Genomic DNA, 65,520 nt, shown 5'->3' with positions numbered 1-65,520 from the left:
CAGACAAAGGAGGAGAAAGCAAAGTGTATTTACTGTATTCTTACCTCTGCCCTGGGTCTCAGCCATTTAAACAGATGTAAGGTAATGAAAGAGTGATAATGACAGGAAATCCAATAAGGATGTGTGTATTTAAAAATCTATTTTCATAGAATAGATAAGGTCAGATTTTGACTGACATAACACTGTTAGAAATCAACTTTATTGTGGTTGCAGTTTTAATATGTAGAATAGCATACTTTCTAATACTGTATGTTAGAGCCATTTACTCTTTCTATCCGTCAAAGTCATGACGTCACTAAAGGGGTTGGCTCAAGGCCAAGTGCCAGTCTACTTAGGGAGGGGCTGGGATCTTGCTCAGGTGTTGCTGAGTGGAGGCGCAACAGTTTTTGACTGTGCCAGGCTATGATTTGTTTGCTCCCGTTTATTTTTCGGTTTTGTTACAAGTGTCACGTTCAAAAACTGATGACATCTGTTAAACAAGACAAAAGGCAAGGAATCAAACAGAGACAGAATTCAATTTGGACTCAATTGAGGAGAGACATGCATCAAACTGTAACCGCTTACAGTGTCTTAGCACGCTCTGACGAAGAAGGTTTTCGTCTCCTCTTTTAATTCAGATGTTCCATGTTCACGCACCAACATATGTCACAGCAGGAATGGTAAGTGTGTAAAAGAGTCATTGTTTTCGGTCGCTTTGAAGTCCAAGAAGAGGATTTCTCGGGCTTGGGCTCTTCCTGGATCCAGCTGGGGCAGGTGTTGGAGGACAATGGATAACCCCTCCCGTCTCCTGACCACAGGGACTTCAAGAGGGCAGCGGGTCGTAAATAGCGTTGACTTCAGTTACCAAATAGTTGGAAGAGAGTTTGTGAAATACTTCAAAGAGAGTTCGTTTAACACTTCAAAGAGAGTTCCTCTGGGAGTTGAGCAGATCCTGCCATCTGTCCGTGTTGAAATCACAGTGGCGTTTCACGAGCCTTCTTCCTCTTGTTAGGCCTCGAAAGACAGCATTCATAATACCACGTTTCTTTTGTGATAACTTACAAACAATTATTCCAACATTTCCCTCCTGTTTATCGCAAAAACTTCCCCAGACTCTCTTCATCCCCAATAACTTCTTGCGATTTTCAGTTAATGGTTCATTTTCCTAGGGCCAAGTTATGTTTACACTCAGAGTTCAACATCAATTTTTCTCATCGTTACTCGGGTCTGGAAACAGATCAGGAACACCATCCAGGTAGGTATCCCCATCATCAGATTCATCTTCCTTATCGTCCGCCAGGAGGTGCATCTGAACAGCTTTATCATCTGCTGGGCTAATCGCTGTGGTAATCAGACGGTTAAGCAGAGAACGCAGACAGGGAATACAACAACATCCACACAACGTCAGTATTGCTACAAACACGGCCATAGATACTAGAATTGATGATACCAAAGACTTGTATTTGCCGAAACCGTCCATCCACCCATCCCACATAGATGTATCTATGCCTGAGTGCTCTTTCATTTTACCGTTGAGGGTGCGAAGGCCTTCCAGTGCTTTGGTCAGGCTACCTTCTGCGTCGGTGTTGTTTGGTATGAACGTGCAACACTGTTCACCAAATATTGCGCACACATCCCCTCTTTCCGCTAACAACATGTCCAGCGCCATACGGTTTTGAAAGGCCATAAGGGAGGTGGCGGCGAGTTGATCAGCGATTGCTTCAAGTCCGGCCTGTGTCCAATTTCCCAATCTCTGTACGTTGTAGTGGACATAGTTTATTCTGTCAACATTCTTGTTAATCGTACACCACCAGCAGACAAATGATTCAAATCCAGCTGCAACTTGATTTACCAATTCATAGTCGTCAGGTACACCTCTTGGGACACCTATTGCATCGATATAAGTTGGATCTCCAACACTTTGCCAGGTCACATCACGTTTAGTTATTTTCCAATGTTCAGGTATCAAACTGTTCAGGCGTGTTAACAATTCTTGTGCTGTTGTGGGGTATATGGAGGTGGGCAGGAGCAGTGTGATCAGAGCACAATATCCTGTTACATTTTGCGGTAATCGGTCATAGATTCTTTCCTCACCGCACCACAACCACACATCTCCTCGTGATACTGGTACAAATATTGATACATTTACTATGTGTAAGCAGTTATCCAATGATACATTTCCTAACTGTTGTCCAGAGCCTAGCATGTTAATGCAGGTATAGTTAGCTTTTGTCACATGTTTATCAAACATTGGTTTCTGCTTTGTTTCCTTAGTTACAGGGTAGATTTTGTCCCATGTAGTGCAATTCCCTTCAGGAGTTGTTTTGCTCATTACTTCAATTAAACATTTTTCACTCATAGGTGCCGGGATGATCTTGAGTAATGGCCTGGGACCCATGCATACCACACAATCAATTTTAGCAGCCTTTCCCGCTTGCTCCGCCATGAGCAACCAATTATTGTTTTGCCCCGATACTCCTGTGGTAATAGTAAACCATTCATCCTTTGTTAAGGGTCCATTGACAATGTGGACCTTGAGAGTGTTTTTGGTCAGGGGTCCTATTGTTAGACCTGTGTGTGTTTTCCCAGTATGGTTCCTAAATTGTTTACTTCTATCTTCAATGGTCACATTTGGGCAGAGTGATATGACAGCACAGGGATCTTCACCCGTCTTGTAGACACAAATAGCCAGAGGATAACATTTAGGGGCAACATGTCTATTAACAGGTGGAGTGGAGTTGAGTGGAGACTCTGTAGTATTGAATTTCATTACTAGACTATTGCCTGTTTTAGTCAATTTAAATCAGGATTTCCATTTGATTGCCTCTGGTTGCCACCCATAAGTGGATGTGTCCCACGAGTCGGTGGTATGAGAAACCCATCCCCAATCAGAAGTATATCCGCTCACTCCTATGTACCACGGATAGCTTTGCCACTCAATACCCCTGTGTCCTCCTATTTCTAATTGTGACAGTGGAATTTGCAGTGTGCCGGTGAACATGTCTCTTTGATAACACAAATAGAAACCCGAATACTTTTGTCCATTACGGTTTTTCTGGCAAGGGTTTTCTGGCATTTTTTCCACTAATGGGGTTACTCCGAATCCTCCCATTGCCCGTCTTCTAATACGACCTCCCCTATGAGTGTATTTTACTTCTTGATTCTGCCAGTGGTTTGGGTTTACTATGGGTGCAGTATCATTTTGTTTCCTGAGTTCTACATTTTCCTCAGATTCCCAAGTGAACCATATTAGGGGGGCAGGGCCGACCAGTACCAATATCGTTAACCCATATGTTATGGACCGTCTGAGCCATTGGGGTGTCGTTTCTGCTGATTCACTCCTCTACCAAGGTCAGTGGTTTGGCTCAACTCTAGTCATCGTGTGCGTCCACACTATTACCAGACTTTGCTTCCCTTTCCTTATTGGATGATTCAACAGAAATGACCTTTTTACAATGTACTAAGTGTACCCAGGTTGGTCTTTCCACTATCTTTCAAATGGTGTTAGTCCTGTTGTACTTGTAATGTTAATGTACATTTTTACTAAATCTTTGCATAATGCTTTTGCTACTGTCAGCACATCTGCTTTTCCTTTAGGAAATATTTCTACCTACTTTGAAAATGCATCTACTATGACCAGACAATAATGTTTTCCTTCACTCTTATTTAGTTAATTGCCTAGATGTTTTATACAATTTTTTTAATAAGAATTAAACTATAGGAAGTATAGTACTTCTGTATAAGGGTATTAATATCCCTCCTGTTGAGCCATCAGTTCAACCATGGCTCAAAACTGCTATCCACTTATATAGATTTTTTGGTAAGATTAGTTTATTGTCTGGACATACATAGATGTCTTCTTTGATCAACGTGACTCCGTTTTTAAAATCCATTTATCTTTTTCTTTTGGAGTACTTTGTTGTTGCATGTCTTTTAGTATAACATGCGCTAGTTTGTAGTTTGAAATATGTATTTCCTTTTCTGTTGCTTGTTTTGCTGTTTCGTCAGCAAACGCATTTCCTATTGATACTGTGTCCGTTCCTTTGGTGTGTGTCGCACATTTGCATATTGCTATTTTAGCTGGTAGCTGTACTGCTTCTACTAATTCTTTTTTCTCTCTCTTTTTTTCTTTTTCTTTTAATCAGTTCTCCAATGTGTTACAGATTTTCCTGTTGACTTTATCATTCCTATATTTTGGCTATCTTTATATATATTGTGACCTTTTGATCTTTCATTACTTTACATGCTCCTATTAGTGCTTCTAGTTCTGCCGCTTGCATTGAGCAATTTGATGGTAATTTGATAGCGTTCAAAATTTTCGTTACTGTAACAATCGCACATTCTGTTCTATTTTTATTTCACAGAATGCTGCTTTAGTTTCTGAATTCCACTCTACAGATGATTTCATTTTTTCATTAATTTACTTAAAGGAGCTACTATTTCAGCATAATTAGGTATCCAACTTCTACAATAATTCGTTAATCCTAGAAATTACCTCATTTGCTTCTTTATTTGTGGTTTTTGTACTTGTCGTACTTTGTTTTTCTATTTTCCACAATAGTGCGTCCATTTTTGTTTAGAGAACGTCCTAGATTCTTTACTCCTCTTTGCATAATTGTACTTTTATTTTGCTTATTTTGTGTCTTTCACTATGTAGATTATTTAATAACGCTAATGTTATTTTTCCTCCTAATTCAAATGTTATACATATTACTTTATGTATTTTTTAAGTAATGTTTTAAACTCACTTAACTGTCTATACGTCACTTAATCTATACTTTTAAACTCTGAATTTACATTCTTCCCATTGTTTATATTTCTTATTTGCAATTATTATTCAACAATATTTAAAGCAAACAGTTGTCTATCGCTAGCTGATAGTTTTCCTGATTGCCATACCTCCTTATTTATTCTATGTTATGTTCTTATCTTATCTTAGCTCAACACTCAGATGTATGGTGTTGCAAATGTCTAAAACATAATCTAACTTAAGAATGTTATACTACACTTCAAAGTTAAACCTACTTTAAATTTACATGTAATAAATTCATTTTCACACCTCCCCCACTGCGCCACGCACACACACACAAGGTGGTGTGTGAGTGCGTGAGTGCACTCCTAAGGGCAAAGGTCAGCAACACTTGAAGAGATTTCTCTTCTTTTTTCTTTTTTCTCTCTTCTTTCCTCAGCTAATAACCATTTAACCCACTTTATCATTTTATCATACTATACATCTCAACTCTTATTAGTTATTAATCTAGGTTTTTATTTATTCCATTGTTTAATTATACATATATATATTTGTATATATAAAAGCGCTCTTTATATATCCAAACATACATGTACAGTATATCTTCAATCTACCTTTTCTTCATCTCTTATTTCAATACCCCCATTATCTCTGTCGTACACATTAGTTTATTCCATTTTGCATTAATTCTTCTTATTGATTTCTTCCCATTTCATCTATTTTTACTTTTATCTCATTTTAGCACATTGAGATTTTTCTCCTATTTGCTTTTTCTTTTAACCTATTTTTATTTTTATTTGAACCTCCTTCATAATCTGATACTATTGCTAAACCTAGCACAGTCATTTTATTCTCTACATGCTCCCCTCACCTCCCAGGGTGTGATCAAGGGTGATGGGTCAAATGCAGAGAATAATTTCGCCACACCTAGTGTGTGTGTGACAATCATTGGTACTTTAACTTCTTTAACTTTTACATGCTCCCGTGTCACACAAAAATTTGATTTCTTTACCCTTTATTTATATTATTATCTCTAATTTACTCGCTGTTTTTTTTTTTACTTAAGTCCTCATAATTTAGTATGTCCTTATTATCAATTTATTTGTCTTTTCGTGTGGTCTTCGGAGATTTGGATGTCTCCTATTTAAATGTTTTCTTTTTTTCAGGGCAGTTTCTTGCAAAATGCCCTTCTCTGCTGCAACGCCAACACGCAGTCGGGTGTAACCGCTGACGTGGTTGTTGTCTTCCAGAGGTGGGACCAAGTCATTGTTTTGCAAGTCACAAGTAAGTCTCAAGTCTTTGCCCTCAAGTCCGAGTCAAGTCCCGAGTCAAGACAGGCAAGCCCCCAGTCAAGTCCAAAGTCAAGACTGGAAAGTCTCAAGTCAAGTCCTAAGTCCTGCATTTTGAGTTTCGAGTCCTTTCAAGTCCTTTTAACCACAGACTAATATATTAACACAGATTGTGTATGCTTTTCAAACGCTGTATTTATTTATTAAAACAAGTGCATTTTAAATTGCAGGAAAGAAAATTGTGCTGACATTGCACTTTATAATAGCACTATTAACCAGTCATTTTAAACATTAACTCATTCCTTTACAGAACAAACACATTGAAAAATAAAGTGCAAATGTACTTATTTGTACAAAAGTGTTAACATTGAAAAAACATGACATATACGTGAACATAACAAAAAAGTTGTACTTTTTATATGACAGGGCCCTATGCTGCATTGCATTTGCAAAAGACCAAATTAGCCAAGAGTCTGTCAGTCATTTGTGCACGATGGGGGCGTAGTATGATGCCACCATGGCTGAAAACTCGCTCCACTGGAGGACTGGAGGCAGGCACTGCCAAGACTCTCATGGCCACTCGGAACAGTGAAGGAAGAGTCTTCATGTTCATTGCCCAGAACAAAAGGGGGGAGAGAGTTGTTTTGGGTTGGTGCACTACTTGTGAGTGTATCTTGTGTTTTTTATGTTGATTTAATTAAAAAAAGGAAAAAAAAAATTATTTCTTGTGCGGCCCGATACCAATCAATCCACGGACCAGTACCGGGCCGCCGCCTGGTGGTTGGGGACCACTGAGGTAAACAACCAACAGTATGTCAGAAAGCTAGCTAAAACGGTACACATATTCATAATATAGTATACATTTTAACTGACCTTTATTTTACTATTTTTGTCTTTTTTTAGGTGGCTAAAATACGCGGTGCTGCTGACCGCCGTCTAACGTTACGTGTGATATATTGACTAACGTAACCCGGCTTAAAAAAAATCACTGAACAAAAAGTATGAATAAGGTAGTGAACTGCAACAGATTCCCGTGTTTGCAATAACGTTATAACGTTAGCAGTGAGTTTACAGCCTCACTGATTTAACTACACAGCAAATAAAAGTCACGTTACTTAGCCAATAAACGTTATCTTACATTCAAAACTTACCGTTCTTTGTGCAACTTCAAATGCCGGACGAAGTTGGAAGTTGTTGCCTCTCCATCAGTAATTTTCGAACCGCATGTGTTGCATACTGCAAACCGTTTTGTGTTGACCACCTCGTAATTTTTATACCCAAACAAAATTATTTTAGGTATAATTTTTTGTTCACTGGCGTGTGGTTTGGACATGTCTTCTTCGTTGGTTGTCCTGCAATTTGATTGGATGAATGCTGTGTGATGAAAACAAAGTAGATCTAATTTGATTGGCTGTTTTACTGAGACCACACCAGCTGACACACGCAACGCTGATAGACAAGTACACAATGAAAAATACGGAGTGCTCCCGAATAACTTTTTCATCTTTGGGTTTTGGGGAAAGTAGCAAGTCATGTCAAGTCATGTCAATTCAAAAGGCTCAAGTCCAAGTGAAGTCACAAGTCATTGATGTTAAAGTCTAAGTCGAGTTGCAAGTCGTTTTACATTTTGTCAAGTCGAGTCTAAAGTCATCAAATTCATGACTCGAGTCTGACTCGAGTCCAAGTCATGTGACTCGAGTCCACACCTCTGTTGTCTTCTATTTTGGTTTAAATAGATTGTAATAGACCATATTAGATCTGCGTTTCTTTGTGTCCCTCTTTCCATTTTGAGAATTTGGAGTAATCCGTCGTCCCCTACAGAGCCGAACTTATAAGGATTACTTTTGTCTTTGTTGTAAGATAGTGGTTTAACTTATTATTGTGGTACACGTCGCTTCTACTGGAGATGGTTCCCCAGTGGAGGTGTCTTGCCTAGAGCATCCACAATAACCCACTATTTACTTCTCACAACTTTAATATGGAGTGATAGCCTAATGGCGATTACTCCCACACACTCTCACATTCACACCTTTCAGTATATTGATCTACGGAAATGTCAATGTCTATTGCATGAGGACCCCGTCGCTCTCCAGGTTATTGTTTTTTACGGACAAAATTCAGTTTTTATTCTGAATAGACCATTTTAGGTCTGCATTGGACGCCGTCATCCCTAGGATAATGGCTTACGGATATTTCAAATTATTGTGGGCTCCGCCTCCCCCTAGTATATTTGTTTACGGATATTACGGATTCCAGTTTTCGCGGTTCCGTTTACCTGCTGTATATTGGCCTCTTCAGTTTTAGAATTTTATTTCGGGTATTTCAGTTTTCGCGGACACCGACGTCCTGCAGTAATTTTGGCCTTTTTACCTGTTAGAGCCTAGGATTTACAGGGTTTGTCTATGCGTCGTAACCCTCGTCACACGCTTTCTCTTAGTCGTTTCTTTCTTCGTCAATTTAAAACGTACTCACTGCTCTCTGCGTTCCTTCCTGTTGTCCTCGGATTTTCCGTCAGTCTTTCAATTCCAGCCCGAAATGAAGAAAAAGCAGTTCCTCAATCAGGATTTGGATGCCATGGTCTTTCTGGTTTCACTCACTCATGCTGGAATCGTCAGACGTGTTGGAATCCGGCTCGAAGGACCAATTAGATGTCACGTTCAAAAACTGATGACATCTGTTAAACAAGACTAAAGGCAAGGAATCAAACAGAGACAGAATTCAATTTGGACTCAATTGAGGAGAGACATGCGTCAACCTGTAACCTCTTACAGTGTTTTAGCACGCTCTGACGAAGAAGGTTTTCGTCTCCTCTTTTAATTCAGATGTTCCATGTTCACGCACCAACATATGTCACAGCAGGAATGGTAAGTGTGTAAAAGAGTCATTGTTTTCGGTCGCTTTGAAGTCCAAGAAGAGGATTTCTCGGGCTTGGGCTCTTCCTGGATCCAGCTGGGGCAGGTGTTGGAGAACAATGGATAACCCCTCCCGTCTCCTGACCACAGGGACTTCAAGAGGGCAGCGCGTCGTAAATAGCGTTGACTTCAGTTACCAAATAGTTGGAAGAGAGTTTGTGAAATACTTCAAAGAGAGTTCGTTTAACACTTCAAAGAGAGTTCCTCTGGGAGTTGAGCAGATCCTGCCATCTGTCCGTGTTGAAATCACAGTGGCGTTTCACGAGCCTTCTTCCTCTTGTTAGGCCTCGAAAGACAGCATTCATAATACCACGTTTCTTTTGTGATAACTTACAAACAATTATTCCAACACAAAGTAAGTTTGATTTATGTGGCTGTATGTTAATAAATATTTTTGTTAAACATGGACACAATTCTGGACATCAATTATTAGCCAGCCGCACACGTCTAAACTAGCTTCAGTTTTATTCGGCAACCAGTAGCAGTAATAGTTTAGGACTTTACCGCTACACTTAGTCAAAAACTGCCTCATCGGAACGCGAGTTGTTTATTAGGAAGCAACAAGCTACGAGGCTCGTTTTGGAAGAGGAACGCACGGGCTGCTGTCAGCGTTTGTTTGGTGATCGGCGGCGGAGGAAACGGATCGGCGAAGCGGCGGAGACCTTCTGCAATCAAGCTCTGCATCGACAGCTACGAGTCCCACTGGAGAGCTACAGGGTCGCTCATTGGGGACAGCAGCCAGCAGCAGCAGCCAGCAGATCATCCCACCGAGCCAAGCAGCGCGCGTGCGTGCAGTGCGTGGAGGAGGACGCGGAGCAGCGTTGAGCCCGTCCTACACCTGTGTGGTATGTTTTAGCGGCGCGCCGACATAAACAAAAGCAAAACGGCCATTATTAAAATGTGTGCACACAAATATTGAAAAAATCCAATGCATTGGTGACTATTTGACTTGACTTGCGCGCGGGTTGAAAAACTTTGACTTTTCCAAATGGAGGAGGAGGGAGCACAAATGTGCGCTGACGAACATAAACAGCCACAGGAGGACAATGTGGCTGAACGTGACAATGTTGGGCAAGGGGTTGAAGGGAAAAAACGTGTGGTAAAAATGACACCCAAAGCTCTAGGTCACAAAATTGAAAGTTTGCAGGGGGAAAGAAAATCAAAGTTGCAAAGACTATCAACGCTGAAAGAGGGGGTCATTGCCCTGTTAAATGACGAAACACGTTCACATGAGCTAAGGGAGGAATTTAGCAGGTTTATGGGTTTTTATCATGAAACCAGAAAAGTGCACAAAACTTTGTTGTCTCTGTTACCAGATGATGAGTGTACTAAACATGAGATATGGTACAAAACAAAAATGTTGAATTTTGATGGTTTTATTGACAAGGTTGACAGGTTGATGTATTCTCAAAATGATGATGATGACAATGATGATGATGATGAAGTTATAAATGATGGTTCTGCTGTTGATGGTGTTGAAAATGAAAGTGTCCAACCCCACGACAGCATTTCAAATGTGCAATCCAATGTCTTATCAAAGCTCAATAATTCCGTATCCTCAAACAAAAGCAAAAGGTCTTCCACTTCTTCTGCTTGCATAATAGCAGAGGCAGATAAGGCAGCACTTATTGCCCGTGCTATTGCTCTAAAAGACATTCATGCATTGGAGGAACAAGCAGAGGCCATAAGGAGGAAAAAGTAGCAAATGGAGTTGGATGCTCAAATAGCATCCCACAATGCTAAATTGTCTGTCCTCCAGGAAGCCAGTGTTTCTGGCAGGAGCAAAAAGTCTGATGGAATGGAGTCCTATTATAGACAAGAGACAAAACTGAGAAAAGTGCCTGCACAGTCTGTAGAACAGCTTCAGCAGTCTGTTAAAGTTGCTCCTTCAGAGCTTCATACAGCCAAGAAGGCCCCAAACAAGGTTCATTCACACCCTCAACCAAACAAACCACTTCGCTCATCAACTTTGGATCCTGTGGAAAACCAATAAAGGCAACATTTACCTCAAGCAGCTCAATCATTTCAAGGCAATAAATCAATACCTGGTGAATTCCACACTGTATTACAAAGGCAAAATGAAATGATGGCACTCCTGGTTCAAGCACGAACCTCCCAATTACTTCCACAAAGACATATTCCGTTTTTTGAAGGTGACCCATTGCAGTTTCAGGCTTTTATAAAAGCATTTGAGCATTGTGTGGGGGCAAAAACCAATGATTGTGGTGACTGCTTATACTATCTGGAGCAGTTTACCAAAGGACAGTCGAGAGATTTGGTGCGCAGTTGCCTCTATATGCCTACAGAGAGGGGCTATGCTACAGCAAAACACCTCCTAAGGGAACACTTTGGAAATCCTTCAAAAATAACAGCAGCCTACCTGGACAAAATCATGGTTTGGCCAAACATCAAATCTGAGGATGTAAAAAATCTCCAAGCTTATGCACTGTACTTGCGAGAATGCTCCAATGCGATGGAAGAGCTGCAATACTTGGATGAGCTCAATATGCCAGCTAGCATGAAGTTGCTCATACAAAAGCTTCCTTACAAATTAAGGGACCAGTGGAGAGGAAAAGCAGCTGACATTGTTGACCAACAAAAGCGACGCGCTTGTTTCATAGACATTGTGAAATTTATTGAACATCAGGTCAGAATTGCTTCAGATCCGGTCTTTGGCGACATTCAGGACATTCCTCTGAATAAAACAATAACCAAACCCAAGCCTATACATCAAAGCAAATCACAGTTCAGAAGGAACAGTTTCGCAACTCATGTGGCAGTTGCCACTGAACCAAAACCGGATCCACACCTGAATAAGTTTATGAACACCTCCAAGACAAACTCTATTTCCTGTCTTTACTGTAAAAGTGAACATGCATTGGAGCACTGTCAGATATTGGGAAAGAAGGCGCACGGCGAAAAGCTTGACTTTTTAAAAGAAAAAGGCCTGTGTTTTGGTTGCCTGTGCACAGGGCACCTTAGCAAGAGTTGCAACAGGCGCATCACTTGCTCTTTCTGCAACAAGACTCATCCCGAAGTGCTACATATTGACAGGAGGCATCTGGAAAATGGAGAAAATAGCCAACTACCAAAGGTAAAAGCAGAGATTTGCACTACATCATCAACTTGTGGCCATACAGGGGCTGGCAAATATGGAATTTTACCTATCCTGCCCGTTCAAGTGAAGTGCTCAAAGGGCAGCAAGATAGTCCAGACATATGCTTTCCTAGATCCAGGAAGCACAGGGACATTCTGTTCTGAACAGCTAGTGAACAGGCTGAACACAGAAGGCCAAAGAACAAAAATCTACTTGCGCACCATGGGGCACAGTAAGGCGGTCCCGAGCAGCATCGTAAATGGCCTGGAAATCTCTGAGCTTACAGGTAGTAAGTTTTTTGAGCTTCCTGGTGTGTTCACTCAAAAACAGATGCCTGTGTACACTAACAATCTGATTAGTAAAGCAGAACTCGATAAGTGGCCTTATCTCTAAGGCATCAAAATTCCTCGAATAATTGCCAACGTGGACCTGTTAATTGGTACCAACGCCTCCAAGTTAATGGAACCATGGGAGGTGATTAACAGCCACGGAGACGGACCCTATGCTGTCAGAACCCTATTGGGGTGGGTAATTAATGGGCCATTACAAGGCAGTGACATGCATAATGCGAGCCCCACAGTTACTGTTAATCGCACAATCGTCAACAGGTTGGAGGAAGTGCTTATAAACCAGTACATGCATGATTTCAATGAGCAGGGTCCTAAAGATCAAGAGGAGATGTCAAGAGAGGAAATGAAGTACATGGAACTTGTGGAAAGCTCTGTTCAGCTCCAAGACGGACATTACCAAATGAATTTGCCCTTCAAATCAGAAAATACTTCCTTGCCAAATAACATCTGTGTTGCTAAGCAACGTATCCGTGGCCTGGAAAGGAGACTGCAGAGGAATGCAGATTTCCACAGTGAGTACACAAGCTTCCTCACTGACGTCATTAATAAAGGCTATGCGGAACAAGTGCCACAACACCAGTTAAAACCACGTGAAGGAGGTGTGTGGTATATACCGCACCATGGTGTATACCACCCTAGGAAGGGCAAGCTGCGGGTGGTGTTTGACTGTGGAGCAGAGTTTATAGGGGTCTCACTCAACAGTCAACTCCTACAAGGCCCTAACCTAACCAACTCCTTAGTAGGAGTCCTTCTACGGTTCAGACAAGAATTTGTGGCAGTAATGGCAGACATAGAGGCCATGTTCCACCAAGTCAAGGTGGCAGAAGAGCACAGGGATTTTTTGAGATTCCTGTGGTGGCCTGAAGGGGACTTGAAGCAAGATCTTGTGGAACATCGCATGTGTGTTCATTTGTTCGGAGCAGTTTCGTCACCCAGCTGCTCGTGCTTTGCTCTTAGAAAGACCGCTAACGACAACAAGCACAGCTTTCCAGTAGAGGTTATCGACACCGTTAACAGGAACTTCTACATGGATGACCTGCTGAAAAGCCTTCCCTCTGATGAGGTTGCTGTCGGCTTGATCTCTGAGCTCAGGTCTGTCTGCCAGAAAGGAGGTTTCAATCTCACAAAATGGATCAGCAATAGCCGGAAGGTGCTTCAAGGCATCCCAGAAGAACACAAATCAAAAACCCTGCATGAACTAGATCTGGACAGAGACAAGTTGCCAATGGAAAGAGCTTTAGGTCTTCAGTGGTGCATTGAGACAGACACCTTTACCTTCAAGTTAAGTGTCAAGGAGAAGCCCCGCACAAAGCGCGGCATGCTGTCCATAATCAGTTCTGTCTATGATCCGCTAGGATTCCTAGCACCACTCATACTCCTTGCTAAGCTGTTGTTGCAGGAGTTATGCAGACAGAAGTGTGATTGGGATGACCCGATACCTCAAGCCTTCCAGCACAAGTGGAACAAATGGCTAGCAGACCTTGAGAAAGTGGCAGATTTCAAGATCCATCGTTGTATCTAGCCCAAGAACTTCGGAGGTATTGCAACGGCCCAATTGCATCACTTCTCAGATGCTAGTGAAGATGCCTATGGTACTGTCACATACCTCAAAATGGAAAACACACAGAAAGTAGTTCATGTTGCTTTCTTGTTTGGAAAGGCCCGAGTGGCTCCGCTGAAGCCTGTCACCATACCTCGCCTGGAACTCACAGCGGCCGTCGTCGCTGTTAGAGTGGACAAAATGCTCCAGGCAGAGCTGCAGCTTCCTCTGGAAAAATCTGTATTTTGGACAGATAGCACATCAGTTCTAAAGTACATAAAAACGAAGATAAGAGGTTCAAGACATTTGTTGCAAACAGGGTGACAACAATAAGGGACCACACAGATGTGTCACAGTGGCGATACATCTCCACAACAAAAAACCCTGCCGACGATGCTTCAAGAGGATTGAAGGCAGAAGATCTGGTCAAACAGAGATGGATTGGAAGCCCAATGTTTCTATGGGAGCCTAAGGAAAACTGGCCAGAAGGGCCCATAGACATCAATGTTTCTGCTGAGGACCCAGAAGTTAAACGCAATCTCACAGTGAATGCAACTGTTGTTAATGATGTGAACGCTACTCATCAACTAATAACTTATTTCTCTGACTGGCAAAGATTGAAGGTTGCAGTTGCCTGGATCCTTAAGCTAAAAAAGGTCTTGCTAAACATGAGTCGGAAAAGAAGACAGCTACAGTCTACACGTACTGTTGGTAATGGATCACTAGTAATGGATGTGCATAAGGAAATGCAGGCTGTGAGAGCTTCACTGGGAAGCCAGAAGTTGTCTCTTGATGATCTCTCAGAAGCATAGATATCAATAATTTCTTTTTGTCAGCAGGAAAGATTCCACAGCGAAATCACTTCATTAACCTCTGGGAAACCAGTAGAAAAGAGCAGCTCCATCTACAAGCTAGATCCAATTCTAGATGGAGGTCTTCTGAGAGTTGGGGGTCGACTAAACAAAGCAGCTATGCCCGAAGATGTAAGGCATCCCCTCATCTTATCTAAAGACCAACACATCTCCAGCCTTATTCTCCGGCATTTCCACCAACTACTTGGTCATGGAGGAAGGAATCATATACTTTCAACTGTAAGGAAAAGGTTTTGGATCACAAACGCCAATTCCGCGGTGAGAAAGGTCACCACAAAGTGCAGATTCTGCAGACAATACAGAGGAAAGACTGGTGAACAAAAAATGGCGGACCTGCCCACAGAGAGAGTCACTCCAGATCTCCCCCCATTCACAAACGTGGGCGTGGACTATTTTGGCCCCATCAACGTGAAAAGAGGGCGCAGCATCGTAAAGCGTTATGGAGTAATATTCACTTGCATGGCAAGTAGAGCTGTTCATCTGGAAGTGGCTTACTCCCTCGATACAAGCTCATGCATTAACGCTATCAGAAGATTCGTCTGTAGAAGAGGACAAGTTCCCACATGAGATCCGACAACGGTACCAACTTTGTGGGAACAGAAAGGGAGCTAAGAGAGTGCTTGGCTTCCTTTGATCAAGCCCTTATAGAAAGATCTCTCGCACAAAAGGGAATCAAATGGAGTTTCAACCCACCGACTGCTTCTCATTATGGTGGCATATGGGAGCGCATCATCAGAATGATCAGAAAGATCTTAAGTGCCGTGCTTCGCCAACAAACACTGGACGATGAAGGCTTTCAAACTGTGTTGTGCGAAGTTGAAGCTATGCTAAATGATCGCCCCATCACAGGCCCATCGGATGACCCAAATGACCTTGAGGCTCTGACGCCAAATCACTTACTCCTTATGAAAGGAAAACCAGTTCTTCCACCAGGTCTGTTTACAAAGATGGATCTGTATGCAAAAAGAAGATGGAGACAGAGTCAATATATCGCTGACCTTTTTTGGAAAAGGTGGATTCACGAGTATTTACCGTTGCTACAAGAGCGACAAAAATGGACAAATGAAAAAAGATGTTTCACACCAGGAGATATTGTTACAGTAGTGGATGCTTCAGCACCAAGAGGAAGTTGGATCCTTGGAAGAATTGTTGTGTATAGACTAAAGGGGAGGTGACGGCTCAGACACAAGGGGGCAGTATATACAATAATTTATTATATATAATAAATATATATAATAATAAACAATACAACTAAACTATAGAAATAGAGTGTGTGACTAAAATACAAGAGTGTGTGTGTGGTGTAAGACTATGTGTGTAGATATCTGAAGTGTGTTACCAAGTGTTGATGAGAAAAGGCAGACAAGTCCAAAGAGGGCAAGGCAAAAGGGGTCCAAGATCAGCGAGGGGTCCGTGGGGCAGAGAGAGACGTCAGAGTCCAGGGGCGAGTGAGGAGTCGGAAAGAAGAAGGCAGTCCAAAACACCGGGGAAACAACGGGAGATCTCGAGGAGGGAAGACTCGGGAAGGCACTGCGGAAGAGCAACAGACGTCAGAATCACGGAGGGAAAAACAACACAGTAAGAGCGCATAAGGCTTACGGTACACAAAGAGGTAACTAAGTTCCCGCCCCGATCCTTGGGTCCACTGGTCTTTTATACATCTCGCCCTCATCAGTCCCAGGTGTGCAGGCTTGTCGCTGCGTGGGCGTGCTGCGTGGGCGTGCTGCGTGGGCGTGCTGCGCTCATCGCGAGCAGGGGCGTGTCCGAGCGCGCTGTCATCGGCTCCTCCAAGTGCTCCCGCAGAGGAGGGAGAAGTAGACTGCGCGTGCGCCGTAACAGTATCCCCCCCCTATGGACAGATTCCAGATGTCCAACATACTCACGAAACAAGGGAGGGTGGAGGGGAGAACTGGTGGTGGGTCGCCGGCCCCAGTGTCCCCGAATCCACCGAGGACGAGTCTGATGGCGGCGGCGAGAAGAACGCCGCTGAAGCCGGCGAGGCGGGCGACCAAGGGACGGCCACCATCTTGGCCGTCGGGAAGGCGGACGTGATTGGCGCCATGGTGCGTCTCGCCGGAAACGTGGATATGACGTCGGCGGCGGCGTGGAGGAAGACGTCATCGGCGAGGCAGGCGTGGAGGAAGACGTCATCGGCGAGGCAGGCGTGGAGGAAGACGTCATCGGCGGCGTGGAAGCGGCAGACGTCATCGGCGCCGTGGAAGCGGCAGACGTCATCGGCGCCAAGGAGGGCAGCTGAGGAGTTGGCCGAGGTGCTGAAGCCGGCGCTGCCGGCCGAGGGGCAGAGGTCGGCGCTGCCGGCCGAGGGGCAGATGTCGGCGCTGCCGGCCGAGGGGCAGATGCCGGCGCTGCCGGCCGAGGGGCAGATGTCGGCGCTGCCGGCCGAGGGGCAGATGTCGGCGCTGCTGGCCTGGGAGCTGGCGGAGACGAGGGGACCAGCCTGGTAGCTGGTGCTAGCTCAGAGGCTAGCCTGGGGATTGGTGCTAGCTCAGAGGCTAGCCGAGGGGCTGGTGCTAGCTCGGAGGCTAGCCGAGGGGCTGGTGCTAGCTCGGAGGCTAGCCGAGGGGCTGGTGCTAGCTCGGAGGCTAGCCGAGGGCCTGGTGCTAGCTCGGAGGCTAGCCGAGGGGCTGGTGCTAGCTCGGAGGCTAGCCGAGGGGCTGGTGCTAGCTCGGAGGCTAGCCGAGGGGCTGGTGCTAGCTCGAAGGCTAGCCGAGGAACTGGTGCTAGCTCGGACGCTAGCCGAGGAACTGGTGCTAGCTCGGACGCTAGCCGAGGGACTGGTGCTAGCTCGGACGCTAGCCGAGGGACTGGTGCTAGCTCGGACGCTAGCCGAGGGACTGGTGCTAGCTCTGACGCTAGCCGAGGGACTGGTGCTAGCTCTGACGCTAGCCGAGGGACTGGTGCTAGCTCTGACGCTAGCCGAGGGACTGGTGCTAGCTCTGACGCTAGCCGAGGGACTGGTGTTAGCTCTGACGCTAGCTCGGGGACAAGTGCTAGCTCGGACGCTAGCTCGGGGACAAGTGCTAGCTCGGACGCTAGCTCGGACGCTAGCTCGGGTACAAGTGCTAGCTCGGGGACAAGTACTAGCTCGGACGCTAGCTCGGGGACAAGTGCTAGCTCGGACGCTAGCTCGGGGACAAGTGCTAGCTCGGGGACAGGTGCTAGCTCAGACGCTAGCTCAGGGACAGGTGCTAGCTCAGACGCTAGCCAGGGGACAGGTGCTAGCTCAGACGCTAGCCAGGGGGCTGGTGCTAGCTCGGACGCTAGCCAGGGGGCTGGTGCTAGCTCGGAGGCTAGCCAGGGGACTGGTGGTTGCGGCTGGGAAAAGCGGAAGACAGGTGGAATTAGTCTGGCAGAGGGTAGCCTGTCTTGGTGCAGCTGCGCCACCCCATCAGCACAGCCACCAGTACTACCCCCCCTCTCCGAAAGCGGATGCCAGACGCTTCTCTCTGGCTGAGGAACAGTCACTAAGGGTGGGAGGAGGGTGTCCAGGCGACGGGTAAATTCCTCCTTTCTCACATCACTGCTAAACATGCCTTTCCACGACAGTTTGGCAGGACACGACAACTCCTCCGGTGTGGAGCGAAAAAAAGAAAAAGACATGGTGAATGGGGCAAGAGGCAGAAAAAAAAAAAAAAAAAAAATTGTCACGGGGGCGGAACGAAAGTCACTAGGGGCGGGGCTAAGGAACTGTGCCGTCAGGTCCTTAATAATTTTGGCGGGAACTTACTGTTGTGGTTGGACTAAGGGGGAGGTGACGGCTCAGACACAAGGGGGCAGTATATACAATAATTTATTATATATAATAAATATATATAATAATAAACAATACAACTAAACTATAGAAATAGAGTGTGTGACTAAAATACAAGAGTGTGTGTGTGGTGTAAGACTATGTGTGTAGATATCTGAAGTGTGTTACCAAGTGTTGATGAGAAAAGGCAGACAAGTCCAAAGAGGGCAAGGCAAAAGGGGTCCAAGATCAGCGAGGGGTCCGTGGGGCAGAGAGAGACGTCAGAGTCCAGGGGCGAGTGAGGAGTCGGAAAGAAGAAGGCAGTCCAAAACACCGGGGAAACAACGGGAGATCTCGAGGAGGGAAGACTCGGGAAGGCACTGCGGAAGAGCAACAGACGTCAGAATCACGGAGGGAAAAACAACACAGTAAGAGCGCATAAGGCTTACGGTACACAAAGAGGTAACTAAGTTCCCGCCCCGATCCTTGGGTCCACTGGTCTTTTATACATCTCGCCCTCATCAGTCCCAGGTGTGCAGGCTTGTCGCTGCGTGGGCGTGCTGCGTGGGCGTGCTGCGCTCATCGCGAGCAGGGGCGTGTCCGAGCGCGCTGTCATCGGCTCCTCCAAGTGCTCCCGCAGAGGAGGGAGAAGTAGACTGCGCGTGCGCCGTAACAAGAATACTGGAAACATTTCCTGATAGGAAAGGCCTTGTACGTTCAGTTCGTCTGCAAACCAAAACGAGCATAATAGAAAGACCCGTAACAAAGATATGCCTTCTATGTGAAGGTATGGAGTAAAATAACTGCATTATTGCAAAAGGGAACCTGAAAACCTAAGAAAGAGGGTTTGTTTTGGTATTATGGCTCTATTTTTATTTTATTTATTTGTAATTAAATTGCTCTGTTCGTCACGCCAGTAGCAATTAGGGGCTGGTGTGTTAGAGCCATTTACTCTTTCTATCCGTCAAAGTCATGATGTCACTAAAGGGGTTGGCTCAAGGCCAAGTGCCAGTCTACTTAGGGAGGGGCTGGGACTTTGCTCAGGTGTTGCTGAGTGGAGGCGCAACAGTTTTTGACTGTGCCAGGCTTTGATTTGTTTGCTCCCGTTTATTTTTCGGTTTTGTTACAAAGTAAGTTTGATTTATGTGGCTGTATGTTAATAAATATTTTTGTTAAACATGGACACAATTCTGGACATCAATTATTAGCCAGCCACACACGTCTAAACTAGCTTCAGTTTTATTCGGCAACCAGTAGCAGTAATAGTTTAGGACTTTACCGCTACACTGTATGTTTACTCAATATTGGTAAACATCATTTTGTACTGGATTACAGGAGATTGTGCACTGATGTCCCAAATGTCTGATGAGCGAATGTAAGAATATTGGCAATTTGTGGTGTTTGACAACAAAGGTTGTTGACAAAACAAACAACCCAATAAATTATGCAAGTGCACCACATAGTCCAATTAGGTAGTCTATGAATTATGTAATTTTTATTCTTATAGTCAAACCTGTGTGGAAGGCCACCGTTGGAGCGGAAATCGTCAGGTATGAAAATCAACACACAGGTCTGACTGTAAGAATAAAAATGACATATATGCCCCAATTGTTTACACACATATACTGTGTTTTAGGCATATGCGACCACCTAGTTACTATCTCTTACTCACCTGCTAAGGATGACATTTGCAACAGTTTTCTCACTTAAAAAGATTACCGTAATCTGCCGTGCCAGTAGAAAGAACTGGATATTTGGACTCAACTACTTATTTGACATTTCAAAATAACTTGTTAAATGTTAGTTGTATTTGAAAAAAATGACCTGAACTTTGTGTTTTTGCAGGTCATTGCATTGACACTCACCAGTCATCACATTAGGGTATACATGCACAATTTCATGAAATCCAATTTAAGGTTTGTAAAAATGTTTACCACCATGTTAGAAATGCTTTATACTGTCAGAGTTGCATTCATTGAATAATATATTCAATATAGCGGTTGTACTGCAATTGAGCTAATATTTTTCAATCAAATGCGAAGTAGATGAAATATCTAAAAAAATTAGAAATGACTGAGTGACATTGAAAACTGACTATTTTGTAAAAAGATTGTACTATTGCATCTAATGAAGTGTGCAGTAGTAAGTTGAGTGGTTATTATACTGTATCATCTGTCAGAATGAGTGACAAACCTTCAGATAAGCAGTCAGTATCTGGTGGGACCAGCATTTGCCTCATGCAGTGCAACACATCTCCTCCGCATAGAGTTGATCAGGTTGTTGATTGTGGCCTGTGGAATGTTGGTCCACTCTTCTTCAATGGCTGGGTGAACCCGAATGGTCTCGGGTGAATGGCACAACAATGGGCCTCAGGATCTCGTTGCCGTATCTCTGTGCATTCAAAATGCCATCAATAAAATGCACTTGTTTGTTTTCCATAACATACGCCTGCTCATACCATAACCCCAACCCAACCCTACCATGGGCTACTCGATTCACAACGTTGACATCAGCAAACCGCTCTCCCACACGACGCCTCACATGCTGTCTGCCATCTGCCCTGAACAGTGAAAACTGGGATTCATCCGTGAAGAGAACACCTCTCCAAAGTGCCAGACGCCATCGAATGTGAGCATTTGCCCACTCAAGTCGGTTACGACGACGAACTGTAGTCAGGTCGAAACCCCAATGAGGACGAGCATGCAGATGAGCTTCCCAGAGACGGTTTCTCGCAGTTTGTGCAGAAATGTTTTGGTTATGCAAACCAATTGTTGCAGCAGTTGTCCGAGTGGCTGGTCTCAGACAATCATGGAGGTGCACCTGCTAGATGTGGATGTCCCGGGCTGGTGTGGTTACACGTGGTCTGCAATTGTCAGACCGGTTGGATGTACTGCCAAATTTTCTGAAGCGCCTTTGGAGACAGGTTATGGTAGAGAAATTAACATTCAATTCAGGGGCAACTGCTCTGGTGGACATTCCCGCATTCAGCACGCCAACTGCAGGATCCCTCAAAACTTGCAACATCTGTGGCATTGTGCTGTGTGATAAAACTGCACATTTCATCATGGCCTTTTATTGTGGGCTGCATAAGGTACACCTGATAATCATGCTGGTTAATTAACATATTGATATGCCACACCTGCAAGTTGGGATTAATTATTTTGGCAAAGAAGAAATGCTCACTAACACAGATAGAGACAGATTTATTGGACAATATGAGTAATATGTCTTTTGTGTTTATCGTATATGTTTTAGATCTTTGAGTTCAACTCATGAAAAATGGGAGCAAAAACAAAAGTGTTGTGTTTATATTTTTGTTCGGTGTACATACATACACATGCTATCTTGCCCTCACAGTCATGGTGGATTATTTCACATCCAGCTGAATGGAGGACCAGAAGCAAGAGTACTATAAAACATCAAGGACAAATATTAAAGACAACAAGAAAAATAAAGGGCACAATAAGGAAACTAATGATGATGCAGTCTACTCCTACATCAAAAATAATTGTTTTTAGGATCAAAACAATAGCACCATTAAATCCGAAAACAAACATGTCAGCCATTCATTTCAACAGCAGAAGTATATATGCAAACTACTACAACATGAAGCTTTTCTTTTAACAACTAAACAAACCTTTCCAAGTGATCGCTATCTCAGAAACATGGATTGATGCTAAAAATGTAATCCATAATAATCTGGAAAAATACGAACTGAATTAGATCAACAGAAACATCAAGAGAGGAGTAGTGGCATACACGATGAAGGATCTCAACTACCAAGTGGTGAAAAACATGTCATTTAGTTTTGATAATATTTTACAATGTATAACAATTGAAATCTGTCACAAAAAAAGCCAAAATATATTGGTCAGCTGTATATAAAAACATCTGTTAAGTTTTGAAATGTTAGTTTAGGCACATATGTCAAACTCAAGGCCCGAGGGACAAATCTGGCCCACTACATCATTTTATGTGGCCCACAAAAAACCTCAAAATGTGTGTCAATAAGGCATTTCACCATTTTTTTTTAATTTTGACCGAAAAATATATATATATCACATGAAACTGCAGTTCTTCTTAACTTCATATTATGTGATGTAAAAAGCTATTCCAAGCATGTTTCTGTCTTTGAAACCCTTTTTGAAATTAATTCTACAATGGTTGAACTTTAATATCCGCTTTTCACCTTGACTTTTGATTGCAAAGGAATTTTTTCATCAGTTTGTTGGCATACAGTATGATAGTAATCAAATAAAAGGGGCAATTTGATGATAACATCATCTGGTGATTATACATTTATGGTTTCACAGTTAAAAGTGGCCCATTGAGGGCAGCCGTATTTGTGACGTAGTTCAAGATGAAAATGAGTTTGACATACTTGGTTCAAGGCAATCTTTACTGAAATCATTAAAAAAAGTCATTTTCTTATGTCGGGACTTCAACATTGACCTTTTGAATCCCAATAAGCAAAATGCCATTGATTACTTCATTGATACAATGTATAGCATGAGTTTTTGACCTAAAATTACAAGATTTGCAGGATAATATATAAGAATATACTGATTTAAATCACAATTTAAACAACTATTCATGAGATCTTTATTGATTATTTTAAACTTAATTGTTTTAAAATTGAGCCGAGGAATTGAAAAAATGTGTTAGAAATTAGTATTAAAACGGGTAGGACGACATAAGCTTTGCTTCTTTTTATACCGTTTCGGACATGTTGGGATGAAAAACTGTAAATATGTGATTTACCACATTATAACTGTATGCACAGTCAAAATAAATTAGAACCACTATTTTTTTTATTTCTACCACCCTTTCCCAAGAATATAGTGAATACATTCCAAATTGTCATTTAAACTGATCTTGGTATAGGAGTTGGGAAGTTCAGTGCTGGAACAGACGGTACTGGCTCTTCCTCAGCTTCTGCAAGGCACTGAACTTTCATCATCTGCCAGCCAAGCCTTAGTTCTATCAGATGGAAGAAAGCGTTAATCACCTTCGGGAAATAAGCCTAGCTTTTTATCTGGAACAGCCAAAAACGTCATCTGCCAACGTCAACTTCTCAACTCAACTATTTATGTCTGTGGTTGTCTAGACATCCAAAAACTAATTTTTCCCAACTGCCGCCCCCCAAAACAGACTTCCACGAGGACCGGCTCCAAAGGTATTGGTTTTCACCAGTTATACCACATTCAACGTGAATCAACATATAGCTGAATAGTTTACCCATCTTAGGCAACCTATCCCACACTGTGATACACCTGGTGATATTCCATCCATCCATTTTCTACTGCTTGTCCCTTTCAGGGTTGCGGGGGGTGCTGGAGCCTATTTTCATCAGTAAAAACAGCTATTGTAGAAGTTAGATGGTGAATGCTTAAACTATTTATGGTGATTTCAGTTGATTAAACCCAATGTACCAATAATCTTAAATGGACAAATAATGAGAATTGTATCTTGGGGCAGACAAAACGCTACATTCCTACTCACACTACAAATTGCTGCGCCCCCTGGTGCCTCTATAAAATAAATCATCCTACAAAGAAAAAGATGAGCGGAAATCCTCTCAGATTGGGACAAAACACAAGCTGAAACCCATCACTTACATAACACAGTGTTATGTGTTTGGCCGAGACTTGTGGTCTTTCCTCTTAAATTCATGTGCTCACCTACACTCGACATGCACCAACCCCCCGTCCCCTTTTTTTGTTTCAATTTTGATGCTCTCTTGATGCTCTTCTAACAGTGCTGTTGTTTTTCGGCCCCACTCTGCCCTAAAGCAGGGCCCCAGCCTGCATCCAGCTTAACTGGAGTGAGCATGAACGCTGACTCACATGTTTATTAACACACATGGCTGCACACTCTTCCACAAATAAACAACGCCTATGGTTGTACAACATAAAGATGAAACACGCAGTTGTATGTGATGCAACTGACCCCCTGGAGTCTGAATTTTACATGATTCCATGTAGTATAAAAATTCAGTAAAATTATGCCACATTTTACATTATGTATGTCCACACAGTATATTGTTATTGTGACAAACACCAAAGCACTGGCAAGACTGCCATGCCTGCTGTAAAGAGACTAGCTGGCCTATAGCAGGCTTTGGCGTTTTCTACATCTCCCACAATGCATTGCCTGTGGCCATATCGGTAGGCTTTGTTTGTAAACACGCTCATTGTTGCTGATCATTCATCCAGTGATACTCATAATGCCGACGACGTGTGTGATTGTCAACTGCCACAATCGAAGTGGGAGAGATAAACCATTTCAGGACAGAGGGAAGCAGCTAAACAGAAGAGTGAATGGCAAATCAACCAAATCAGATGTGACGTGCAATGAACAACTATGTGTTTGTTTGGAATATTTCATTTCAGGTAATTAATTATTTTTTTATTTAACCTTTATTTAATAAGGAAAAAATCCCAATGAGATTAAAAAACAGTTTTTCAAGGGAGTCGTGGCCAAGAGGCAGCAAAATTACACATAAAATTACATTCACATTACACATTAAAATGACAGGATAGACATCAAGTAAAACAGTTACAGATAACTGAGGCTGCTTCAAATTATTTCAGTTTAGATTTAAAAGCATTTAAGAACCAAAATTCAGTTAGCTTCCAGTCTCTTTGTAACATGTTCCAAGCACAAGGAGCTGCATAGACAAACGCTTTTTCCCCAGCTCAGTACGAGCAAAAAGGACAGACAGCAACAGCTGATTGTTGGATCTCAGAGCATAAGAGTCCGTACATCCGTGTGTAATCAATGTACAAATGTAATCCGGCAATAGTCCCAGAAGAGCCTTGTAAATAAAAGTGTACCAATGACAGTGTCTCCTAGTGGACCGAGAAGGCCATCCCACCCGAGAGTACAAGTCACAGTGGTGTGTTATGGCTCTACAGTTTGTGATGAACCTCAAAGAAGCATGGTAAACAGAGTCGACTCTCTGAAGACAGGAACGAGTAGCATTCATATACAAAAAGATCACCGTAATCTAGCACAGATAAAAATTTGGCAGAGACAAGGGGCTTTTTTACACCAAAAGAAAAACATCTCTTATTAAGGAAGAAAAGGCCCAATTGAAGTTTTTGTTTTTTCACCCGTTTATCAATAAAAAGCTTAAAAGTGAGAGTCATCAACTAAAATACCAAGGTAATTATATTCATGCACCACTTCTGACATTCCCTTCAAGAGTGTATGTTCTGACAGTCCAATGAGAAACAGTCTGCGTTTTAAAATAGCGTTGTCTACTGTGTCAAACGCTTTGGCGATAATAATAATAAAAAGTGAGGCACAGTACTGTTTTTATCAAGCACTACAATGATGTCATTTACTACCTTCATTTAGGCAGTGATAGTGCTGTGCTGTTTCCTGAATCTTGATTGATATTTATAAATAATTGTATTTGAATAGATTAACTCTTTCAACTGATCACAAACAAGAGATTCCAGAATTTTTGACAAGACACATACATTTGATATTGGCCTACAATTAGAAAGAACTGCTGGATCACCTCTCTTCAATAAAGGGAGGACAAAAGCAGATTTCCAAACTGATGGACTGTCTTTGTTTTTAATTGAAAGTGGCTCTGTTGTAAAATCAGCTGCCAGCTTTAACAAATAAGGCTCAATCAAGTCAGGTCCAGGAGGCTTTCTGTGGTCTAATGTTTTTAGGGATTTGTGCACTTCAAGACAAGTAAAAGGAGCACAATTAAAAGTATCTCCAGAAAACATGGGAGATTCTGTACAAGGAGTCCCCATAGTTGTCCCTTTTGAGTCAAATAGAGAACCAGAGAATACAAAAATATGGTTAAAACAATTCAAGACTTCAGTTTCATCATAAACTGGCACTGATTCTTTAAGTACAAATGTGGGAAAAGTTGCTGTGTTTTAATATAATTTTGTAAGCAGAAACCAATTTAAAAAAGGACACCTCCACTTTGCGTTAACTTGATGTGCTTAGTCGAAGAACTTTGGTAGTACTGTAGTTGTATTGTATCCGTACTGTGGCCTCCACATAAAACTAACGTGATACAACATGACAACAACATTCTCCCAATCCTGTCTTACAGTTACAGTGTGTTGAGATGACCTAAGATTGGTTATCTATGATTATCGTTTGAGTTTGTCAAACTTGGGTCAGATCATTTCTGCAATTGTATGACTCTTGCCTTGACAACACAATGTCTACCGATTTTATACGGATAAACACAAATGTCACAAACCCATTTACACAGAAAACGGTCATAGTTTTCTCAAATCTTATAATTTTTAAAGTCCTTCAAGGTGTAAAATGGGCTTGGTTGAAAAACTGCGTAGTTCACTAATAATTGTGATCTCTTCTCCACTCAGACTTGTCGATCGGGGAAGGATGCTCACATTTAATTACAGCTGTTTTCTCCTTATAACGAAAAGGGACTTACCTAATGACTCACAGTATTTGTCCATCGTATCATAAGCCGGTAAAAAAAATGTTTCCACTGAATAGTTCGGAAATTTCACGCATAGTGCTATCGTAAACAATAACTTTTGGTGAACAAAGCCTACCGATATTGTGAGTTACTTTACCTAAATCCGAATCCGTCTATAAACAAGTGGACACTTTGCAGCCACTAAATTAAATCGAAACAATGACACTGACAAAACACGACATACGCATTAGTGACATCTTTATGTTAGATAAGAACATGAAACCCAAGATGGCATAGATACTGACAGACCCCATCCCCCCAGTAAACTCTGCAACTTGCTCCTAATTTGCTCTAAGAATAGACTGAACAAAGCTAATGACCCATATTTGACATTAAAAACATGCAAAGAAATACAGTAGAGCATATTTAAGTGCATACTGCCACCAAGAGGCCACTGCTGACTGTGTTGGAGTTATCTGGCTTTACACTTGGATTTTGAAATTTCAGTAGCTGTGTGTGATCATGTGGCGATACAGCAGCGTAAAAGCTATTTCATGTATATCTACAAAAAAAAAAGTTACCGCAGTGCTGAATTTCTAAATTCATGGACAATTAGACACAGAAGGGTTTACATAGAAACTAATTTGTTTACAAAATATCATGACAGGTTAATTAATACCATAAATGTACATTGTAGAAAAGTATGTTATACTACCTGCTCAACTGTCCCTTATTTAGTTTATGTTTAACAACAGTTGCATTTTTTACAGTCTTATTATTTGGTTTCTTACATGTTACCATGTTTTCACCGTCTAACTCATTCTTTGGCCTCTTCAAATTAGGTCTTTCTTTCAGCTTTTGGAATTTCTTGAGATCCGCACAGAACAAAACCTAAACAATGGAAAGACTTATAATATTGTGGACAAGCAGCACGCAGACAGATGTTCAACAATGGACACACTTACAGATTGTGCCCAACCAGCATAAGGACCCCACAGCTTCCGGAAGAAATCCCCTGTTGTAAAAGTAAAAGTAAATATTATCTTTAACGTGTATGACCTGTGTAGACGCTTTGAGTGAATGCATAGACAAAAACCTATGTCTTTGTGAAGTTTTTCTGTGATGCTTTTTGGTTCATTGACAGCAATGTATTTGTAATCACGCTTGGCAATCTGCCACACATGTGTATCAATTGGCACTGCATCAGCCTTATCAAGGGACATCAGACATACACAATCTGCCACCTGCAGAATGACACAAAGCACAAGTTATTTTTTTAGAATATCACTACAGAGCAACGCAACTTGTCATTTTGCTGCTTTACCTTAGTGCCCACTCCGGGAAGGGTACGCAAGGAATCACGGGCCTCCACATATGGCACACTGCGTAGACCTTCAAGCCATTCGGGACCATGGTTGTCCAAAATCTGCTTTGCACTTTGTTGCAGGAACCGAGCTCTGTATCCAAAACCAAGCTCCCTGAGACATGCTTTGACACTGCCATCTGCAATTTACACAAGTATGTTATTGCTATGTTTACATAGGGAAAATATAGTACAAAGTAACACTTTAAAATTTGAAGTAACTGCACCGAAAATAAGCTCTTTTAGTATTTCTTGTATGATAGATGAACACCAATAACAACTTGTACTGCACCTGCTAATGCAGACAGAGAAGGGAATTTGTAGTAGGAGGTTTGATCCAGTTGACAGAGTAGGCTACCCCTGGCCTGACAGAGCCTCTCCACCATGCCTTGGATACGAGAGATGTGGTTGTTGGAGGTGCAAATGAAGGAAAATAGGCATTCCGTCGGGTCCTGGCGGAGCATCCGCACACCTGTAGAAAAAAAGTGTAAAGATTCTCTTTAATTTTGGACAGTTGGATTCACACGATTGCAGGCAAGCACTCACTGACCGGTGAAGATGTCTGCGATTTCCTTGAAGTGGGGGTCTGCTGCTGCCCATTTCCTATACAGATCCTTCAGATTCACATTCAGCTGGAAGTAATCTCTCAGCACTACCTCTTCCTCTTTATCATTCTGTACGGTTACAGCCACTGCCTCCTCCTCTTCTTTCTTAACAACTCCTCTAAATCTAATCTGTGACTTGTTTTCCTCATTTGGTCCAACTCCTGTATCCATGTGCCTGTCATTTCTTTGGTAAACATGGTACCACAAATTATCTTCTGTTTGGGTTAGAGTCCACACTCGTCCTCCTATCACTCCAGTCCAGTGGTCTTCTGATGTCTCTCTCCAACTGTGGGAATATATGTGTGCAATATTATTAATAACGGTAATGTATTCTGGTGTTGTGAGTTTGCATGTAGACTGCCAGATATTTGTGCTTTACAGTACACAACACTTGCAGCAGATATGTGGATTTCTGTCAATTCTGTTATTCTCAAGCCATCACCAAACTAAATAATGTACTAAAAACAAGCCCTCTGCAATCAATCAATTTGAGACGATTTCTTTTTTAAATACACAAATGGCCTATTTTATTTTCACTGCATATTTTTGGCACTCTTTGCTTGCATGCATGTGTGTAGTGTGGATGTTAAGTATGAATGAAAATAATATTTGTATTTATTTAAGTATTTATTGATTTTATATATTAGTTATTTTGGGTTTCACCTTTAAATTAAATTTCAATGTATTTATTTGAAGACTGTAAAATGATATATATTTTAAATCAGATTAGTCACGTTTTGGAATTTGGATTAATCATAATTGATCACTGCTTGCATAATACAAACAATTGCAGAAGAACAAAAGAGCCTAATATTACAAAAGCAATAGTATTGTCAGAATGTCATCTAGGAACGTTACTTGAAGGAATTACATTTATTAGCGCAAAACTTGGCAACAGTTGTATCTAAAGTTCTTTCAGGCTGTATTTAGGAGTGAAATTTGCCATTGAGCACACCAGTCGGTCTTTCCTCACTTATTTCTGTACAAACGTATACATTGCTCTGTTCACTATAACCGTATAACGGTTAAGGCAAAATAGTTTGTACGGTCAAAAAAAGTGCATGATTAATCTAAGTGTGTACATGATTAATGCTATTTTTTGTAATTAATCACATTTTGAGAGCCCTCATTTATTTACAATGACAATCAAGGAACATGTCTATGCATCTACAACAGTGCAATAACCACAACAGAAACACTGTCTGGCAAGGCTAATTTATTGCAACCAAAACCGATGTATTTTTGCAAAAAATGATGTACCGTACCGCATAATTTCTCCATAGTGGGATCAATAAAAGTCTAGCCTATTTTACGAGCTTACCGGAAGGATTGCCCACAAGCAAGAGTTAAATCTAGACGCAACTCTGACTTTTCACAGGCTATAGATCTCCACGTTTTTACTCCCGATGACAGAACTGCATGCCGAGACATAACTTAAGAGATCTATTGACATGCATGTATCTCCAGTGTGACTTCTAAAACCATCCTATTTTACAACCACTGAACCGGAACTTATGATACCAAACCGGATGTAATCGCCGTGCCTTTTTCTTCTTCTTCTTCTTTCTTTTCTTCTTTCATTTGTCTGGTGGGTTGCAGTCAAAGCTTGGAGCATACCGCCCCTGCTGCATTGAAGGAAGCTATCGGCGTGCCTGCCGACCAAGCTGCACTTTCTAATGCTTTGTAAAGCCCACAAACAAAATAAGATGTTATCATTATACTGTACTAGTACCTTGAATACGTGAAACAACTACTTGAGCATTACATATTAGACATGTATTATCCAAGGTGATTCGGTCAATAACTTTCACACATAAAGAGGTAACGATTATTTATGTATTTAATAATTTGTTTACTTACTTATGGTATATTTATTTATTTAGTCACTGTTCTGTTACAAACAGAAAACAAAGAAATGGGATAAAACTGATATGATATGAAAAGGGGTAGGATTAAATAAGCTCTGCTTCTTCCTACTCCTTTTCGGACGTGCTGTATTGAATCAACTGCAAATGTGGGATGCATTACATTGTAATTGTATTGCATGCATGTTCGAAATAAACTGAAACTGAACGGAACTGAACGGAACACGTGTTTGTTTATTTGATCAAAAACGGCCACAAAACTAACACAAATATTCGGGTACTGAATCTGTAGATATTGAAATAATAATAATAATAAATAATGAATACATTTAATAAATTATTAAATAGTCAACCTGATCCAATATTTCGGGGCTCTGTTGGACAATTGACAGGTGTCAACCCAAACGTTGTGACTTTATTTATTATTTACTTATAACTAATTATACAAGAATGTGATGATGTAATTATATAATGTTTTTCGGTCCTAAAAATTAAAAAAGTCGAAAATGACAATCTGATGCAATATTTTTCCGATCTTGTCAACACGATCGTTGTGATTGGCTAGACTCCTTTTAGTAGGCGGGTCTTCATCTCCACTATTAGATGATTGGATGATGCGATCAGATTCCCCTCAGTTCCAATTGGCTCATATTTTTACTCCTACTTTCCCCATGAAGTGAACAGGAAGTCCGCCTCTCCTTAGCAGCGGCGGTCGTGTGTGGCGGCGGTGGCGTGCGTGTGTTCACCCGAACCTGTTAAAACATTGGGAAAATGGCCGATGCGACGACACTCTTCGCTTCCATTGGGCTCAGTGAGCAGAAGGTTAAAGAAACGCTGAAAAACGAAGCGCTCAGTTCTGCCCTGAAGAACGCAATTACTCAGGTTTGACTCCACGTCTTACTGGTGATATCCCAACAGGGGCAGCTGTGACAGCCACACATTCTAATCATTCCACGTGTCGAAAAAAAGTTTGTTATTCAACATTTACTCGTTGAGAGACATATCACTACTTTGCTTGATTGCCTTACAACTGTATATAGTGAATTGGGGTAGCTGTACTTTCATTTTCACTATGCCCACTTCAGGGTCAACATAATTAAATGACTGGACTGCTGAAACTTACAACATTTGTCAATAATAGTAACACCTAAATGAGTTATTCATTATTTCTGTTCTGCTTTAACCTATTTCCCAAGGCTACCAGTGTCAGTGGAGCAACAGGAGTGGACAAAGCTGTGGGGACATTGTTGTACAGCTTGGCTTCTCGACTCAAAGATCCAAAACGTCTTGGTTTCCTCGCAGAAATTATAGCTCAGCGCAAAATATGCACCGAGCAACAACTTGCAGGTAATTCTTTACATTTTTGACATGCTGCAACGCCCCTCCCATAGGAATGAGTCACCCAGATCTGTTATTTTATGAGTAGTTATATAGCATTCTCTTAATGATTAATTAATAATCAGTCAGATTGATCAGTCCACATTAACTTATTGCATGCAATATATAGAACGTTTTGCTATGTGCAAAATGTAATCAGTTAAGTCTTAAACCACATGCCTCACATTTCACTGTATACATTCTAAAACAAAATTCCTAAATCCACAGCTGCTTTGGAATTTGTGAAGAGTCACCCCCAGGATCCCCTCAACCAGAGGGAGTTTGATGAGGCCTGTGGAGTGGGTGTGGTTATAACGCCAGAGCAGATTGAAGATGCAGTAAGTACGCGACTACTTTACAAGGTTTAAGGCATGCAGTGTTTAGTGACAGCACATTACTGTGCAGGTGGAGTCTGTGATCTTGAAGCACAAAGAGCAGCTTCTGAAGGAGAGATACCACTTCAACATGGGTCTGCTAATGGGTAGGATCACTCAAATAACTGGGAAGACATTTCTGAAAATAGTGAGGCGGGTCAGTGTATGTTTTGGTCATTGGATTTTGGTTTCATACATGGGAATTGAAAAACAACTGCTTCAATTGTTTTAAATTGTAAAACAGAGTGTTCTTGTTCATCAGTATCAAAGAGCAATAACTACGCAAAAAAAAGGTTTTATTTTAATTTTAAAATGTAAACCAGTTTTAAGCAGAAACAAAAAAAGACACCAGAACCAGAGGTTGCTATCTAAAGACAAGGCAGCGGACTGTCATGTAGGAAAAGACTGTGGTGGTGTATTTTGCGTTTATATTTATTAACTAGGTATGTCCTGATCAACATTTTTGGCCTCGATAGCATCACATCAGGATCAATAACCCGTACTTTGTATTGAAGCTTTAGCTGTTAGCTTTGTGTGTGTGTGCGCGCGTGCCTTTCCTCTTGTACTCCAGTGATAATGTTACCTGTAAGAAATCTAGTTTATTTTCTGCCATGGTGGTGAAGATTAGTATTTTAGAAGTGTCTTCACACTGCGGATTCATTGCAACGTAGTACACACTTTAGCAGGGCCGGCTCTACACCATTTGACAGCCCAGGCGGGAGTCCCCCCACCCCCACCTGTTGAGAAAGGTTCACCCCCCGTCCTCACAGAAATGTCTATAAGCAGCATTACACATTTGACATGTCAAGACAAAAAAAAACTGCAATCCGAAAAAAGATATAAACCATCTAAATAATTTCCCAGAGAATAAAATAATAATTTAACACCTACAAATGTAGTGCAAATGGCATGGGGGGGGGTTGTGGGAATGTGAGACACACTCTCTTAATGTTCTGTCCATTCACTAAATGTCTTTGGAAATAGTGGTGATGGAAACTTTTTCCATCATCTCTCTTAGGGAATGCAACGTCTGAGTTTACCTCATTAGGTCCTGGGCTAAGTCATTAAATTCTTAGTGTGTCAGTCAGCAGGATCAATTTGATAGATTCACAGGCATATGTTGAAGATGAGGATGTTTCTTCAGGATGTTGGATTGTAACATTGGGTGTGCTGCTTCTGTTTCATTATCCTGTGAGGAAATTAAAAGTTAAAAAGTTAAAGTACCAATGATTGTCACACACACACTAGGTGTGGTGACATTTGTCCTCTGCATTTGACCCATCCCCTTGTTCACCCCCTGGGAGGTGAGGGGAGCAGTGACACTCACACAGAGCAATTAGGAAATATATCTGCAGTTGTATCAATAATAATCATTTTAGTTCAATTACTACCCTCAACATTTTCAATTTTGACTCTGTTTTGAATGTTCGCAATGTCCTGTTAATATACTGAGTATTTATATATTTATATATTAACGTATATATGCAAAATATATATAATAATTGTGAGTATAATATAATGATGGAGTGCAACCCATAATATATGTACAGTATAACCTCTTACTTCCTATTCCAGTAATAGTTATAGTAACTATACTTCTCTATTGCTTAAAAGGCCACATCACCGCACTACTTTAGTAAGGGCATGCAATCTAATAGCCATTATTAATATCCATTGTTTTTCTCTTGCAGCAGGGTATTATTAGAAAAAAAACACACAAAAAAAGTGGTTTCATTGGAAGAGCGGCTGTGCCAGCAACTCGAGGGTTCCAGGTTTGATCCCCGTTTCCACCTTTATAGTTACTGCTGCTGTATCTTTTGGACAAGACACTTTACCCACCTGCTTCCAGTGCTACCCACACTGGTTTAAAATGTAACCTTAAAGATGTAGATAATGGGTTTCACTATGTAAAGCGCTTTGAGTCTCTCGAGAAAACTGTTGTATAAATATAATCCACTTAACTTTGAGCACTCTTTTGTATGCAGCAAAAGTAAGACAAATAATTTAGATGAATAGGTCAGATGTCTTGAGATGAAACGATTGCGGCAAAAATGAGTCAGATACTGATTTAGATATTGAACATATATGTTGTATACTTTTTAATTGAAAATGATTGTTACTACAGTCTGTTACAAATAACAAACACAGATCTGATCTACATGTGTTTCTCAGCAGCAAATGTGCTGCTGCTGCTGCATGCTGTCTGAAGAGATGCTGTAGCATGCATTGTAACTCTGAAGTACTTTTTTCTAATATGATACAATTATCACAATAATATTGAATTTATTGATAAATAACACATATATAATGGGAAGAAAATGTTCTGCAAAACTGAAAAAACCTACATGTTTCTTCACGGCGAGGCTCGGGTGAACACAGTGTCTGTCATGGCTGTAAATACTTTCTGAATGCATCTTTATGCAAATAGCATTAATTGTTTTATTGAATTAATAGCTTAAATTGCAGCCGTATAAGCCAGTTGCCGAGCTTACATAAATACGGTTTAAGTTTGGTTTACCAACTTTTTCCCCTGCGTGATTTTCTGCTTTACTTCAAAGTTGCCTTCTGTTTACTTCAGAGGTTCACCCAAGTGAGCTTATAGTTAGCATATGCAAACTACTCTCGCTGGTTCCCGAATAGGAATAACAGCAACAACAACCTGTTGCTGTTAGCCCATATAAGAAAAGTCAAGATGCCAACGCTAAAAATGAAGTAGCTAACTGCCGAGTGCAGCCGGGATAGACTCCCAGCTGGGACAAGTGGTAGAAGATGAATACATACATACCTCTGCTTTGAGTCCGTATTTCCTCCTCTTCCTTCCTTCGCTTTATAGGCCGCAGCGGATAACTTTGATGTCCCTCTTTTCATCGTAAAAGATTAAGATTACCATCCATCCATCTTCTACCGCTTGTCCCTTTTGGGATCGTGGGCGGTGCTGGAGCCTATGTCAGCTGCATTCGGGCGGTAGGCAGGGTACACCCTGGACAAGTTGCCACCTCATCGCAGGGCCAACACACACAGACAGACAGACAACATTCACACTCACATTCACGCACTAAGGCCAATTTAGTGTTGCCAATCAACCTATCCCCAATCAGACAAAATAGCTCCACTAGCCTTCGACCGTGACGCAGCGTAACGTCGCCCTCCACCAGTAGCAGCATTAGATCAGTCAGGTTCATGGCACAGGTAGCAGCACATCACATCATAGGTTTGATTCTTTTTTTCAAGAAAACGTTCCAATTAAACGCATTATACAACATTTTATTTACCTCTTTTTATTTAAAAAAAAATGTTTCCTGCAATTTGGCGCCCCCTCCAAAGAACAGTGCCGCAGGCCCTGCACTTAAGCCATGTAAACACTGGGACACAGCAGCGGAAAAGATCGACTAGGCTCGGCGGCTCATCAAAAAGGCAAATATCAGGTCCCATAATCAAGATCAGTATTGCAGTCTCTCTGCCGCACTGTTGTGACGAAACGAGATCTGAGCCAGAAGGCAAAGCTCTCGGCCTACCGAGCTATCTACATTCCTACTCTCACCTATGGTCATGAAGTGTGGGTCATGACCGAAAGAATAAGATCGCGGATACAAGCGGCCGAAATGAGTTTCCTCAGAAGGGTGGCTTGCATCTCCCTTAGAGATAGGGTGAGAAGTTCAGTCACCCGAGAGAGACCCGTAGTAGAGCCGCTGCTCCTTAGCTTGGAAAGGAGCCAGCTTAGGTGGTTCGGGCATCTCGTGCGGCTGCCTCACGAGCGTCTCCCTAGGGAGGTCCTCGTTGCACGTCCCACTGGGAGGAGACCCCACGGCAGGCCAAGGACCAGATGGGGGGATTACATCTCCTCTCTGGCCTGGGAACGCTTCGGGATCCCCCAGGAGGAAGTTGCTAATGTTGCTCTGGAGAGGGAAGTCTGGGGGTCTCTGCTGGAGCTGTTGTTCCCGCGACCCGATTCCGGATAAGCGGTTGAAGATGGGTGGATAATCAAGATCGAGGCATCTCTCATAAAAACATATTGATCAATTTAATGTGGTCTTTCGGATGCAGGTTTCGGTGTCGGAATATGAAAAAGCATCTTTTTTTTTTTTTTCCTGACACATGATTTTCATTTTTGTTGTATGAAATATAAAATGAAAATAAAACAGTTTCACAGCACGGTGGAACAGGGGTTATTGTGTGTGCTTCACAATCCGAAGGTCCTGGGTTTTATCCCCAGGCTAGGGGTCTTTCTGTGAGGAGTTTGCATGTTCTACCTGTGACTGCGTGGGTTCCATCTGGGTACTCCGACTTCCTCCCACCTCCAAAGACATGCACCTGGGGATAGGTTGATTAGTAACACTAAATTGGCCCCAGTTTGTGAATGTGAGTGTGAATGTTGTCTGTCTATCTGTGTTGGCGCTGCAAATGAACTGGCGACTTGTGTGTACCCCGCCTTCCGGTGGAGTGCAGGTGGGATGGGCTCCAGCACCCCCGCCACCCTGAAAGGAACACGCAATGAATGGATGGAAAACAGTTTTTAGATGTAGTTATTGCTCTTTGACACTGAAAAAGAACACTTTGTTTTTCAATTTTAGTTTGACACTGAAAAAGAACACTTTGTTTTTCAATTTTAGTTTGTTTCAAAATAAAATTCATAAGAACCAATTGTTTTTTGCCTTTCAAATTCCATTCATGGAAGGAAAGTTCAATGACGATAACATACACTGACAGTAGCAGCCCACACAGATGGCGTTATCTCATTTTTGTTTTATGTTTGTTGCAGGGGATGTGCGTTCTGCTCTAAAATGGGCTGATGGGAAAGCTCTGAAAAATGAGGTGGACATGCAGGTGGGTTTGAAAAAGCAGATGTTGTCAGTATATGGCAGGTCTGTCATTTTGAATGATGAAATGTTAATGGCCTGATCACTTAATCCTTCCTTTGTATCTAAAGATCCTGCTCCTCTTGGGACCCAAGACTGAGGCTGACTTGGAGAAGAAATCTAAGGTAATTCACAAATAATTTTGAAATACTAAAAGGTTCAGTGTTTTCCTCTAGGTTTTCAGCTTGGTCTACTCCATTGCTATTGGCTCACAGTTACATTTCACAGATATTACACAAAATGTGTCCACAAATTGAAAATAGATGTGTCCACATGTGACCATGTCAAAACAGAATAATAGCGAATAAGTAATCTAAGGCTTTTTAGTTTATTTGCTTAGTTAAAGAATAAGATTTAGACCATGGGGTAGTCCGTAAAGCAGGTTATGTGAAAACTCTTGACTATGTAAAGTCAGAGAGGAGGACAATTCAGTCTTCTGTTCTAAAAAAGAGAGGCAAGTCAATTTCAAAGTAAGTCATTGTAACTCACTCTGTAAACTGGTATGTTTTCTTGAACAAACCTTACATTTTTTTCATGCTGCCTCCTTCCTGATAAACATTAATAGAACTGTCAGACATGATGTGTAAAAGAACAAAGAGGAGCGTACAATATTTAGTTTTTTAAATATTGTAAATATAACTACAATCTGTGCTATCCTGTTCGCAAAAAACAGAAATATATTTTCTTTACCTTGATTTCAGTTATTTAATTCGTCTTGGCCGTAATTTATTTTTGGTTTTTTTAATTAAAACTTAGATTTTTTGGTATTTCATCAATGTAAATTGAACTAATATGTGAGCTATATTAATTGCAATAAGCATAATAACATGCCAACAAGAGCTGCAATTTTAGATTATTCTTATTTCAAGAAATATTTATTTCAAGTCTTCTAAGACAAACCAAACAGTCCATTTGGGATGGATTGAATGCCCTGAGATTAAAATAACCTGGATGAATGAGAACATTCATAGACACGTTCAAGAAATACATTTCAGATTTTGGTACATACATTTATGATAAGCAAATTGGTCTAAAACATGCCTTCTTAAATATTTTCTTCTTCCTAGGGTGGGCATAACCGAAAATAATTCAGAAGCACTAGTCTAAAAGAAAGGGCCTGGTTGGAAAAAAAATATATAGCCACTAAATTATATTTACTTTGTATTTGCATTGTTTTTTACATGTTCAATATCATCAAATAGGGCTGGACGATATTTTTTTATATCATCCAATCTCGATTAATATCACAATTATTTTTTTTAATTAAAGTGGATTGTTCCGTGCAGGATTATACTGAGTACCGCATCCCTACTGTTTACAACTGCAGTATCTTGTAACAGACATTTCCACCATGTTTGATTGAGGTAATAAATGCTAACAGCTGTCATTTTGTTCATATACTGTATATAAATGTGCTTACTAGATATGCAACAGTACAGGTAACCCACACTACAGGCCATACCTGGTTTTATGGCTACGATTTTGCTTCTTTTTCGGTATGTTTTTTGGGGGTTAAGAAAACAACTTTTTCTCCTCTCAAAGTTATTTAGTTTTTTGGCTTGTCATCACAAACATTCTGCAGTAAACAAAGTATAATTGGTGTAGTGAATACTTTATGACTTTTATTTCAAGTTAACATTTGCTAAACAACACTTTCAAATGGTAAGTTATTATTTGTATTCTTTAATTACTTGTATACATCAGTGCTTCTCACCAGTGCTTTGGCAAACAACAAGCGGTGACCCAAATTGTGCAGTTTTTAAAACTCAAATTATGTATTTTATATTGATTGAAAATACATTAAAGTGCAGTTTGAATTTGAGGTACTGTAAAATAATGTATACCAAGACATAAAACAAGTTTAATGATTATTTTAGGAACAAAAATGTTTTTTTTTATTATTCACAAACAGACAAAGTATCTGTCTGTTGAATTTTTTTTTTTTTTAAAGTACATGTTATATCAGTGGAGTGTACTCTTTGCAGACACGTAAATAAAAAGTCTGTTTAAAAAAAATATTTAGATATAAAATTGCCCTGTCTGACTTTCGGGACGGTGGAACGGAAGGGCGTGTGGACACACTTAAACAAAAACACACACAAACATACACGAACGAACACATTCATAGACACACACAGAATCACGGTCAATAAAGGCAGATCGTTCTTTGCAGAATTATACCAAACATCGTTGATTCCATACTGTTTACTACTCCAGTAACTTTTAACAGACTTTCCGCCATGTTTGATCGAGGTATAAATTCTAACAGCTGATCACCGTGATCGAACTCAAATTAATCGTGATCAACGATCACAATCATATTATCAGCCAGCCCTATCATCAGAACAAATAATAAATATTATTTTCAGCTGCCTCCATGTGCGATTTTTACTGGTGGGATTACATCTAAATTAAAACAAGATTTCATTCCATATCATTGATCCACTTTTTTTTAACTGTGTGCCAATAATAAAATGTGATTAAAAGTTGAATCAATGAAGTATTGCATTCACATTTACGCATTGACTATGGCAGTAATTGTCTGTCACTTCAGTCCAATGTTATTTGATTGTATTACTTTTCTTTCTTAAATAGTGCTAATAGTTAGCATAAACACACATTAACACTTTTTTTTTTTTTTTTTTTTTTTTTTTTTTTTTTGTGTCCTGTCCAGCTTCTCAGGCAAATCATATAGTTGATGTAGATGCCCATGTCGGCTGTTCAGATTTACTTTACAAAAGAGAAGTGTAGGATACTTCTCTTGTTGCCTTATTTGTATTTGACTTTATTAAATGTATTTATATTATCATTTAGTGCAGCCGGGCCGGAGCAGGAGGGGATAGAAAGAGAGAAAAAAAGAAGACAGGGGGAAATTGTGGGGACAAGAGGGGGATTAGACAGAGAGACAAAAACAACAACAGCAAACAACAACAACAACAACAATAGAGCAACATCAGCAAATATGACATGTACAAATATGATGGTAAAAGTAATAGCAAATAAGCAGTTAGCGAAAAATAAAAAATAATACAGAAATGACAATGAGCATTATTACACTACAAATGGATCAATACAAATACCAATAGAAATAGGGACGGCGTGGCGCAGTGGAAGAGTGGCCGTGCGCGACCCGAGGGTCCCTGGTTCAATCCCCACCTAGTACCAACCTCGTCATGTCCGTTGTGTCCTGAGCAAGACACTTCACCCTTGCTCCTGATGGGTGCTGGTTAGCGCCTTGCATGGCAGCTCCCGCCATCAGTGTGTGAATGTGTGTGTGAATGGGTAAATGTGGAAGTAGTGTCAAAGCGCTTTGAGTACCTTGAAGGTAGAAAAGCGCTATACAAGTACAACCCATTTACCATTTATCATATTTAAATAGCGCTATTGATAATGAACAATACCAATAATTTACCTTTATTATCAACAATACAGTTGTTTAAATGCAACAATACATACCGTATACGTAATGATAACTTGAGATACGAAAGAATGCAGAAAAATGGAGGGGGAGAAAGAGAAGCAACCAACATTAACCTTGTAGATTGTTATAGTCACAATAGGTTAAGCTTTGTCAGTGTGCCATGTGTTACACCCAGTTTACCCTAGGGCAACAACGTTAATATATGTTTGATGAAACGTGATTATGTGCATGAGTGTAAGTATGCATATGTACTTGTATATGTACAGAATGTGTATGTGTTTGTACAATGAATGTATATGTACAGAATGTGTATATGTGTTTGTACAGTGAATGTATATGTACAGTATGTGTATGTGTATGTTTGTATATTGAATGTGCGTGTGGATGTACGAACATTAGGTAGGTAAATATGTACTGTATTTGTGTATGTATGTGGGAGCGTAGGTACCTATGTACGTATGTGAGCATATGTGAATTTGCATGTACAATACATTCGACTCCCAGAGTGCGTGGGAGCCAGAGCACGGCCCCATCACCCCCGAGAGCCCAACCCACAAACAGGAGGCGTGGTGCCCAGGGAACCAGGGACCACCGCCCCCACGCAGCCAAGCCGGCCAGCGACAGGAACCCCAGAGCCCGGCCCACCGTACCGCCCACAAGGGCCAGCAGCAGGCCGCAGACAGACGCACCCGGCAGAGGACAGGGCACGAGAAAAGCAGGGGACAGCCAGACCCCAAGCCAGCGAGAGACCACACCCCACACGGGCAGAAAGGCGAGACGCCCCGCCCGAGGGACCCAGAGACTCCCCGCAACCGGACGGCAAGACCGCCCCCGCCCCACCGGCAACCGGTCCCCCACGAGCCCACCCCCGGAGAGCGCGGCGAGGCCAGCCCCCGGCCACCCCACCCAAATCGGCCGCCGCAGGACCACCCAGGCACAGGGCCACGGGAACCACCCACCCCACCCGCAGGGACCCCAACGATGGAGATGGAACAACCAGCAACCGCCCCGCCGAGTCCCCCCTCTGAGGGAGGGGAAAAATTAAAAAATAATATTAATAAAATATATTAAAAAAAATAAATAAATAAATAAATTTAAAAAAAGAATTAAAAGAAGATCACAGACATGCTGACAAACAAGGTCACTACCCCAGCAACTGACCGACTCGCAGCACCTCGGAATACCTTGCAGCACCAAGCTACCACAATAGACGCAGGGACTAGGCCAAACAGGCCCCAACCAAGACGGGCACCCGGAAGGGATGGACAGCGGGACCCAGGAGCTCCAGACACGCAGTTCGGATGCAGTATCCTGAGGCGTCGACCCCCGTTTGACAGGCAGGCCCAGAGCGTACCCCCAGAAATATACATACATACATACATATATACATACACATACACACATACATGTATACATACCCACACATACACATATATACATATACATACACATATGTACACATACACATATATATACATACATACACATATATACATATACATACACATATGTACACATACACATATATATACATACATACATACACACACATATACATACATATACACAGTTCGTCAGCCCCGACAGCCATCACGCGCGCGCGCTGCCACCAGTCACAACATCAGCCATACCCTTGCACCAGACCCCGCAGCCACGGGCGCCCACACCACAAACAAATGGCAGCAGAAACAGCAGCCGCAATAACCCCAGACAGCCAGCACCAGCCAATCAAATCAAAGCGATAAAAAAAAACTGCGACCAGCAACCACACGCCACCAGGACCACGGAGACCAGCCGGCGCCAGCCCGCCAGTCAGCCCGAACGCCAACACGCAAACAAGAGACACCAACACCCCCCCAACCAAAAGGCCCCCCACCCCAACCCAAACCCGCACAAACACACCACCGCCCAAACAACCGAGACACAGCATCCAGACCAGACACGGGGGCTGCGCCGCCACCACATCAAGTCACCAACAGAGACCCCACAGCGCAAGGTCGGGCCACACGGGCACGGACCCACCCAACAGGAAGTGAGACCCGCGCGACGCCACACACAAATAAATAAGATTTTTAAAAAAAAAATTTTTTTTTAAATAAAATAAAATAAAAATAAGTAAATAATAAAAATAATAAATACATTAAAAAAAATATATATATATAACAATAATAAATGAATAAAAGCCTGGCAGGCCACCAGACCGCAGTCCCCGCCGGCCGACGAGGCAATGAGGGGTGCGCCGAACCCCAATCCCCCCATGCATGTGTACAAGGCCCCCAGAGTGTCTACTGTGTAGTTAAAATTAGGAGGTCAGCCGTTACAGCCCGTGACCCACACCAGACCACTTTAACGTGACGCCACGCGAGCCATCCCCCGCCCGCCCCAACCCAACCCTGCAGAGCCCATACCGGCAACCAAACGCAGAAAAACTGCACAGCCCCCACGCCCAATGCAAACACCGCATCCCGGCCATCCACACAGCAACGTGCCTATACGAGTCCCGGCCAGGGGAAGGAGCCCCCCAACGCGGGAAGAAGCCAATGCATCCCGTCCGCACGCCAGCCCCCAAACCAGCCGGCAAGCCAACGCCAGCCAGCCCCACAACCCCACAAGCGCACAGACACCAGCCACAGTCCCCCAACCACTCCAACCCAACACAGCGATGCCAACCGCTGGTATCACCGCAGCAACCATCACCACCACCGCCCGTCCGCAGTGCAAACACCCGCGGCCGCCGAAACCAAAACAAAAAAGCGACCGACCCATTAAACCACAACAACGCACACCCCCGGCTACCACCGAGGCCACCAACCCACCTACCCCAACTCATCCACAGCCAGGCCAATTGAGCCACCGGACATCCACACCCATGCACACACCTACACATTCATATACACATACATACACACATATATACACACATACACATATACATACATATATGCATATACATATACATACACATACACACATATACACACGCATGCATATACATATACACATTCATATCCACACATATATACACATCAATACACCCACACACATATACATAAGCCCACATATACACAAACACATACATACACAACACAAAAAAAAATAAATAAAAAAAAAATAAAAAAAATAAAATAAAAATAAACCCTTTAAATAAAATAAAATAAATAAAAATAAACAAGAGGCCTGGTCGCCAACAGTGCCCAACGCCACCAAACCCCGCAGCCCTACCCGCACGTCCAGGCCCCCCCCGCCCACCACCCACCAGGCATCCCATCCGGCAAAAAGCCATAAGGGCCCAGCCCTGCGCCCACAGCCGGCATGCCACGGCACCTCAGCAGACCCGGCGCCGCGATCAGCAATGCACACCGGGGCAGCGACACATACATATGTACCTACATACATACACACAGATTTCACCATACATATATACAAACGTACACACACCCACATACACGCGTACCCATATATAATTTAACAGAATAAGTTAAATATATTAAATAGATTAAAAATATATATATATACAGGTAAAAGCCAGTAAATTAGAATATTTTGAAAAACTTGATTTATTTCAGTAATTGCATTCAAAAGGTGTAACTTGTACATTATATTTATTCATTGCACACAGACTGATGCATTCAAATGTTTATTTCATTTAATTTTGATGATTTGAAGTGGCAACAAATGAAAATCCAAAATTCCGTGTGTCACAAAATTAGAATATTACTTAAGGCTAATACAAAAAAGGGATTTTTAGAAATGTTGGCCAACTGAAAAGTATGAAAATGAAAAATATGAGCATATACAATACTCAATACTTGGTTGGAGCTCCTTTTGCCTCAAATACTGCGTTAATGCGGCGTGGCATGGAGTCGATGAGTTTCTGGCACTGCTCAGGTGTTATGAGAGCCCAGGTTGCTCTGATAGTGGCCTTCAACTCTTCTGCGTTTTTGGGTCTGGCATTCTGCATCTTCCTTTTCACAATACCCCACAGATTTTCTATGGGGCTAAGGTCAGGGGAGTTGGCGGGCCAATTTAGAACAGAAATACCATGGTCCGTAAACCAGGCACGGGTAGATTTTGTGCTGTGTGCAGGCGCCAAGTCCTGTTGGAACTTGAAATCTCCATCTCCATAGAGCAGGTCAGCAGCAGGAAGCATGAAGTGCTCTAAATCTTGCTGGTAGACGGCTGCGTTGACCCTGGATCTCAGGAAACAGAGTGGACCGACACCAGCAGATGACATGGCACCCCAAACCATCACCCAACCATGCAAATTTTGCATTTCCTTTGGAAATCGAGGTCCCAGAGTCTGGAGGAAGACAGGAGAGGCACAGGATCCACGTTGCCTGAAGTCTAGTGTAAAGTTTCCACCATCAGTGATGGTTTGGGGTGCCATGTCATCTGCTGGTGTCGGTCCACTCTGTTTCCTGAGATCCAGGGTCAACGCAGCCGTCTACCAGCAAGTTTTAGAGCACTTCATGCATCCTGCTGCTGACCTGCTCTATGGAGATGGAGATTTCAAGTTCCAACAGGACTTGGCGCCTGCACACAGCGCAAACTCTACCTGTGCCTGGTTTACGGACCATGGTATTTCTGTTCTAAATTGGCCCGCCAACTCCCCTGACCTTAGCCCCATAGAAAATCTGTGGGGTATTGTGAAAAGGAAGATGCAGAATGCCAGACCCAAAAACGCAGAAGAGTTGAAGGCCACTATCAGAGCAACCTGGGCTCTCATAACACCTGAGCAGTGCCAGAAACTCATCGACTCCATGCCACGCCGCATTAACGCAGTAATTGAGGCAAAAGGAGCTCCAACCAAGTATTGAGTATTGTACATGCTCATATTTTTCATTTTCATACTTTTCAGTTGGCCAACATTTCTAAAAATCCCTTTTTTGTATTAGCCTTAAGTAATATTCTAATTTTGTGACACACGGAATTTTGGATTTTCATTTGTTGCCACTTCAAATCATCAAAATTAAATGAAATAAACATTTGAATGCATCAGTCTGTGTGCAATGAATAAATATAATGTACAAGTTACACCTTTTGAATGCAATTACTGAAATAAATCAAGTTTTTCAAAATATTCTAATTTACTGGCTTTTACCTGTGTGTGTGTGTGTGTGTGTGTGTGTGTGTGTGTGTGTGTGTGTGTGTGTGTGTGTATATATATATATACATATATATATACACATACATACATATATACATACATATACATATATACACATACATATACATACATACATATATATATATATATTTAAAATAAATAAATAAAATTAATAAAAAAATAAGGGCGGAGTAAAACACAGGAGGGGGACTCCCGCAGGGCAGTCGGGCAGCACCGCCGGGGCCCCAACAAGGGAGGCAAGCAGTCCCCCCAACCCGGCACCAGGCAGGCCCGCACAGCCGCAGCGCAGGGCGACCCCGGGCAGACCCCGCCCAGCGCCCCAGGGGAAGGAGGAAGCCCACGGACACCCGGAGCCAGAGGGGCATGAGCCGACCCCCGCCCGACAGCGGCAAGACCCCAGCCCCACGGGCGCAACCCCCCGCCCAACCACCCACGGGAGGGACAGCCCCCCCAACCAACCCAAGGTGGCCGCCCAGAGCCCCACCCGCACCCCAACACCCGCCCAGGCACCCCCACCCACCCCCAGACCACCCACGGATCGGCCCGCCAGGCCGGAACCAGGAAACACACCCCAGGCCCACCCGACCCCGCGGCACACGGCCCCCCCGGCACCCAGGACCCCCCACCCACGGAGCAAGACCCCCGGGACAGAGCCCCAGCCCCGGCCCCGGCCCCCAAGGGAGTCAGGTCAGAAAATTAATTAGCGGTGCCCAAAGAGATCGGAATTCTGTCAGTTGTTGTTTTGATTCAGCAGACATTCTTTCCATAACTACATAATCTAATAAAATGTTTTTGTAAAGGTTTATACATAAATTATTTTTTGATTTCCAATTTATGAGAATAGTTTTCTTGGCGATGCCTAACGCATTTATAAGGAGGTATGTTTTGTTTATATCAAGATCAGTTGCGGAGAGATCACCCAACAGGCAGAGTGCGGGGGAGATGGGAATAGGAATCTCTAACGCTAATGATAGGTTCTCGCACACTCCAAGCCAAAAGTTACTCACTGGAGCACAGGACCACATTGAATGCAAGTAATTATCTATCTTATTATCTGAGCAGTGTACACAGATGTTAGAGTCAGCTAAACCCATTTTATACATTCTTAGACCGGTGTAATGTATTCTGTAAAGTATTTTGAGCTGAATCAGTCGTACATTTGGATTCTTAATCAAACGAGTAGTATTGAGGCATATTTGTTTCCAGAATTCTGGGTCACAGCTTGTTGATACGTCTGAGTGCCATTTAGAAGTTGGAATACTTATTGTGTTATCTATTTTTGATAAGAGAGCATATAATTTGGATAAAGCTTTGGGGGCAGATGTTTTGAAGAATTTAACGGTCGTAGGATTACTTTCCCATGTTGTTTTGTTGAATCTTGCGCTGATTACAGATTTGATTTGTATATATTCTAGAAATTTATTAGGATTGATTGCATATTGTGTTATTAAACTTTTAAAAGAGATAAAACTGTTTGCATTGATGATATCCCCAAGGCATCCGACTCCCTTATCATACCATGTTGGAAAGTTCAATGGCTTCTTGTTTAAAAGAAAATCAGGATTATTCCAAATAGGCGTAAATTGGCATGGAGTGAGCGGGGACCCAGTTATTTTCAAAAACTCCCACCAAGCTGTTAAGGTAGTGCGTATATTAATACTTTTAAAGCAGTTGTGTTTTCGGAGAATTTGGCTAATAAAGGGCAAGTTAGAAATTGGGATCTCCTGGCTAAGTGATTGTTCAATCTCTAACCATAAACTATCTAATAAAGTGGGATTGATCCATTTTAATATATATTGTAGTTTATTTGCAAGGAAATAATAGGTAAAGTTTGGGAGTTCTAGACCCCCATGTTCTTTGGGTTTTTGTAAAGTTTTAAGGCTGATTTGTGCTGGTTTACTCTTCCAAAGAAACTGATTGATGTGTGAGTCTAGTGACTTAAACCAGATTTGAGAAGGTTTGGTTGGAATCATTGAAAATAAATGATAAATGATAAATGGGTTGTACTTGTATAGCGCTTTTCTACCTTCAAGGTACTCAAAGCGCTTTGACACTACTTCCACATTTACCCATTCACACACACATTCACACACTGATGGAGGGAGCTGCCATGCAAGGCGCTAACCAGCACCCATCAGGAGCAAGGGTGAAGTGTCTTGCTCAGGACACAACGGACATGACGAGGTTGGTACTAGGTGGGGATTGAACCAGGGACCCTCGGGTCGCGCACGGCCATTCTTCCACTGCGCCACGCCGTCCCTAAAATAGATAATTAACCCTAGGCAAGACCATCATTTTCACGGTAGAAACCCTTCCCATAAGTGAGATTGGCAGTGTTTTCCAACGCGCCAGATCATCCTCAATCGATTTTAAGATTGGGGAGTAATTCAAGCGATTCAGATCTGACAATGTGGAGGAAATATTGATTCCCAGGTATTTAATGTTCCCTTTATGCAGTGGAATCGATGAGGTGCTCTGAAAGTTAAAATTAATTGGTAACACAGTAGATTTGGACCAGTTGATGGAGTAATCTGAAATAGAACTGAATTTATTGATAAGTGAGATTGTATCTTGAAGAGAAGAATGTGGATTTTGTAAGAAAAGTAATACATCATCAGCATAAAGGCTTATTTTATGATGAACGGTTGCGGTATGGATGCCTTTAATATTTGCATGCTGTCGAATAGCGGTTGCAAGAGGTTCAATAAATATAGCAAACAGTGACGGAGAAAGTGGACACCCTTGCCTTGTGCCCCTCATAAGATTAAACCTTGGAGATATTTGGCTGTTCGTTCTAACCGAAGCTGTAGGAAAACTATATAGGACCTTAATCCATTCTATAAATGAGTCTCCAAATCCAAATTTCTGTAGAGTAGCTAGAAGAAAATTCCAGTTCACTCTATCAAATGCTTTTTCAGCATCTAATGAAACAACAGCTGTTTTTAGATTATGAATAACAGAATAGTCTATCACATTGAGTAGACGGCGAACATTGTTGGACGATTGTCTCACTTTTAGTTTCAGCTGGGTAAAGAAAGACAACTTTTTCTGTCCCCAATTGCTAAGGTAAATCGTAGAATCAGCGCTACATTGATAATGTCTTTTTATTGTGGTCTTAACTCAGAGTCAACAGACTTGATTAAACTAATTCAGATTAGCTGTTTTGGAACTCAACACTCAAGAGTTTCCCATTTTACAGCAAATCAACTCAGACTTCAGGTTTAAACTCATTTTGTTGAACCTCTTACTTGGAATACCCTCTGTTCTATATGGAAGTTATCCTTGATTGTTTTCTGATGGGCCAAATTAGAAAAAACTGGAGCTGCAGTGTGAAATAATGTCTCACTGAAAAAAGCAAATTAAAAAATTTCTCTAACCATTTGTTTCTGTGTTGCGATGTCAAACAGGTCCAGAAGGCTAAACCTGAGAATGACATGAAGGCAAAAAAAGAAGAGGCTACATTGAATGGTAAGCGAAACTACAGTAAAGTTACTTTGCTTTCAGAGGTGTGGCTTTGAGCTTAGTTCGAATTCCAATTTTAAAGACTTTGGACTCAACTTAACAATATCATATCAATAACGACCCAACTTGAATTTTGACATCAATGACTTGGTACAAAGGTTATAACAATATGAACATTTCATGTTATGGTTATTGCGACCTCATTTATCATTTTAATCGCAGTATTGTTGAATGTGCTCAAACTGTAATTCCACACATTGAAATCTTTTAACCAAGTTTAATAAAATAGAGATACACAATATACTTTATACTTTATTGTTATTTAATGTTCTGGCTTCTTAACGCCCACAATAAATGTATGTGAGTAGTAAAATATGTTTATCTTCTTCCGTTTAAATTTGTTAAGGTTTTAGTTTTTTTATGATAAAGGCAAAACGAGTGTTGTACACTTCACTTTTTGTTTATGTGCAGTCCCTCGAGTCCACTTCCTGTTGTAGACACCGCCGTCCGTTTGTCGCGTAACAAAAGTTTTAACAAATGCATAAACTTCAGTGTCAGTTTTAAATGTTTGGATTGTAAAGGCTCCTGATGATTTTAGTTAGGGTAATCATTTTGTTTTCCAATGTGAAAGAGCACAGATTGAATCCATGTACAGCACTTGCAATATTTCTGGGCCCCTAATTTCCTTTTATTTCCTCGTACTTTTTTGTCACCATGGATGTGGAATGGAGCTTACATTTTATTCAATATGGTCTTAAAAAGTCTTAACTTTGACTTGTTGAAAACTGCAGAGACTCTGCTTTAATGTCAAAATGTGTGCTACCATTACAAAACATTTAATTTTGAAAAAAAAAAAACATTCAAAAACAGATGAAACGTTTTACCCAGCTCAAAGGGGCGTGATGGTGCTTGGCCTTGGTGTCGCGCGCATTTTGTGAATAATTGTTGTTGGCCTATTCAAGTTAAACCATCAGTGAGGGCAGTCTTGTGTGTAGTGACTCTCACCTATGTTCCTTCCTAATAACAATCAGGTTAAAGCATGAACTATGTGAGTTTGAATCATAGAAATATTCACTATATTGGGTTTATGGTGTATAAGAAAATAACACAAGTCAGAATGCATAGATTTATATGTCAAATGTAATACATTATTACATTGTTAAATGGCTTTAATTTGGTGAACATAATCACTAATTAGTGCCCATGACTTGTAAGAACTCAACCTGTCTTGACTTGAGACTTGACTTGGGCTTGCACGTCCATACCTGAGACTTGACTCGAGACCTGGTTTTGAAGACTTCAGACTTACTTGAGACTTGCAAAACGCTGACTTTCTTCCACCTCTGGTTGCTTGTGTTTTTTTTAAAACATGTTTGCTGGTTGTTTAGGCGAGGCCACCTCTGTAGAGGGAAAGTCCCTAATGGAGCAGCTCAGAGGAGAGGCCCTGAAGTTCCATAAACCAGGTGAGGAGGGAAATTACAAAACATATTAATAGTTAGTGTATTTCTTTTCAAAAGACATGTTGGTGTCTTTTGAAAAGAAATACATTACATACAATACATAAAATATTAATAAAATGTTTTGTTGTGTAACTCAATAACCTTTTAACTGTGCTGCAGGGGAGAACTATACAACTGAGGGCTATGTGGTGACACCAAACACAATGAACTTGCTGAAAAAGCACATGGAGCTCTTTGGTGGACAGGTGAGATATGTAGACAAGAGGCTGAACAAAATATAATGACAGATCTTGACCGATGTTTTAACTCTTTTAAGATTCGTACTCGTTTTCCGCCTGAGCCCAATGGCATCCTTCACATCGGACACGCCAAAGCCATTAACTTTAATTTTGGTTACGCAAAGGTAAGACCTCTCCCATTTTTATTTCTATACTGAACAAAAATATAAACGCACCACTTATGTTTTTGCTCCCATTTTTCATAAGAGCTAATACTTTTACGATATACACTAAAGACATAGTGTTCACAAATCTGTCTAAATCTGTGTTAGTGAGCATTTCTTATTTGCCAAGATTATCCATCTGACCTCACTGGTGTGGCATATCAAGATGCTGATTAAACAATATGATTATTGAACAGGTGTGTCTTAGGCTGCCCACTATAAAAGGAGACTCTGAAATGTGCAGTTTTATCACACAGCACAATGCCACAGATGTCGCAAATTTTGAGGGAGCGTGCAGGAATGTCCACCATGGCAGTTGCCCGTGAATTGAATGTTAATTTCTTTACCATAAGCCGTCTCTAAAGGCATTTCAGAGAATTTGGCAGTACATCCTACCGGCCTCACAACCGTAGACCACGTGTAACCACACCAGCCAATGACCTCCACATCCAGCAGGTACACCTCCATGATTGTCTGAGACCAGCCACTGGGACAGCTGCTGCAACACTTGCTTTGCATAACCAAAGAATCTTTGCACAAACTGTGAGAAACTGTCTCAGGGAAGCTCGTCGTCCTCATCGGGCTCTTGACCTGACTGCAGTTCGACGTGAGTGGACAAATGCTCACATTCGATGGTGTCTGGCACGTTGGAGAGGTGTTCTCTTTACGGATGAATCCCGGTTTTCCCTGTTTAGTGCAGGTGGCAGACAGCCTGTGGTGTCGCGTGGGAGAGCTGTTTGCTGATGTCAATGTTGTGAACCGAGTAGCTCATGGTGGGGCTCGGGTCATGGTATTGGCAGGCGTATGTTATGGACGAGTTCAAGTGCATCTTATTGATGGCATTTTGAATTCACATAGATACCGTGCCGAAATCCTGAGGCCCATTGTTGTGCCATGTTGCAGCATGACAATGCATGGCCCCATTTTGCAAGGATCTGTACACAATTCTTGGAAGCTGAAAATTTCCCAGTTCTTGCATGGCTAGCATACCGGACATGTCACTCATTGATCATGTTTGGATGCTCCGGATCGGCGTATACAACAGCGTATTTCAGTTCCTGCCTATATCCAGCCACTTCGCACAGCCATTGAAGAGGAGTGGACCAACATTCCACAGGCCACAGTCAACAACCTGATCAACTCAATGCGAAGGAGATGTTTTGCACTGCGTGAAGCAAATGGTGGTAACACCAGATACTAACTGCTTCTTTTCTGACACCCCCAGGCCCCCAATAAAGCAAAACTGCACATTGCAGCGTGGCCTTTTATTGTGGGCAGCCTAAGACACATAATTATGCTGTTTAATCAGCATCTTGAAATGCCACACCTGTGAGGTGGAATAAATTATCTTGGCAAAGAACAAATGCTGACTAACACAGATTTTGACAAATGTGTGAACATTTGAGAGGAATAGGTCTTTTGTGTCAACTCATGAAAAATGGGAGCAAAAACAGAAGCGATGTATATTTTTGTTCAGTGTACTTAAAGGGGAACTGCACTTTTAAAAAAAAATGTTGCCTATTGTTCACAATCATTATGAAATACATGACGACCTATGTATTTTTTTTTATTGCATTTTTACACTTAAATAAGTCCGCTTACAGCGGATCCAATTGGAGGTCCTCTATTCTGCCCATAAAACCCAATAAATAACCATCCAAAAATGCCAACAATACTCCATTTACATTTCGTGACTTGAATATTGACCAAATGTTAGTGATATTGTTATTATAAGCGCTAACGCAGACAAACTCGTGATCACAAGATTGCGTGCTAATGTTGACATGCTTGACTGATCAGCTACTTTCTCGTTTCCTTGTTTGCCAAACTTCATTAAAGATTTTATTTATATATATATATATATATATATATATATATATATATATAAGAAATCATGCCTCTAACGTGTATAGTATAAGAAGTTGGTACACTTTGACAGCCAATTTAGACCCAGAAATGGCAAAAACAACAGGAAAAGACGCTTGGTTCAACCCCCTTTTCTTTGTGAGGATTGTGAGCAATTTTTCATCTAAATGGGAGTATATGAACATCCCAGTGACAGCAGACCTTGTACATTAAGTAATGTTTTATGTTTGTTGGCTCCCATAATGTCTGCAGTGATATATATATATATATATATATATATATATATATATATATATATATATATATATATATATATATATATACATATATATATATATATATATATACACACACATATACACCCCTCATCATGTGTTTCATAATGATTGTGAAAGTGCAGTTCCCCTTTAACATGTGAAATAAAATGTATTTCTCAAAGTTTCACTCATTTCCAGGCAAACAATGGGATTTGTTTCTTGAGATATGATGACACTAATCCAGAGAAAGAGGAGGAGAAATACTTTACTGCCATTAAAGACATGGTGGAGTGGCTAGGTGAGTTTTGTCACTTTTACAACTGATGAAAATCAAAAAGATCTTTCCATATTCAGAGTTTGTTTTTTTTTTTTAACTATACACTGTCTTGCACAGGTTACACACCTTATGCAGTCACGCACGCATCAGACCACTTTCAGCTACTGTACGATCTAGCAATGGATCTCATTCGCAGGTAAGTACAACAAGCATAATTAGGGGTGTCCAATTATCGTGTTAATTATGATTATTTAAGCTTAGAGAAGACAAACTGAAACCAAAACTTGTAAGTAAATGAGTTCATATTCTGTTGTTAAATAAAGTTTGTGACATGATGACATAACCTATGTATATGAGACATATTTGGCCCTGTTTACACTAGACACCGAATCTGATTTTTTTGGACCGGATAATTTTTGCAAATCTAAACGCTCCGAAATGTTTAAACTCTGATATTTTTGCTTCAGATTTTGGGCCACATCAGAAGGTAGTCCGAATCAGATGGTCCTGTGCGGTTTGTCTAGTCTTAACAGGGACTCGTAACATAAAGGACAGACATTATGGACTTACTGGTTCTTATTGAACAATTAATTCAACAAAATAATTAAAGTACAAATTATATTGTCGCTAATCAAGCGAGGCTTGGCAGCATAAGCAGGTGCACGGTTATCAGCTGTGCTGGAGATTCCCTGGAGTGAATGAGAGCTTCTGCTCCTGGGCACCCATCTGCTGTCCAATCACAATCCAAAAGGAAGGGAAAATCACTTAGTAAATTGGACACAGGTGAGGGCGTAAGTGCAGTGTACGTAACACCCCAACCCCAGTGAATGGTAGAGGGGGAAAAAAATGGCCACCATTTACCACAACGGCACATGGGACAACGCATTAGCCAAAACATAATTTTTACTGGCGTGTTGATCATGGGTAGGATAAATGTAATCCCTGTTACTGACGTGTTTCTTAACTGTATAGGTCCTACAGTAGCATGCCTGAAGGTAAGAAGCGGGACTAGGAAGAAACACCAAAACCCTATCAACAGGATTTAAGTGTCTAACTTTAAAATTTTGGTCAACACCGATTTTTCTTTAAAACTGTGCCGCAGACAAGTGAGATTTGCAAGAGGTTTGATGTGTGAAACAGGATTTAAAATGTGATTGCATATCCTTTTTTAACCAAGGCCAATAGTATGATACGTCTTAGTGACCCCTAATTGACCACCAAAATGTCTGTTATGGGCTTCACTGAGTATCTCAGACCGAGAAATGCTTGGAACCACAATCTGAGTTTTTACACGGGAGTCGTCACAAGCGGACACGCAAGGTGGGGGCCACTTCCGTAACAGCAAGCCATTTTTAATCAAATATCTAGTAGCCCTGTCTACAAACTTTTTTCTGAAACCGCAATTTTAAACAGATTGATGAGTGTTGTATCACGCTTCTGTTCATGAATAAGATGTTTCCGAGACATGTGCAGACCACCAAAATTCGACAACAGCCCTTGTGACTTTTGTCCTACCTGGCTGCTTTGACCTTTAACCTTGGATGGTGTGTTTCTTTCAAGATTTTCCATAAAACTATCCTGTAACTCCTCACACTGATCTGAAAGGTTAGCTTTAGCCATAACACACTTAAACACGCACACAGAAGATACAGTGGGAAATTCCATTTGTAATTCATCAGGGTTTTATGAAAACATCGGGCACAGTACTAAACTCAGGATTACCTAAGATTTCAGACTTCAGCTACATTTTTCCCTAAGAGGAAGTCAATACCTTTTTAATCGGAAAAGCGGGGCAGTGGGCAGCAGCGGTGCCGCGCCCGGGAATCATTTTTGGTGATTTAACCCCCAATTCCAACCCCTGATGCTGAGTGCCAAGCAGGGAGGTAATGGGTCTATTTTTATAGTCTTTGGTATGACTCGGCCGGGGTTTGAACTCTCAACCTACCGATCTCAGGGCAGACACTCTAACCACTAGGCCACTGAGTAGGTCTTCAACAAGAAACAGCTGTTTTTCAAATGACCCGGTTTCTTGCAGTACGTGCATATGGGCAGTACTTGTCCAAAAGTTAGACGGTGCCACATGTTGACTACCTGAGTGATTGTGCGTGATCGGTCTTCTCTGCGACAGAGAAGGCTTTGTTAAAGCTTTCTTTGTGGTTCAGAACATACCCGTCAGCTAAAATAACAGCAGCAGAGACAGTAGTAAATCTTTGTTCATTTAAATATGTTGCGATATTGTCAGGAAAACCATTTTTAAATTCTTCCTATAAAACTAGATCACAAACTCGTTCAAAATCTTTGACATCTTGTGCTAAGCACCAGCGATTAAAAGGCGCTATTTTTTCATGCCTGAACTCAGGCATAACTTTGCCTGTCTGCTTTTATAACTTGACAAAACTTTTGTCTGTAAGTTTCCGGAACAAGTTCATACAACCTTAACACTGCAGTCTTCACCTCATCATAATCACAACTAGACTCAGGTGAGTGAGAGGCATAAGCCTCCTGGGCGTTACCCAACACTGCAATAAAAGTGGCTAAACATCTTTGAGCCATTTTAAGGTCATTGCCATCCGCTCAAATAACACAAAATATATGTCCACATCTCTTGTCAAAAAAAGGCGGGATTAGACACATGCATTTATTTACATCAAATTCGGGCTTGTTGAGCAGATTCTAATTGGACAGATGCCTCCATTCCCAACATACACAGCTCAAACTCATACTGTAGTTCTTTTTCTTTAAGTTTGATACGTCGCATTTCCACTTCCATCTCCAATTTACGCACCCCGGGTCAAGTGTTGCGGCAGCACGGTAGGAAACAGCGCCAACAGGAGGAATAATATTCTCCTCAGCTAAAGCAGTGTGCACTGCATGCCTAATATCCTGCTTTTTATCTTGTTTAGAGAACAGTATTTTATAGTGAGAAGCAATAGAGAACAAATCCGCTTTAGTGCATCCAGGTTTTTTAAGCCAAACGGTCTTCTAAATTATACTCCATTAAGCCAAAAAATACACAGTGTACCAAAAATGAGTACAAACGACTGCGTAAAGCCTCAACCAGCCAAGAGCTGTTATTTATTCATTGAGAATTAGCTGTAGCAAAAAAGAAATACACAGTGCAGTGAAGTTGTTTAAGTATTCCACAACAAATTACAGCAAACCAGAGAAACCTATGTATGTATGTATGTATGTATGCCTGCCTATTAAGAACTGCACCTGTTTGACTCCACCTTAGTCTTCACACAGTTTTGCGGCAGGTATTTATGTGCTGTAAACCAGCGGGTTTGGTGAGTAATTTGCAATAGATGACACCTCAAGCTCCCACGGATGTGCTCCCGAGAACACTGCAAACAGTGACACTATAGCAAAACAACAAACAAGTGATGCCCAAAGGGACGACACCTCTTCAGCCCCCAAGGCTACAACTGGTCGCCAAACACAAATGTTGTATTGCACAAAGCCACTTCACTTACCTGTGTTTCCTGCAAAGACACCGTCAAAATGCCATACACTGTATAATGAGAAATAGTCCAATAATCGTCAAAGTATGCACTCGTGTCAAAATGCGCCAGGTTCTCTGGCCCTGCGATGAGGTGGCGACTTGTCCAGGGTGTACCCCGCCTTCCGCCCGATTGTAGCTGAGATAGGCTCCAGCGCCCCCTGCAATCCCGAAGGGAATAAGCGGTAGAAAGTGGATGGAAAAAAAAAAAGGATATATAATCTATCCATCTATCTATCTATCTATCTATCTATCTATCTATCTATCTATCTATCTCTGTTCCCCTAAACTAATATTGTTACATATGCAGGCACTGTAATTGATCATGAGTCTGTTTTATTTATGTTATATTATCATAATTTATATTACATTCAATACTTACTGCTCATAAAATTGTTCTTCCTGTTTCTAATGTAGTAACTTCAATACTTTATATGGACAGGATTTTTATTTTTAGTAAATAAATCAGGTTGTATCTGTTCAAGTCTGTTAAAACAATAAATGACTTTACAAAGCCACTTCTTTTTGCTTGAATACCTGTTTTAATAATGTAAATAATTCAAATTAGGACATTTCAAGTTGTAGGCTTTTATCAGCAGTTTTAGGTGGGATTAAAAAAAGAGATTAATTAGTTAAATTATAGATCCTAATAAATCACTATTTTTTTTAAATCGCTTAACAGCACTAGGCTTAATTGCAAAAGCACAACTATTATGGACAATAACTCAATCTTGTCTTTTGACAGGGGTCATGCATATGTGTGCCACCAGAAAGGGGAAGAACTCAAAGGCCATAATACTCCTCCTTCACCATGGAGAGATCGTCCCATTGAAGAATCGCTAGTTTTGTTTGAGAGGATGAAAAAAGGATTGTTCGCAGAGGGAGAAGTTACACTAAGGATGAAGACGGTCATGGAGGATGGGAAAATGGACCCTGTGGCGTACAGAATCAAATATACGCCGCATCATTGTACAGGAGATGAATGGTAGGCTTACCCATCTAATTTATTTTTTAGAAATTAGGCTTTGCTACAACAAACCCAACACCTAATTCCTTATTGTTTCATATCAGGTGCATCTATCCCACTTACGACTACACCCACTGTCTGTGTGACTCCATTGAAAATATCACACATTCACTCTGTACCAAAGAGTTTCAAGCCAGGTAAACAATCAGTCTTTACCCTTGGGGGCATTCTGAATGAAATTTGCCTTAATTGTTCTCCTCTCTGCTTTTGTTTTGGTTTGCAGGCGCTCATCCTATTACTGGTTATGTAATGCTCTGGACCTGTACTGCCCCGTTCAGTGGGAATATGGCCGCCTGAACCTTACCTACACCGTCGTGTCCAAAAGAAAGATCATCAAATTGGTAGAGAGTGGCGCAGTCAGGTACGATGGCATAGGATGCATGTCTTCTGCGTTTCTGGTAATTCCAGTTGTTAAAATTTAGAACAAATATGCTTTATGTACAGACCAGAGTTTTTGCTACTCACACTGATTATTTTGTAAGATTTTAACTTGAAGTGTTCATGCTAAATAAAAAACTAAATTCAATCAAATTCCAATCGATCAATTTGACATATTCTTTCTAATAACAGAGACTGGGACGATCCTCGTCTCTTTACTTTAACTGCGCTTCGGAGGCGAGGCTTCCCACCAGAGGCAATTAACAACTTCTGTGCTCGGGTAAGCACAAGGATGAATTGAGGAGTAGTTATATGGGCTCACTCCTGATTGACTGTAAGCTTCTGACATCTTGTTAGGTGGGAGTCACCGTTTCCCAGACGACAACTGAGCCGCATCTTCTGGAAGCGTGTGTGAGGGATGTGCTTAATGAGACAGCCCCACGAGCCATGACCGTGATGGAACCTCTTAAAATCACAATAGTTAACCTTCCTGAAGGCTCAAAGGTATGTTAATTGATGAAATAGACAATATGGACAAAATTAATGTTTAGATTGTGGGATGGGGGATCGGAGCCGAGGATGTCGTTGTGGCTTGTGCAGCCCTTTGAGACATTTGTGATTAAGGGTTATATAAATAAACTTTGATTGATTGAAACATCTTACCAATCTCAGACGAGGGGCAATCAACTGGTGACCTACTGGCCACATCCGGCTCGCCATAACTTTCCATCTGGCCCCCAGAATAAAATTACAGAATTCAGGATATATGGGCTATTAAATTAATCAAACAATAATTAAAATTAAAAACTGTATGGCTTTCTGAACAGAACAATGACGATAAATTATTTTTAAAATCACTATTCTGTTGCAGGTGGGTCATTTTATTGTGAAAATCTGAAACGTCTCCAAATTATTTTGATTTCCTTTAATTTGCTTCGCTTTGCAGTGCGTACCGCAAGCATAGATGGCATCATCCACTGGGAGATAACGGAGCAGATTATGTCGAAGATAACAAGCAATATTATTTATATGTAATGAACTATCATTTGTGATCTGCTCTGTATACCTTTTAAATGTTCATGTTATTTATTATGACGTTGTATTTCCACGATCAATTATGATGATAATTTAATTGTCCGATCTATTTAACAGACGAGCTTGTGGAAGTAGAGTAGTTACGGTACGCTAAGCACATACTTTTTTAAGTAAATAATGTACGTACAAAGTATGTTATTGAGCACAAGTAAGTTAGGTTAGTTTTGATATGAAGTGAATTATGTATGCGAGTCAGGTGACTTAATTTATCAAGTCCCCATTTGAGTATCCAAGTCTCACTGCCCCCAAAATATGTATATCACCACTCTAAAGTTTGTTTGCAGGTGGGCACAACTTCCCACTGATTTTTATTTTATTATTTTTAATAAATCACATCATTGACGTAAATATGATGTACACAACTCTCAGGCCTTGCTTTGTGCATATTTAGTGTGGTTTTGGAGTTGTGAACTTGACCATTAGTGTCTGTCGAAAAAATTATCGCCTTTACTCATGTAATTGATGACCCCTGGGTTAGACCCACTGAATCATAATTCTTACAAACATGTTTTGGCCAATTTTATGCTTTTAATTTTGTGGGATTCGTTTGTGGAAGGTCCTTTTTGTTTCAGCGTAAATGTGCCCGAGTACAAAAGGCAAGGTCAAAAATAACCCAGCAGGTGCCTTGACCATTTAGACTTACAATGTTTTTAGAAAATACTGACTTGATAAAAAAGGAGGCGGTGTTTTATATGTTAAAAAGCAAATCCAATGCAAGCCGATCAATCTTCTCCCAGAATAGTTTGGAATGTGTAGGAAATGCCTTTTAATGTTGTTTTATATAGGCCACCTAAAAAGGATGTATTTTATGACATGTTGAAAGATGTACTTAAAGCCTCCAGTAACAAGGAAACTATTTTGATGGGGGATTTTAACCTCGATTGGTTGGATAAAGCACGTTCCCATAAGCTAAAGCATTTAGCCAAACAGTTTAACCTAACCCAAATGATAAAGGATCCCATTAGAATAACTCGCTCCACCAAAAGCCTGCTAGACTTGATCAAGTCTGATAAAATACTTTAGTGGAGGTGGTGCTAACCCATGTAAGACTTTGTAAATCAAAAAGGCAATTTTAGATTTTTGGACATTTTCAAAGTTAAGATTTTATACTTTTAAAGGATATTACAGTGGTGGTATGAGAATGGTTTCTTATCTAATCTAAGTATATATGCCATATACATGCTACTGATTAGTATTAGCAATTTTACATAATGATTTCAACACCTCAAAATTTGCTAATCAGTGCTACAGCTACGACACATGTTGCAATCAAACATCTAGTGTGTCATAAATACAATACCTACAGGCAAACACTTTCTAGTGCTCAACAATTGACTACTCCCTGACTATGGCAACAAACACACACCGGACAAACTGAAATGAATGCATACTTGCTGTGATAGTTTTTATATCCACTCAAAAAAAGAAACCGTTTGTTGGCTTTATTTAAAGATAGTCTAACTCGGTAGTTCTGCAAAACTGCCTGCCCTCTGTGTGAACTACACACCACTGCCATCTAAAGTCTTGGAATTGCAACTACATGCAAAGTCTACTATACAACACTTGCAAATAAAACTCATAAGTGTAAGATAAGAGGGATCAATTGTACAGCACAGTTATCATAAGCTCAGTGTTAAATGTTAAAAACAATAGCGATTGTATTGTTCAACAAATTAACATTTATTATCACATTGACACGCACAAAAGTACCGTTGAGTATCGTAACGATTCTCAGGAATTGCTGCCGTATCGGTTCAATTGTGAAAGGTACTCATCCCTTGCCATCATAGCTGCAAAGGCGCACCAATTTAGTGATTTATTATTTTAACTTTTCAGGTGACCCTCTACATTTGTCCTTTTGTAATGTACTTTGGTGCGTATCATGTTGCTTCGATTCTGTCTTCAGGTTGTAATCTTCTCATGTCTCTTACAGTCAAACATACGAGTACCAGACTTCCCAGCTCACGAGGCCAAGGGCAGCCATACTGTGCCTTTTACAAGCACCATCTTCATTGAACAAAGTGACTTCAGAGAGGTTAGAGACACACATGTCAAACCTAAAATACCTTCATGGCAAAGTAATTAGCTGTGCCTTTACATATCTACAGAAAATTACAGACTTTTTGTTTTCCCAGGTGATGGAGAAAGGCTACAAGCGCCTTACCCCAGAACAGCCTGTCGGACTAAGGCATGCTGGCTATGTCATTTCTGTCCAGAAGATCATCAAGGTATGTTCCAACATTTGATTTGGATTTTTCAGGCTTCTTTCTTTTTTTTGATACCATTTGCTACTATCCAAAATAAATATTCCTTTTCCAGGACAACCAGGGTAAAGTGGTGGAACTGGAGGTGACCTGCTGCAGCTCTGACAAAGCAGAGAAACCAAAGGCCTTCATCCACTGGGTCAGCCAGCCACTTGTGTGTGAAGTGCGCATCTATGAAAGGCTGTAAGTTGTCATTCATAACAATCACTTTAGTGATAATAAAGATACTTATAACCTTTCTTTCATTGTCTTTGCAGATTCTTGCACAAACACCCTGAGGATCCGGCTGAGGTGCCCAATGGCTTCTTGAGTGACATCAACCCTGTGAGTGACATTCTGATTGGATTGAATCTGATCCTTAAGTTCGACATCAGTTGATCTTTGTGAATGTTAAATTGTAAAAAATTTTGTCGTATAGAATTCTCTGCAAGTTATCACCAGTGCCTTAGTTGATACCTCTGTCAAAGGAGCGAAAGTACTTGACAAATTCCAGTTTGAGAGAGTTGGCTATTTCTCCGTGGACCCTGACAGCACAGATGACAAGGTATACTGAAACCAGTGCCTGATAGTAAATATAATTTAAAATATATATATATATTTTTTTTTCAGGGATGATCTGTTACCTCTTTTTTGCTGAATATAATTAATGGTCTTTTTCCATCTGTGCAGCTGATCTTTAACAGGACAGTTACTCTCAAAGAGGATCCTGGGAAGATTTAGGTGTCTGTCTGTGCGATCAAGCTATGTGTCCTGCTTCCCAAGAGCCCACTGATACATGCCACAATCACAACTATTTGCACCACGTCATGTATAAAGCCAGCAACTGCTTTAGTTGAGATTGAAACAAATCAGATAACTGACCATATTTGGAACTGCAGTCATTCCTTATGCATCTTTTTCCCCCCTGACTGCAGTTAGTCATTTCTATAAATACATTTTGTGAAAAAGAAATACTGAAGTATCTGATGGATACATTTACATTTTTGCCACTCTGTGTCACCTCATAACTATTTTAATTGCTCAATATTACCTCTTTTATTGTATGCAATAGGATTACTGAAAAATATCTTGAATTTCATAACATTGTCACCTCTGCTGATGCTATCAAATACAGTATCTAACTTTGGTTGGTCACTGCCAAAGCATAATTTTTTATGTCACAAAAGGTGCTCGTGTATCAGGCACAATTAAACTGTTTAAGAAAACAACAGTTTGTCTGGTTTCTAATAATAAAATGACTACACACCTTATCGACATAACAGTAGCTACTTTTGTGTGAAATTTACAATAAATCTGGCTTTTTTTCTGGCATCTTTGTTAAATATGCTATTCGTGCATATTTTACTTTTTTGTTCTTGCAAAAGGAAATTTTTTCACCTGTATCTTTGTGATTTAATTTTTTTAGGATGAAAAATAAAGTAACATACAATTCTTAGATATTTTTTACATGCTTTTGATTGGCAAACAGTGACGTAAGCCACATTGACCATCATTTACTATATTTTCAAATGCAGATGTGAGTATGAAAGTATGCGGGTGTTACAGAGGTCATCTCACTTAAGTAAGTCAAATAAGCAAAAATATTAACATATTACATTTCCAGGTGTACACCTCATCCTGTATTTACTAACGAGACATTTGATTGTACACAAGTACTTAATGTTGTGGTGTGTGTCTTTCACAATAGGTAGTGCAAACATGCTAATGAATTAATTAAAAGTACTCTTGTCATGTCATGACGGCGTGCTGTGGTGACACTGCTGGTAATAAGATCCGAGGCGCATGTGAGTCAACACACACAGAGCACTTGCAAGCGGAAACACTGTAGAGACAAGAAAGAGAATGGACTTATTTTGGCTTCAAAACTAACGTTTAAATGACATAAATTTGTCCGACAAAATAGTTTTTAATACCACCATTATATTGTGATAATGCATGTTGATGCTTGACAAATTTGACAGTGATAAGTTAAACACTTTCTCAAAGCACTGCAGAGTCTTCAGCTAAAGTGCCTCCACAGCGTTTTAGCTACTTCTAAATCACTAGTCCTCGCCTCCATGGCAACAAATAAACTATACTTTATAAGTATCACCCTTGCAGGACGAGGAATAGCTAAACGTGCTTCACTACAATGAATTATAAGTACATTTTTAGAGTTTGTTGCTGATCTAGTGGCGGACGCAGATAATATAATATAAATATAATGGGGAATTTTATATCTATACGAATACCCCCGTCAGACCTAGACTATAATTGATAGCTGTGGTCTTACACAAATAATGAATGAACCCACGCATCACAACGGTAATACGTCCGGGATGTCACCACCTCCAAAGTTATGGTACTCCCGTAAAATAAAGTAATGTCCGATCACTACCTTATAAAATGTGAAGTTCTATCTCGTTGTCAAAAAGCTACTAAAAACCAATACTTAAGCAGGCGCCACATTAATGCTGTCACATCTATGACTCTTACTGGCCAACTGCCCTGGGTAATTGCATCATTCCCAAATTATGTGGGCTCTATCGATAACCTCACTAACAACTTTAACAATGCCCTGCGCAATGCCATTGATAGTATAGCACCGCTAAAGCTAAAAAAAAAAAAAAGGCCCCCAAAAGGCGTACACCCTGGCATAGGCGTGGATCTTGTGGGTGCTTCGGGGCCCATGTGGGATTGATGGCAACTTTCAATTTTTAAATAAATAAATGATAAATGGGTTATACTTGTATAGCGCTTTTCTACCTTCAAGGTACTCAAAGCGCTTTGACAGTATATCCACATTCACCCATTCACACACTGATGGCGGGAGCTGCCATGCAAGGCGCTAACCAGCAGCCATCAGGAGCAAGGGGTGAAGTGTCTTGCCCAAGGACACAACGGACTTGACTAGGATGGTAGAAGGTGGGGGTTGAACCCCAGTAACCAGCAACCTTCCGATTGCTGGCACGGCCACTCTACCAACTTCGCCACGCCGTCAAAATTATTTTTGAAAAATCAATCTTGTAGTTAATTTTGTGGCGAGTTTGGTCCGTTTTACAAAAGAATAAAGCCACACATCATATGGGATATTAACTTCGCTGAACGTCTATTTTTTTTTTTTTAATACACACACTGAGCACCCACTGGCAGAAATGTAGATCGGCGCCTATGCCCCCAGGTTTACAGAAGAAACCAGAGCTCTTAAACTATCATGTAGAAAGCTGGAACTCTAATCGCGTGCGATTTAATAACTTATAAACACACTCTTACTTTAGCTAAAACTAATTACTACTCCAATCTCATCTGCCTCAATTAAACCAATCTTAAATATTTGTTTAGTATAGAAGCATCGCTAACTCAACAAGGGACTTCTCCAAGTAGCTCCACCACTCTGCTGCATTATGCAAAAAATTTTAATCTTTAGAAAGGAGATTAAAGATAACGCATGCCAGCTCCAAGTGGGTTCTATTAACGCAGATATGAATGTATGTAAGACGGATATTGCCCTCCAAAATAATCTCTCTCTTTTTGATGAAATAACATTAGAGGAACTCCTG

General features: G+C 41.2%; 2 protein-coding genes across 2 annotated transcripts; one reads left to right on the top strand and one right to left on the bottom strand.

The window, feature by feature from the left end:
* Positions 1–27,466: 27,466 nt before the first annotated feature.
* On the bottom strand, positions 27,467–30,449 carry ogg1 (8-oxoguanine DNA glycosylase). Its single transcript, XM_061981820.1, has 7 exons — positions 30,255–30,449; positions 28,879–29,219; positions 28,621–28,800; positions 28,290–28,468; positions 28,062–28,209; positions 27,931–27,980; positions 27,467–27,856 (listed from the first exon to the last, which is right to left on the bottom strand). The coding sequence occupies exons 1-7, from the start codon at positions 30,362–30,364 to the stop codon at positions 27,677–27,679; spliced, it is 1,188 nt and encodes a 395-aa protein (XP_061837804.1). The 5' UTR covers positions 30,365–30,449; the 3' UTR covers positions 27,467–27,676.
* A 1,014-nt stretch (positions 30,450–31,463) lies between these two features.
* On the top strand, positions 31,464–63,292 carry qars1 (glutaminyl-tRNA synthetase 1). The gene is made up of 23 exons (XM_061981809.1): positions 31,464–31,680; positions 31,995–32,145; positions 32,404–32,513; positions 32,581–32,656; positions 37,309–37,373; positions 37,477–37,530; positions 49,362–49,422; positions 50,805–50,879; positions 51,036–51,121; positions 51,193–51,279; positions 53,640–53,739; positions 53,836–53,914; positions 57,963–58,202; positions 58,289–58,381; positions 58,468–58,605; positions 58,815–58,902; positions 58,980–59,126; positions 61,651–61,752; positions 61,853–61,945; positions 62,037–62,164; positions 62,239–62,305; positions 62,400–62,525; positions 62,651–63,292. The coding sequence occupies exons 1-23, from the start codon at positions 31,570–31,572 to the stop codon at positions 62,699–62,701; spliced, it is 2,328 nt and encodes a 775-aa protein (XP_061837793.1). The 5' UTR covers positions 31,464–31,569; the 3' UTR covers positions 62,702–63,292.
* The last annotated feature ends 2,228 nt before the right edge of the window (positions 63,293–65,520 follow it).

Source organism: Nerophis lumbriciformis, linkage group LG01 (genome assembly GCF_033978685.3).
Source record: "Nerophis lumbriciformis linkage group LG01, RoL_Nlum_v2.1, whole genome shotgun sequence".
Classification (NCBI taxonomy): domain Eukaryota; kingdom Metazoa; phylum Chordata; class Actinopteri; order Syngnathiformes; family Syngnathidae; genus Nerophis; species Nerophis lumbriciformis.
The sequence above is the reverse complement of the archived record's forward strand: the minus strand, read 5'-3'. Positions and strand labels throughout refer to the sequence as shown.

Bases quoted from the DNA above. Each gene is read 5' to 3' on its own strand.
- ogg1 (XM_061981820.1), bottom strand. From the start codon at position 30,364: ATGTCTCGGCATGCAGTTCTGTCATCGGGAGTAAAAACGTGGAGATCT. The intron at 28,210-28,289 runs GTAAAGCAGCAA...GTCATTCTGCAG, and splicing joins TTCCCGGAGTGGGCACTAAG to GTGGCAGATTGTGTATGTCT. The intron at 27,981-28,061 runs GTTTTTGTCTAT...CTTTTACAACAG, and splicing joins AAAACTTCACAAAGACATAG to GGGATTTCTTCCGGAAGCTG.
- qars1 (XM_061981809.1), top strand. From the start codon at position 31,570: ATGGCCGATGCGACGACACTCTTCGCTTCCATTGGGCTCAGTGAGCAG. The intron at 31,681-31,994 runs GTTTGACTCCAC...CTATTTCCCAAG, and splicing joins TGAAGAACGCAATTACTCAG to GCTACCAGTGTCAGTGGAGC. The intron at 58,382-58,467 runs GTAAACAATCAG...TTTGGTTTGCAG, and splicing joins ACCAAAGAGTTTCAAGCCAG to GCGCTCATCCTATTACTGGT.